A 72,089-nucleotide genomic window follows, 5' to 3' on the forward strand; every position below is an offset into this window, starting at 1 on the left:
TCCCCTGCTGTGTGGATGGCAGTCTCTCCTGCTGTCACCTCATTCAAAATACAGTAGGCCTCTGCCTACACCCTCCTATTTCCTGGGCTTCAACACAGCCAGTTGTAGTTCGGAAGTGCCGTCCACACGGAAAGAGATACTTGCTCCCGTGTCTCAGTGGGGTTCAGTAATGTCAGCTGATCCCCTGCTGTGTGGATGGCAGTCTCTCCTGCTGTCACCTCATTCAAAATACAGTAGGCCTCTGCCTACACCCTCCTATTTCCTGGGCTTCAACACAGCCAGTTGTAGTTCGGAAGTGCCGTCCACACGGAAAGAGATACTTGCTCCCGTGTCTCAGTGGGGTTCAGTAATGTCAGCTGATCCCCTGCTGTGTGGATGGCAGTCTCTCCTGCTGTCACCTCATTCAAAATACAGTAGGCCTCTGCCTACACCCTCCTATTTCATGGGCTTCAACACAGCCAGTTGTAGTTCGGAAGTGCCGTCCACACGGAAAGAGATACTTGCTCCCGTGTCTCAGTGGGGTTCAGTAACGTCAGCTGATCCCCTGCTGTGTGGATGGCAGTCTCTCCTGCTGTAAACTCATTCAAAATACAGTAGGTCTCTGCCTACACCTTCCTATTTCCTGGGCTTCAACACAGCCAGTTGTAGTTCGGAAGTGCCGTCCACACGGAAAGAGATACTTGCTCCCGTGTCTCAGTGGGGTTCAGTAATGTCAGCTGATCCCCTGCTGTGTGGATGGCAGTCTCTCCTGCTGTCACCTCATTCAAAATACAGTAGGCCTCTGCCTACACCCTCCTATTTCCTGGGCTTCAACACAGCCAGTTGTAGTTCGGAAGTGCCGTCCACACGGAAAGAGATACTTGCTCCCGTGTCTCAGTGGGGTTCAGTAATGTCAGCTGATCCCCTGCTGTGTGGATGGCAAAGTCTCCTGCTGCCTACACAGTCGTACCACTACTGATTTTTAACCGTGCTCCAATTAGGCCTGTGGCTCCACTGTCTCTCGTATTTCCCCTGTCCTCCAACCCTGCCAGTTACAGCTCCGAAGTGGCGTCTGCACAATCCACACTTGTTCCTGTGTTACAGGTGTTCAGTCCGGTCAGTTAATCCCCTGATGTGTGTCCGGCAATGTCGCCTGCTCTGTCCACATTCCCATATGTGGACAGAGCAGGCGACATTGCCGGACACACATCAGGGGATTAACTGACCGGACTGAACACCTGTAACACAGGAACAAGTGTGGATTGTGCAGACGCCACTTCGGAGCTGTAACTGGCAGGGTTGGAGGACAGGGGAAATACGAAAATCAGTGAAGCCACAGGCCTAAGTGGAGCTTGGTTCAAATTAGTAGTCTACAACCGATCTTAAAATTTCTTCAATGCAGCCTCAGCCTGCTCCGTGCTTGTCCCTGGGCTTCAACACAGCCAGTTGTTGCTCGGAAGTGCCGTCTTCACAGAGTAAAACACTAGCTCCTGTGTTTGTGGGGTTCAGTAACGTCAGCTGTTCCCCTGCTGTTTTGATGGCAATCTGTCCTGCTGCCTCCCAATTGACAGCACATCAGGCCTCAGCCTGCTAAGTGCTTGTCCTGGGCTCCAACATCGCCAGTTGCTGCTCATAACTGACTTTGGCACGGGTACTCCCTCCTGCCCAGCTTGGTTCCAGCCCTGCCTGCTGTTTCCGGGAAGTGTCAATGTCAGTTTGCCACCCCAAGTTGCCATGTCGTGTTGCGGTTGGGTTAGCCGAGGCTAGGGTGCCAGCAGTTTAGGTGCTTCCTATGTGGACTGCGGGTTCTGGTAAGAAAGGTTTGTTCCATAGTGCCAGTAGGACAAGCACCCCCTGTAGGACTGTGTGATTCGGTAACTGCGGCCAGCTTGCGGCATGCCAACTTTGCTTTTCAGGGGTAACTTCTGATACCCCTCCGGGTTCCAGCACCGTCAGCTGGTTCTCGTCAGAGCCTTTGGCCTAGGTGCCTCCATCTCGGTATCCGAGTTCCGGCAACGTCTGCTGGTCCTTGGTAGTGCTTTGTAGCACAGGTACCTCCTGCTTAGTAACCGGGTTCCAGCACCGTCAGCTGGTCCTCGGTTGTGCCATTGACTCTTATTCCTTCTGCTGCCCCTCCGGGTGCCAGCACTGTCAGCTGGTCCTCGCTATTTCCATTTGCTCTTGCAGCTTATGCTACCCCTCCGGGTTCCAGCACCGTCAGCTGGTTCTCGTCAGAGCCTTTGGCCTAGGTGCCTCCATCTCGGTATCCGAGTTCCGGCAACGTCTGCTGGTCCTTGGTAGTGCTTTGTAGCACAGGTACCTCCTGCTTAGTAACCGGGTTCCAGCACCGTCAGCTGGTCCTCGGTTGTGCCATTGGCTCTTATTCCTTCTGCTGCCCCTCCGGGTGCCAGCACTGTCAGCTGGTCCTCGCTATTTCCATTTGCTCTTGCAGCTTATGCTACCCCTCCGGGTTCCAGCACCGTCAGCTGGTTCTCGTCAGAGCCTTTGGCCTAGGTGCCTCCATCTCGGTATCCGAGTTCCGGCAACGTCTGCTGGTCCTTGGTAGTGCTTTGTAGCACAGGTACCTCCTGCTTAGTAACCGGGTTCCAGCACCGTCAGCTGGTCCTCGGTTGTGCCATTGGCTCTTATTCCTTCTGCTGCCCCTCCGGGTGCCAGCACTGTCAGCTGGTCCTCGCTATTTCCATTTGCTCTTGCAGCTTATGCTACCCCTCCGGGTTCCAGCACCGTCAGCTGGTTCTCGTCAGAGCCTTTGGCCTAGGTGCCTCCATCTCGGTATCCGAGTTCCGGCAACGTCTGCTGGTCCTTGGTAGTGCTTTGTAGCACAGGTACCTCCTGCTTAGTAACCGGGTTCCAGCACCGTCAGCTGGTCCTCGGTAGTGCCATTGGCTCTTGTTCCTTCTGCTGCCCCTCCGGGTGCCAGTACCGTCAGCTGGTTCAAGAGGACAAAGAACAGGAAGACAACCACCAAGATGCAGAACAACAAGAGAGAGAAGACAAAGAAGCATAAAAAAAACAAAGCAGAAGAACATTAAGCATAAGACTAATACTCTGAGCAAATGATATTATCTTATTTATAAGCAGAAGAAGACTAAGCAGTGTATGGGGGTGAGTCCGTTCCTCCTCGTGGTGCCCCTGGAAAAGGCCTGCTGCTGCAGGCCAAACTGAACGCGGACAAATCCTGTTGTAAATCTTTTGTGACAGGCAGAACGGAAGGTGTAAACTTCTAACTTTTCTAGATAACAACTACAGGAATGCCTGACACAAACAAGAATATGATGAAGAAGAATAGGAAGAAGATGAAGAAGCTGAATATGTAGAATAATAATTGCTGAATAAGAAGAATATGAAGAATGTAAGAAAAGGAAGAAGAAGAAGAAGAAGAAGAAGAAGAAGAATGTAAAAAAAGGAAGTAGAAGAAGAAGAAGAAGAATGTAAAAAAAGGAAGTAGAAGAAGAAGAAGAAGAATGTAAAAAAAGGAAGTAGAAGAAGAAGAAGAAGAATGTAAAAAAAGGAAGTAGAAGAAGAAGAAGAAGAATGTAAAAAAAGGAAGTAGAAGAAGAAGAAGAAGAATGTAAAAAAAGGAAGTAGAAGAAGAAGAAGAAGAAAGAAGAAAGAAGAAGAAGACATACATGTCTGGCAAAATATAAATGAGGCTAACATAGTCAATATCTTTGTAACTCCTAACATCTTTAAAAAAAAAGTTTAATTCCTGCTATTCCATTTGATTGGGCTAAACCTCTATGGCTTTAATGTCTCCTCCACCTCCCACAATACATTCTACATTATTCTTAGTTGTTTTTCTTCATGTAGAATTAACCTACAAGGAAAGAAAGGGTTTTTTTTAATTCCGATATTTTGGCCCCATTGACTTGCATTGGTTCCCGGTATTGGAATCGGCGATACCGATACTTTTTTTTAAGATCGGCCGATCCATTCCGATCCGATATTTTCAAGTATCGGCTGGTATCGCTCAACTCTAGTCAGGATACATCCATTTACTCAAATTACGTCCAGTAATTCCCTTTTATCACATCACTGTGATTCCTTTGTTCTCTCCAGACCATAGGTAAATCAAATTTCAGACATTTTCTCGCATAATTTTTCCACTGCAAAAAGTTCTCAATAGAAGTTATATAGAAAATGTGTGGGGTACATGTCTTATCTTGGTCCCCTAATTTTATTTTGAAATAGCTTAGGTATGCCCTCTTCACAAAATCAGAAATTGATTTTTTTGCTTCATCAATATATACTCTATACAACTTAGCAAAAGCAATACTGGGATGATTCAATTATTGTCTTCATGTGGAGAACATATTATCATCTGCAAAGGCTGAAAAATATAAAGATTAGGTGTCACGAAAAGGGGGGGTGACCTTCGGCCAGCACACGACTATCACATGTGCAGGGGAAGCTTATCTTAGTTATCCCATCACTGCTACAATGTGATGAGAAACAGCAAGCTAGTCTTGACCTATCAATTTACCACTGGGGAGCTTATTTTAGTTATCCCACCACTGCCAACACTGTTTTACAAACTGCTGGGATTTATGTATATCCCACTTTTTGGTTCCGCTTTGGAACTTGCAGCTCTCTGGCACCCCTTTACCCTCAGGTCAGTCAGGGAACTGCAACTAGGATAATTAGTCTCCGGACGGGCCACGTGTTGTGCACTGGCGATCAGGCTCACTGCAGCGAGGGAATTATAAATGCTCTGGCCGCAGCCAAACAATCAGCTTATAAAACCTATTCCGTCACTGCCAGCGGTATTTTACAGGATGAAAATGATGAAATGTAAGACAGGATGTTGAGAAGGCCGAACTTTTAATTCCTATTTTGCATCTGTTTTCTCTCAGAAAGGAAATGTAACATCAACTGTTCTTCACTGTCCTATTAAGGGAATAGAAGAATCCAGGATATCTATAAACAGAAAGATAGTGAGGAAACACTTAGCTAACCTAAATGAATTCAAGTCTCCAGGTCCAGATGAATTACACACCAGAGTACTGAAGGAGATAGCAGAATAAATTTTTGATCCCCCTCTCCATAATCTTTGAAAATTCTTGGAGAACAGGAGAAGTCCCAGAAGACTGGAGAAGAGCAAATGTTGTTCCTATCTTCAAAAAAGGGAAGAAGGTGGACCCAGGCAACTACAGGCCGGTGAGTCTGACTTCTATACCAGGAAAGATCTTTGAACAAATTATTAAACAACATGTATGTCAGTACCTGAATAAGAATGAAGTAATTAAACAGAGTCAGCACGGGTTTGTAACTAATAAGTCATGTCAGACTAACTTAATTTCCTTCTATGATGGAATCACTGATTGGGTGGATCAAGGAAATGCTGTAGATATAGTATATCTTGACTTCAGCAAAGCATTTGACAAAGTATCTCATATAATCCTTATAGAAAAAATGACTAAGAATGGAATGGACAAGGCAACTGTTAGGTGGATTCATAACTGGCTTAGTGATCGGACCCAAAGAGTGGTCGTAAATGGCTGCACATCCAGTTGGAAGAATGTCTCAAGTGGGGTACCACAGGGCTCTGTCCTGGGCCCTGTATTGTTCAACATCTTTATCAACGATTTAGATGAAGGAATTGAGGGTAAACTTATTAAATTTGCTGATGACACAAAGCTAGGAGGGATAGCTAATACTAGAGACGAGAGAGAGGATTCAAAAAGATATAAATAAACTGGAGCAGTGGGCAGCAACTATCAGAATGGTTTTTAACAGGGAAAAATGCAAAGTACTACATCTGGGCAATAAAAATGAAAAAAACATATACAGAATGGGAGGAATAGGGCTAAGCAACAATACATGTGAAAAAGACTTGGGTATACTAATAGATCACAGACTGAATATGAGTCAACAGTGTGATGCAGCAGCAAAAAAGGCAAATGCAATTCTAGGATGTATTAACAGAAGCATATAGTCTAGATCACGTGAAGTCATTTTTTCCCTCTACTCCTCTTTGGTCAGACCTCATCTGGAATATTGTGTCCAGTTTTGGGCACCACATTTTAAAAAAGACATCAACAAACTGGAGCAAGTTCAGAAAAGAGCAACCAGAATGGTGACCGGTCTGCAAACCCTGTCTTATGAGGAAAGGTTGCAGGATTTGGGAATGTTTAGTTTGCAAAAGAGAAGACTGAGAGGAGACTTAATAGCTGTCTACAAATATCTAAAGTGCTGTCGCATTGTAGAAGGATCATCTTTATTCTCATTTGCACAAGGAAAGACTAGAAGCAATGGGATGAAACTGAATGGGAGGAGACACAGATTAGATATTAGAAAAATCTTTTTGACAGTTAGAGTGATCAATGAGTGGAACAGGCTGCCACGAGAAGTGGTGAGTTCTCCTTCAATGGAAGTCTTCAAACAGAGGCTGGACAGACACCTGACTGGGATGATTTAGCGAATCCTGCTTTAAGCAGGGGGCTGGACCAGATGGCCCAGGAGGTCCCTTCCAACTCTACGATTCTATGATTCTATGATTCTACCCACCTAACCCAGAACACACTTTGCTGCCACCAGCTCTGATTTCTGTATTAATATTTAAATTAATAAAGAGGGTCCGAAGCCAACCCAAATTAGTAGCGTAATTAGCTTCAGGCACATGGACATTCAGTATAGAACATGGAGACGAAGTAGTAATTTTATATTTTACTCCCAAAAAAGTAGGCAGTGTTTACATAAGGTATGAAAAGATTTTACAATATGAGTCAATTAAAATATGTACACAGCAATTACAAATAAAAAGAGGATTAAGACAGAAACACTCACAAGGTACTTAGATCATTCCAGGCTAACCAGGCTGGGGGAGAGGGGTGAACATCAAAATGCATTGGAGGATCTTGATGCAACAGCATCCAGGCAGCAACTGACTGGGTTGGGTTGGGAAAAGTAGCTTATACTTCTGGGTCATGACATCACTAAAGTGGGTTGAGTCACCACCGCCCTTCCCTTTTGCCAGGGTGCACATTTTGCTCAGAAAATTCGTAATAATCATAACTTGGCTTGAGAACCTAGCAGAATAACGGCAGACCCATCATTCATCTTATATTGAAATTAGCTTTCTAATAATTCCAAACTTGGACTAGCTATTCCACTCAGTTCAGAAGAAATCCATTTCTCGGGTTCTGCTGGTGCTAGAATTTAGCAAGAGGCACTGAAGCGAAGCTCTATCATAGCACGTCCCAAATATGTATCCGTCATTTTTCTATCATAAACTGGCCTTGCATTATGTCCAAATGATTAGATTCTAATTCTAGGCTATGGGAAAGCCAGCACATTTTTGAAGAGACAAAGGCATTCCTTTGGGAGGGGGACAAGGAAGGAGTGAGTGAGCTGGAGATTCAGGTTATAGACTGGGTGTTACATGCAGGCAGAGGAGGAATAGAGCTGCAGGCATGACAGGCAGTGGGAAGGAAAGGGGGTCAAACCCTCACCACTGGTATAGCAGAGTTCAGTATGTGCGGAAAGTTCTGGAAAAAGTGTAGAGAATGGAAGATTCCAGAAGGTGTGCTAATAAGGGAAATCATACGTCATTTTATACATTATCGTGACATTAGGCAAAATCAAAAATAAATTTACGAATGGTCTTCTGACAAAATGCTGCACTTTAAGCACCAGCAAAGCAATCAGATGTCTGAAATCTCATGTACATACTGCTTATTTTGCCTTTACAGATTTGAACCACTAACAGTTTTTTCAAATCTGCAATATTTTATTTCTTTCAGCATCTTTATTGTGTTTTACAACCATTCAAATGAATGGGGAAAAATGCAAGTAGAAATGTATTAAAATTCACATCAAAAAGCATCAAAGTCACACATATTATGCAGAAATTTTCCTGCCAACACTCTGGTTTTTGGTGCACCTAAAATCTGCTGCAAATACTCTTTGCATTCATATTCCTTTTCTTTAGCCCCCAATACTTATCATTCTACTTACACTCCTTGATCACCTTCTTCTTCCTTTTTCTACTACTGATCATCAGGCAGACACTGCTGCCAAACCTCATTCAGATGTCAATGTTTTTCACATAGGCAAAAAAAAGGTATGAGTGTCTTCAGTATTTGGTCAGTGTGTCATTAGTGGTCTTCACATATAGATAAATTAATTTCAAAGCTTCTACTTTACACAGTTACAGTAAATATGGTCAGCACACGGAGATATGCTAATGCCATCCGTGTGCTGTCCATGTTTTTCACAGATCCATAGACTTGTATTGCCTCTTGTTATCCATGCTGTCAGAGAAAAACTGACATGTCTCTTTGATTTTTGCATGGACCAGAAAGTACAAAGGTACACAAAAAACATGGACAAGTTAATAGCAGCATAGATTATAATGGGTATAATGAGTACATTTCCTATCAGTGAAAAATACTGATAGCTCACATTCAGGAAACACATCAATATGAGACTAATAATTTAAGAAGTTGCAACTCAATTTAAAGCTGAACTAAAATTTTCATGTGGAAAATGAAAAATGAAGTTTTAAGAAAATGTGGTTGTATAAAGATGCACACACGTAAACTTATACTTCCTTGAATTTATAATGACTTTCAGTCTTTTGCTTAAGAGTCTATCAGCAATGCACATCTAGAACTGGCAAACTTTTCCCATTGTTCCTTGCAGTAGCTCCACATATGTCAGATTGTAAAGGGCCTGTCACACTAAGCGATATCGCTAACAATATCGCTATAACTTGTGACGTTATAGCGATATTGCTAGCGATATCACTATATCTGATACTTACCTCCGACCGCTCCCCCGCTGGTTATCGCTGATCGCGCGAGAACAGGCTGGACCGTTTCTCGTCGTCAGCTTCCTGCGGCGCTTCCTGCTGTGACGACGAGCAACGCGTGGACATGGGCGGGAGGACGTCAGGATCGCCTAGTGTGACAGGTAAGGAGCGACCCCCGACCCCAGCGATGTCGCTGGTGAGATCTGCCTGTGTGGAAGCTAACTAGCGACCACTTAGCGATGCACCAGCGATCCTGACCGCGTCATATCGCTGGTCGGGATCGCTGGTACATTGCTAAGTGTGACAGTACCTTTAGAGCATCTTCTGTGTATAGCGCCCTCCTTAGGTCACATACAGATTTTCAATAGGATACAGGTCTGGGCTCTGGCTGACCCATTCCAAAACTAAAATCTTCTACTGGCCAAGCCATTCTTTAGCTGAATTGGACATATGATTAACCACTTAACGACCATTGATACGCTTTTAACGGCGGTAGTTAAGGGTGCATAAACAAAAAAAAGTGTATCGCGCCCCCCAGAGTCGAATTTTCTCCGGGATCTCGGCTACCGGGGATAGCCAAGACCCAAGAGAACATGATTCGGGTCGGTTTTTACCATCCCTGGTTTCGCGATCGCCGTTATTAACTGTATAACAGTGACCGCAAAAAAAAAAGTCTGATGTGCCATTTAATTTCTCTCTCCCTTGATGTGATCCAAAACTGCTGAAGTGAACCTCTCAGCGGTTTTGGATGATATAAGATACGGCCACCGCCTTTTAGGGCTTATCTACAGCATTCTATAATGCTGTAGATAAGCCCCCGATCCGACCTGCAAGGTAAGAAAAATAAATTTTATTGTACTTACCCGAGGGGCAGTCCGGTCCAATGGGTGTCGCAGGTCCGGGCCCGGCGCCTCCCATCTTCTTGCGATGCCACCCTCCTGCTTGCTTCATCACTCCCCGACTTCACGCTCCTGCGTAGGTGTACTTGTTATGAAAACATAGCACCATCTGTAAGAAAGCTGAAATTGAAAAGAGGATGGCTTCTACAAATGGATAATGATCCTAAGCACACATCAAAACTCACAATAATATACCCTACAATGGCCCTCACAGTCTCCTGATCTGAACATCATTGGAAATCTGTGACTAGACCTCAAAATAGCAGTACATGCAAGGTGACCCAGGAATCTAACCATGTAACCATGAACGGTGCACAAACTTTTACATTTTTCTTTATATAATTTTTAAAATGTATGCAATATGTAATATATATATATATATATATATATATATATATATACAGTTGTGGCCAAAAGTGTTGCCACCCCTGCAATTCTGTCAGATAATACTCAGTTTCTTCCTGAAAATGATTGCAAACACAAATTCTTTGGTATTATTATCTTCATTTAATTTGTCTTAAATGAAAAAACATCAAAAGAATTGTCCTAAAGCCAAATTGGATATAATTCCACATCAAACATAAAAAAGAGGGTGGACAAAAGCATTGGCACTGTTCGAAAAATCATGTGATGCTTTTCTAATTTGTGTAATTATCAGCACCTGTAACTTATTTGTGGCACCTAACAGGTGTTGGCAATAACGAAATCACACTTGCAGCCAGTTGACATGGATTAAAGTTGACTCAACCTCTGTCCTGTGTCCTTGTGTGTACCACATTGAGCATGGAGAAAGGAAAGAAGACCAAAGAACTGTCTGAGGACTTGAGAAACCAAATTGTGAGGAAGCATGAGCAATCTCAAGACTACAAGTCCATCTCCAAAGACCAGAATGTTCCTGTGTCTACCGTGCGCAGTGTCATCAAGAAGTTTAAAGCCCATGGCACTGTGGCTAACCTCCCTAGATGTGGACGGAAAAGAAAAATTGACAAGAGATTTCAACGCAAGATTGTGTGGATGTTTGATAAAGAACCTCGACTAAGATCCAAGCAAGTTCAAGCTGCCCTGCAGTCCGAGGGTACAACAGTGTCAACCCGTACTATCCGTCGGCATCAGAATGAAAAGGGACTGTATGGTAGGAGACCCAGGAAGACCCTACTTCTTACCCCGAGACATAAAAAAGCCAGGCTGGAGTTTGCCAAAACTTACCTGAAAAAGCCTAAAACGTTTTGGAAGAATGTTCTCTGGTCAGATGAGAGAAAAGTAGAGCTTTTTGGGCAAAGGCATCAACATAGAGTTTACAGGAGAAAAAAAGAGGCATTCAAAGAAAAGAACACGGTCCCTACAATCAAACATGGTGGAGGCTCCCTGATGTTTTGGGGTTGCTTTGCTGCCTCTGGCACTGGACTGCTTGACCGTGTACATGGCATTATGAAGTCTGAAGACTACCAACAAATTTTGCAGCATAATGTAGGGCCCAGTGTGAGAAAGCTGGGTCTCCTTCAGAGGTCATGGGTCTTCCAGCAGGACAATGACCCAAAACACACTTCAAAAAGCACTAGAAAATAGTTTGAGAGAAAGCACTGGAGACTTCTAAGGTGGCCAGCAATGAGTCCAGACCTGAATCCCATAGAACACCTGTGGAGAGATCTAAAAATGGCAGTTTGGAGAAGGCACCCTTCAAATATCAGGGACCTGGAGCAGTTTGCCAAAGAAGAATGGTCTAAAATTCCAGTAGAGCATTGCAAGAAACTCATTGATGGTTACCGGAAGCGGTTGGTCGCAGTTATTTTGGCTAAAGGTTGTGCAACCAAGTATTAGGCTGAGGGTGCAAATACTTTTGTCTGGCCCATTTTGGAGTTTTGTGTGAAATGATCAAAGTTTTGCTTTTTGCTTCATTCTCTTTTGTGTTTTTTCATTTAAGACAAATTAAACGAAGATAATAATACCAAAGAATTTGTGTTTGCAATCATTTTCAGGAAGAAACTGAGTATTATCTGACAGAATTGCAGGGGTGTCAATACTTTTGGCCACAACTGTATATATATATATATATATATATATAAGTTAATGTGTCATCTTTAACTTTAGGCTTTTTAGTAGTCCATTCATCTTCAACTTGCGTAACTGTTCACAATAACAGTAATTTTAACTTTCTACTTTTACATGCCACTGTGTATTAAATGGGATTGCACTTTATGCTACTTACCCATGTATAAGAGTAAACTTTCCAAAGAGAAAATGTTCTCGTCAAACCACAGTGAGCCTATATTGTAAATATCTTTTCAAAACAAAGTCCCCCTCATTTAATTAAGCCACAAATGCTATTTTTATGGACTCCTAAAATATTTATATCTTGTATTCAGGATTTTACATATTTGCTTTGGAAAAACAAATCTTATATATTGCAATTGAAATGTCATTACTGAACATGTTGAATCTGATAAAATATGGCAGGCTGTTATATAAATGTTCAATAAATTTTAAATGCTTTTATTTTATTTTACTCAACCTATTAATTTTTTGACCTCACCCAAATCTGTCAGTACAATAACCCATTTATGAAGCTGAATGAGTGCTTTTAAAGTCATAACTACATAATGTACCGCATCTATCACTATCATCAATTTTAACATTGTATTTAGATTTCTGAAGTCGAAGCTTTGGAAAAGTAATGTTCTCTTTATTTACATGGACTTTACCAAATGTTGTTTGGCAATCAAATGTCATTTAGAAAGGAACAAAAATTATGTGATTTTTATGTTTTTTCGCAAAATTATTTAATATTCATTAATAGTTGTTTTCACATTTGCTTCTAGCTAACTCTAAACATGTATTCTCTTTTTTAGCTTAAATCTCAAAATATATTAAACTGCAATTTTATCTATACAGTTTATGTGCGAATGTATAGAACGGATTCAAGAGCTGTGCCCGCTTTAGTCACAGCAAGCGCTGGCTCTGATATGTACCCTACGTCTGCCTTTAACAGCTGCTACCAGATTTAGCTCTAATAACTAGAGTTGAGCGAAATGGGTCGAAAAAATTCAAAAGTCGCCGACTTTTGGCAAAGTCGGGTTTCATGAAACGAAACCCGACCCTAGGATGAGGTCGGCCACGAGGTCGGCGACTTACGCGCCAAAGTCGCGTTTCAAAAGTTTGTTTTGCGCTCTTTTTCAGCCAATCAGGATCCACGGACACTGTGGGCAACGTGATGACCTAGGCACGGGTCACCACCATCTTTCAAAAGGGCATGCAAGTGATTGGCTTGCTTTGGTGGGCGTCACAGGGGGTATAAAAGGGCGTGCACGCCGACCGCCATCTTACTTCTGCCGATCTTAGTATAGGGAGAGGTTGCTGCTGATTCTGTAGGGAGAGCGTTAGGCAGGGAAGAAGACAAAAAAACTGCTTCTGCTGCTAGCGATTTGGCCTGCACAACACACAAGTCACTGTGTGTGCAGTGCAAGGGGAGGCTATATTGTGGTGTATCAGTGGTGTTGGTTGTTGGGCTGCCTTTTAAGGCTTCCTGACACGGTGGCATTGCTGTTTACCCACTGCTCCGCAAACTGCTTTTTTAAAAGCAATCCAATCTCCCTTATCCTCTAGTCACTTTTGTCACAGCTGTGCCATCGAGCCTGTCACATAGCGCTCAGATATCAGTGGGCCTCACACAATCCACAAGTGTCCAGTATCCAAAAGTGCGCGCAGAGATTCAAAATCTCCATTATCCTCTCATCACTTTGGTCACAGGCAGCTGTGCCATCGAGCGTGTCACATAGCGCTCAGATATCAGTGGGCCTCACACAATCCACAAGTGTCCAGTGTCCAAAAGTGTGCGCAGAGATTCAAAATCTCCATTATCCTCACGTCACTTTGGTCACAGGCAGCTGTGCCATCGAGCGTGTCACATAGCGCTCAGATATCAGTGGGCTTCACACAATCCACAAGTGTCCAGTGTCCAAAAGTGTGCGCAGAGATTCAAACTCTCCATTATCCTCTCGTCACTTTGGTCACAGGCAGCTGTGCCATCGAGCGTGTCACATAGCGCTCAGATATCAGTGGGCCTCACACAATCCACAAGTGTCCAGTGTCCAAAAGTGTGCGCAGAGATTCAAAATCTCCATTATCCTCTCGTCACTTTGGTCACAGGCAGCTGTGCCATCGAGCCTGTCACATAGCGCTCAGATATCAGTGGGCCTCACACAATCCACAAGTGTCCAGTGTCCAAAAGTGTGCGCAGAGATTCAAAATCTCCATTATCCTCTCGTCACTTTGGTCACAGGCAGCTGTGCCATCGAGCGTGTCACATAGCGCTCAGATATCAGTGGGCCTCACACAATCCACAAGTGTCCAGTGTCCAAAAGTGTGCGCAGAGATTCAAAATCTCCATTATCCTCTCGTCACTTTGGTCACAGCTGTGCCATCGAGCCTGTCAAATAGTGCTCAGATATCAGTGGGCCTCACACAATCCACAAGTGTCCAGTGTCCAAAAGTGTGCGCAGAGATTCAAAATCTCCATTATCCTCTCGTCACTTTGGTCACAGGCAGCTGTGCCATCGAGAGTGTAACATAGCGCTCAGATATCAGTGGGCCTCACACAATCCACAAGTGTCCAGTGTCCAAAAGTGTGCGCAGAGATTCAAAATCTCCATTATCCTCTCGTCACTTTGGTCACAGGCAGCTGTGCCATCGAGCGTGTCACATAGCGCTCAGATATCAGTGGGCCTCACACAATCCACAAGTGTCCAGTGTCCAAAAGTGTGCGCAGAGATTCAAAATCTCCATTATCCTCTCGTCACTTTGGTCACAGGCAGCTGTGCCATCGAGCGTGTCACATAGCGCCTAGATATCAGTGGGCCTCACACAATCAACAAGTGTCCAGTGTCCAAAAGTGTGCGCAGAGATTCAAAATCTCCATTATCCTCTCGTCACTTTGGTCACAGGCAGCTGTGCCATCGAGCGTGTCACATAGCGCTCAGATATCAGTGGGCCTCACACAATCCACAAGTGTCCAGTGTCCAAAAGTGTGCGCAGAGATTCAAAATCTCCATTATCCTCTCGTCACTTTGGTCACAGGCAGCTGTGCCATCGAGCGTGTCACATAGCGCTCAGATATCAGTGGTCCTCACACAATCCACAAGTGTCCAGTGTCCAAAAGTGTGCGCAGAGATTCAAAATCTCCATTATCCTCTCGTCACTTTGGTCACAGGCAGCTGTGCCATCGAGCGTGTCACATAGCGCTCAGATATCAGTGGGCCTCACACAATCAACAAGTGTCCAGTGTCCAAAAGTGTGCGCAGAGATTCAAAATCTCCATTATCCTCTCGTCACTTTGGTCACAGGCAGCTGTGCCATCGAGCGTGTCACATAGCGCTCAGATATCAGTGGGCCTCACACAATCCACAAGTGTCCAGTGTCCAAAAGTGTGCGCAGAGATTCAAAATCTCCATTATCCTCTCGTCACTTTGGTCACAGGCAGCTGTGCCATCGAGCGTGTCACATAGCGCTCAGATATCAGTGGGCCTCACACAATCAACAAGTGTCCAGTGTCCAAAAGTGTGCGCAGAGATTCAAAATCTCCATTATCCTCTCGTCACTTTGGTCACAGGCAGCTGTGCCATCGAGCGTGTCACATAGCGCTCAGATATCAGTGGGCCTCACACAATCCACAAGTGTCCAGTGTCCAAAAGTGTGCGCAGAGATTCAAAATCTCCATTATCCTCTCGTCACTTTGGTCACAGGCAGCTGTGCCATCGAGCGTGTCACATAGCGCTCAGATATCAGTGGGCCTCACACAATCCACAAGTGTCCAGTGTCCAAAAGTGTGCGCAGAGATTCAAAATCTCCATTATCCTCTCATCACTTTGGTCACAGGCAGCTGTGCCATCGAGCCTGTCACATAGCACTCAGATATCAGTGGGCCTCACACAATCCACAAGTTTCCAGTGTCCAAAAGTGTGCGCAGAGATTCAAAATCTCCATTATCCTCTCGTCACTTTGGTCACAGGCAGCTGTGCCATCGAGCCTGTCACATAGCGCTCAGATATCAGTGGGCCTCACACAATCCACAAGTGTCCAGTGTCCAAAAGTGTGCGCAGAGATTCAAAATCTCCATTATCCTCTCGTCACTTTGGTCACAGGCAGCTGTGCCATCGAGCCTGTCACATAGCGCTCAGATATCAGTGGGCCTCACACAATCCAAAAGTGTCCACTGTCCACAAGTGTGTGCAGAAATTCTAAATCTCCCCTGTCCTATAGACACCTTGTACCTTGTTTTACATTACTATATAGTTTGTTGGATTTTGTCTACATTTCTACCAAAAATGAGGAAGGCTGGTGGAAGAGGCCGTGGAATTGGGCGGGGGTTGGCAGCTGGTAATGATGGTGTTGGTGGTGGATCTGATGGTAGTGGCAAAAGCAAAATAGGACCGAATGCAGGAGGTGCTGACCCTGCGTCATCGTCTGGCTACATAAGGCCTCGAACGCTTAGTTTTCTAGGAGTTGGCAAACCGCTTTTAAAGGCAGAGCATCAGGAAAAAGTTTTGTCTTACATTGCTGACTCAGCCTCCAGCTCTATCGCTTCCTCTTCTTCAGTTGTAAAAAGTAAAAGCACTGAGTCGTCATTGGAGGCTCATGTTCATGAACCACACCTTTCCTTGTGTCCTTCACCCCAACCAAGATTGAAGGATGACGCAGGCCATACTACTGATTACTCCATGGAGCTGTTTTCACATACCATGCCTGGATTATCAAGTGAAATGGTGAATTACCCAGGCCAAGATGAATCTGACATCGAGTGCACTGATGCACAGCCGCTGATGGATGATTCTGCTGGTACATTCACTCAGAGCACTACATTGTCCTCGCAGTGTACAGAGCCAGATTTTGACCCTGATGAGACTCAGGTGCCCCTTCCCGCACACTATACCACCATACACGGTGACACAGAGAAAGGTGCACATGACATAGAAGAGGAGGTGATGGATGACCCAGTTTTTGACCCAGATTGGCATCCATTGGGGGAAGAGGGTGCTGCTTCCAATAGCTCAGATGAGGAGCATCCACAGCAGACATCGACATCGCAACAGCTGTTATCTGGCAGGCCCGGAGCACTCCAAAGACAGGTTCCAAACATCAAAAGAGTTGCTGGACAGCTTGTCCAGAGGGTCAAAAGATCACAGCGTGCTAGGCTGCAAAATGTCTGCCAAAGTAGGAAGAGTGCAGTGTGGCACTTTTTTGAACAAAATCCTCATGATCAGGCCAAGGTTATCTGTAAGAAGTGCGCAAAGACCTTTAGCTGAGGGAAAAATCTGAAAAATTTGAATACCAGTTGCATGCTTAGACATTTAACCAGCATGCACTTGCAAGCGTGGACACAACACCAAACCTCAAGTGCCACATGTGCAACTGATCACAACGAAGGTAGTCAGCAACGCTACATTGTTTCTCCCACTGTAAGCCCACCGGTTAGCACAGCAGCAAATGTTGAGGTGTCGTTGCAAGACCACAGCAGTCAGGGAATCCCACTGTTATATCAACGAAAGACTGATTCTAGGCCATCAGAAAGAACACCAACTCCATCACCATCATCAACCCTCTCTCAGTCCGCCCTGTCCACCGCTACTTCCACCATATGCAGCTCTCAAGTCCAGCTCACCCTCCCAGACACTATGAGTAGGTCAAGAAAGTACTCAGTCTCTCATCCGCGTACACTGGGTTTGAACGCCCACATTGCCAAACTAATCTCGTTTGAGATGATGCCCTTTCGGTTGGTGGAAAGCACAGCTTTCCGCGAACTCATGGCCTATGCAGTACCACGCTATGACCTACCCAGTCGCCACTTCTTCTCTCGCAAAGCCATCCCAGCCCTCCACCATCATGTGAAAGACCACATTGTCCATGCACTCAAGCAGTCAGTGAACGGAAAGGTGCACCTCACAACTGATGCATGGACCAGTCGGCATGGCCAGGGCCGTTACGTGTCCATCACTGCACACTGGGTTAATGTGGTGGATGCAGGGTCCACAGGGGACAGCGGTGGTGGGACAGTGCTGCCTAGCCCACGGTATAGGAAACAGTTGGCTGTAGGCGTTCGACCCTCCTCCTCCTCCTCCTCCTCCTCCAGAAGCGAAAGCTCGTCCACAGAGCGCAGTCGTACGAGCACTCCATCTGCAGCTGCCACTGTTGCACACGATGTGTCCCCCTATCGAGCAGCTAGTGGAAAGCGTCAGCAGGCTGTGTTGCAGATGATGTGTTTGGGCAACAGACACCGCCGAGGTGCTGGCCGAGTAATTGAAGCGACAAACTGAGTCATGGCTGGGCAGTGTACATCTTGAGGCAGGCAAGGTAGTTAGTGATAACGGCCGTAATTTTCTGGCAGCCATAGCCCTTTCAAAACTCAGCCACATACCTTGCTTGGCTCACACCTTGAACCTGGTGGTGCAGTGCTTCCTCAAAAATTATCCGGAGTTAACAGCCCTGCTCCAGAAGGTGCGAAGACTGTGCGCGCACATCGGCCGGTCGCCTGTACACTCCGTTCGTATGCAGAAGCTGCAGCGAATGCTCCACCTTCCCAACCACCGCCTCATTATCGACATTGCAACAAGGTGGAACTCCACCCTGCACATGGTGGACCGGCTGTGCGAGCAGAGGCAGGCCATAATGCATTTGTGGGAGGATACATGGCCAGGCACTTTGAGAGCAGACATGGAGTTGACAGGCGTGCAGTGGTCGAAGCTGAAAGACCTTTGTAAAGTCCTTCAGTGTTTTGAGGAATGCACACGGCTGGTAAGCGCAGACGACGCCATCCTAAGCATGAGCATCCCACTTATGCGTCTGCTCATGCAAACTTTGACGCACCTTAAGGAGCAGGCATCTGCAGCCAATGTTGATGAGGAGGAAGAGGAGGAGGGAATCCTTGATGACATTCAGCCATTGTCTGCTCAGGGACCTCTCCTGGACGAGGTGGAGGAAGAAGAGGAGGAGGCGGAGGATGATGGGGATGATTACTTAGGGGAGGAGGATGCATCTCGTGGGGCAAGTGAAAATGTTGGCGTGGCAAGGTCTGGTACAGGGTTTGTGCGTGACTGGAGGGATGTGGATTTGCCAGAAAGTGCTCCTCCACCCAGCACTCGCAGTGCATCATTGACACCGGGAACATTGGCCCACATGTCAGATTATGCCTTGCGGATCCTAAAAAGGGACCCCCGCATTGCCAAAATGATGAACGATGACGACTACTGGTTGGCCAGCATCCTGGATCCACGCTATAAAGGCAAATTACAAAACATCATGCCACAGGAGAACCTTGACCTAATATTGGCTAATAAACAAGCAACTCTGGTAAATCGGTTGCTTGAGGCATTCCCAGCACACAGCAGCGGTGATGGTTCTCACACGAGCCGTACGGGCCGGGGGCAGCTTGGCAGAGGTGTTCGTGGTGCACACAGCAGAAGTGGCGTTGGAGACAGGGGTTTCATGACAATGTTGTGGACTGATTTTTCAAATACCGCTCACACAACTGGTAATACTGCATCGATGGAAAGTGACAGGAGACAGCAGTTGTCAACTATGGTTACAAACTACTTTTCCTCCCATATCGATGTTCTCCCACACAGGTCATTCCCCTTTGACTATTGGGCCGCTAAACTGGACACCTGGCCTGAATTGACCCAATATGCCTTACAGGAGCTCGCTTGCCCAGCTGCAAGTGTGCTATCGGAAAGATTCTTCAGTGCAGCTGGATCAATCCTGACAGAAAAAAGGACCCGTCTGTCAACCCAAAATGTGGATGATCTAACCTTCATTAAAATGAACCACGCATGGGTTTCCAAGGATTTTGTCCCACCTTCCCCTGATGACACATAGGGTGACAGAAAAATGGCTTGCTTTGGTCCACCTCTTCCTGGTACTTCACCTATTTCGCCTTTTGCATCAGCTGAATGTCCAACATCAACATATGCCACTTTCTAAAACTCCCTAACTGTGCTGCCTCCCCCCCATGGCCGGGGTCACCACCTACCGCACGACACCGTGCGAGTGCCGTTGCCCTGGACAGGTGGGTAGGCCGACTCTTGGGCGCGGGCACTGGCACAGGGTCCCTCTTAGTGCAATCAAGTGTCTCTGACGGTGGTGGTGCACACCCTCCGTCAGACACACCGCTGTACTATGAGGGGCCCAGTGCCAGTACCGACGCCCACGAGTGGGCCCCCCTTGCTTGGGCAGGGCCCCAGCATTTGCAATCTTTACCTCTCCCTGCTCCTCCGCTGTGTAATCTGGGCCATCAAATCCATGCTGTGCCTGACACCGTCTGAGCCTGCCTCCTGAGACATATATTTTGAATGTGTACGCTATCCATACATGTTATCCGGGGATACAGTACCCTTTCTAACCTTTGTGCAATCACGTGCAATCCATACTGGGCCTAACACCGTCTGAGCCTGCCTCCTGAGACATATATTTTGAATGTGTACGCTATCCATACATGTTATCCGGGGATACGGTACCCTTTCTAACCTTTGTGCAATCACGTGCAATCCATACTGTGCCTGACACCGTCTGAGCCTGCCTCCTGAGACATATATTTTGAATGTGTACGCTATCCATACATGTTATCCAGGGATACGGTACCCTTTCTAACCTTTGTGCAATCACGTGCAATCCATACTGGGCCTGACACCGTCTGAGCCTGCCTCCTGAGACATATATTTTGAATGTGTACGCTATCCATACATGTTATCCAGGGATACGGTACCCTTTCTAACCTTTGTGCAATCACGTGCAATCCATACTGGGCCTAACACCGTCTGAGCCTGCCTCCTGAGACATATATTTTGAATGTGTACGCTATCCATACATGTTATCTGGGGATACGGTACCCTTTCTAACCTTTGTGCAATCACGTGCAATCCATACTGGGCCTAACACCGTCTGAGCCTGCCTCCTGATACATATATTTTGAATGTGTACGCTATCCATACATGTTATCCGGGGATACGGTACCCTTTCTAACCTTTGTGCAATCACGTGCAATCCATACTGTGCCTGACACCGTCTGAGCCTGCCTCCTGAGACATATATTTTGAATGTGTACGCTATCCATACATGTTATCCAGGGATACGTTACCCTTTCTAACCTTTGTGCAATCACGTGCAATCCATACTGGGCCTAACACCGTCTGAGCCTGCCTCCTGAGACATATATTTTGAATGTGTACGCTATCCATACATGTTATCCGGGGATACGGTACCCTTTCTAACCTTTGTGCAATCACGTGCAATCCATACTGGGCCTAACACCGTCTGAGCCTGCCTCCTGAGACATATATTTTGAATGTGTACGCTATCCATACATGTTATCCGGGGATACGGTACCCTTTCTAACCTTTGTGCAATCACGTGCAATCCATACTGTGCCTGACACCGTCTGAGCCTGCCTCCTGAGACATATATTTTGAATGTGTACGCTATCCATACATGTTATCCAGGTATACGGTACCCTTTCTAACCTTTGTGCAATCACGTGCAATCCATACTGGGCCTAACACCGTCTGAGCCTGCCTCCTGAGACATATATTTTGAATGTGTACGCTATCCATACATGTTATCCGGGGATACGGTACCCTTTCTAACCTTTGTGCAATCACGTGCAATCCATACTGGGCCTAACACCGTCTGAGCCTGCCTCCTGAGACATATATTTTGAATGTGTACGCTATCCATACATGTTATCCGGGGATACGGTACCCTTTCTAACCTTTGTGCAATCACGTGCAATCCATACTGTGCCTGACACCGTCTGAGCCTGCCTCCTGAGACATATATTTTGAATGTGTACGCTATCCATACATGTTATCCAGGTATACGGTACCCTTTCTAACCTTTGTGCAATCACGTGCAATCCATACTGGGCCTGACACCGTCTGAGCCTGCCTCCTGAGACATATATTTTGAATGTGTACGCTATCCATACATGTTATCCAGGGATACGGTACCCTTTCTAACCTTTGTGCAATCACGTGCAATCCATACTTGGCGTGAGAACGGCTGGCGAGCTGTTAAGCAAGCTACAGCACCTGTCCAGACAAGTACAGGGATTCCCTAGCGAGGAGACTTATTTGATTGTTTTCAATGTTGGGACAGCAATTTTTGGGGAGCACTATACTCTGGAGAATGATAGATGGGGCCCACCATACACTGGAACATTCCAAAGGTGGACATCAGACACTGGAGCAGCATTTACAGGGCCCATTATACACTAGAGCATTAGAAATGGGGCCCATTATGTTTGGAGCATTATTTGGGCCCATAAGACAGTGGAGCTTCATCCATGGGGACCAACATATACTGTAGCATTATGTGGAGCTCATCATATACTGTTTCAAACATTATATGGGACCAATGATTCTGTATGGAGAAATAGATGGGCCTCGTCATGAGATGTAAAAAGTGAGGTATTTTTCATTGTACTATACCGCTATTTATCTGCCGTATCGGAGCATGATGAGTTGTGGTATGTGTTAAAGGGGCGCTCTTTCGCCCAGGACACATGAAAACCTGCAGCCAGCCCTCCCCCCCCACAACTTTAGCCAAATAACCCCCATTTTTCAGTGCGTAACTTGTATTATGAAGTTAATTAATGTTGACAAGCTTAAGTAAGAAGAATTGATGCTTTTGGCATTCAAATGGGCACTGTAGGTGTGTTTCCTGTCCTCCTCTCACTGCCGACTTTTATTCCCCATTGACTTACATTGGGTTTCGTGTTTCGGGACGACCCCGACTTTTCCCTGTAATCGGACGATCTTGCTCGACCCGACTTTTGGAAAAGTCGGGTTTCACGAAACGAAACGCGACCCTAAAAAACCAAAAGTCGCTCAACTCTACTTATAACTGCCATTCAGTTCTGTAAATGCCTCTGTCAATCACTGCAATTAAGTGTCAAGAGCAGGCAGGATAAGGATGGCATTAAGACTCAGAACCTATTGGTCCTTTCCATAATGCAACTACGTGAAACTCACCATGTTAAAAAAAAGCAGTAATAGACCTCTATTGATGGAGAAATTAAAAAGAGTTACTGTTTTTAATAAAGCAGCTTAAACCATTTTTTTTAAATTTTCTATTTTATTTTGCCACAAAAATAAAAAAAAACTATACATTTGGTATTGATGTATTTATGCCTGAAAAATCATATTACCCAGTTATTTTTATTGCACAATGAATACCATTAGGCAAAACTCAAAGACATTGGCAGAATTGTTTTTTTGCACAGTTTTGATTGATTTACACTTATAATTCGACTTGTGCATTAGAATGTAACTACATGTCACATAAAACATATAGGAATAATATTTCTTTGCTTTTATTCGCATCATATTGTACATTTATTTGAATCTGAATTCTCTATGGTTCTGCCGTTTGCCAAAAGCCATTAGGCAGTATTCATTGGCATATCCTTTACTTTTTTTTTTTTAATACATTGAAAAACATTGTCTACTATACTTTTTCAACACAAATAGAACAACAAAGAAAAAATAATTTATAATTTATCATTTTAAAATATTAATGAAAGAAAATCAAACATGCTTTTAGAAAAAATAAGGGCAAGGGGGAAAAGAAAGTGGTTCATGGTTGAAACAGTCCACTTGCAGCAACTCCACTTTTTTTACTTGTAAAAAGAGGAAAAGATGACAAGCATTATTAACTTACCAGGGATGGACGAACCCGAACATTAAAGTTCGAAGCTCACACCGAACACATAGTGTTCATGCACTTTCACCGAACACGGACTTCTCCCTGAAGTCTGTGTTACTATTCGGGTTCGTCAGACCAAACATCTGGTGTTTCCTATGCTGACATCTATGTGACTGCTTGAGATACACAGCCTCTGATCGGTGGTAAGCTATTTCCCACCGGTCAGAGCGCTGCTGTTCCCACTCTGTCATACAGTTAACATGTGAGCCAATAGCTTTTACCAGCAGAAAAAAGGTTACCACCACTCAGAGTGCTGCGGTTTCCATGCTGTCAAACGGATGGCAACAGGGAAGTATGCAGCTGTGACCAGCTGTAAAAATGTTACCGCCTGTCACAGGTGTTGGCTGATGAGATTACTACTCTCATCATCATATTTCCAGTCACACTGATAGCAGCGAGAGCAGGCATGCAATGATGAGAGTATTCACTATCCAACACCTATGCAATAAATAAGTAAATAAAATAAAAAAAAGGTGTGTGATACCTTTTATTTTTGTTAATCAGTGCAGGCAAAACCAACAGCTATGGGCTGCTTATCTTGACTGGTTGTCGAAAACAGTGGGGTCCTCACATAGGGTCCCCTATTTTTTACAACCAGCCAAGCTAAAGCAGGCAGCTGGGGGCTGGTATTCACAGACTGTGAAGGGGCCATGGACATTGGCCCTCTCCTGCCCAAAATTAGCAGCCCACAGCTGCTCCAGAAAAAAGCACATCTATTGAATGTGCCAATTCTAGTACATTCCAAAATTGAAAGAAGCGGATGGCACTCACCGATAAAAAAAACTTCTTTATTCCAGTACTTTACAACCTCGGCATCAGGAGGATGGGAGCAGGAGTGGAAGAGACGACAGCCGTTTTGCGCTGTAGTGACGCTTCTACTGGTGACCATCCTCCCGACGCCGAAGTTTTAAAGTATTGGAATAAAGAAGTTTTTTTATCCGTGAGTGCCATCCACTTCTTTCAATTTTGGCATATATTGTGGCTGTTTTCTTAGGAGAGGAATCCTGACTCACGGAGCATTCATTGCTGTACACATGCTGGCAGCTTTGCTCACATAACACCTGTGCATTGAGTGGGCTTCCCCGCTGTATGGATTTGCACTTCTTTGGAGCCAATTCTAGTACATTGCCAGGCTCTTCCCACTTGCCTTGGTGCACTGAAAAGTGTTGTAATATTTGTGGGGTTGATTTCAGCTTTTTAGTGTCAGCTGGCTAGTAATGGAGAGGCATCTATAAGACACCCTATTACTAACCCTATTGTCATACTGCAATGAAGAATTGAAATAAAACACCCTACCCCCTTTAACCCATTTATTTTCTAAAATAAAAAATGAAAAATCAACATATTCCTCACCTGTTCAATGATAATCCACATGTCCCACGATGCACTCCAACTTTGTTACATCTGGATTTCAGTGGCATGGCGCAACTGCTCATGAGATACTGAGCTGAGCCTGAGAACTCAGCTGCAGTGCCAAGAGGTGACTTCAATAAGGCAAGCAGAGTACATAGTCGACAAACTCTGGTGACCTCACTGGCATCAGCGCTGGCTACGTGAAAACTTTTTCATTAGCACCTTCTTGCAAACACATCTGAAACATTGACCCATAAATTTGAGTACAAGAATCATGTACCCAAGCATGCCCAGAAGAAAACTGTGCCCTAAATCTTTATCAGTTTACTTTAAAGAAACTATTTACTTTAGAGACACTATACTTTCTAATTATACAAAATATTTGGCCACTTTTCAATTTTTTTTATGCCACTCGGCTTGCATTGTCCAAAATTATCAAAATTAGCCTTATTTACTCCCTTCTGATATAATAAAGCATTTCTGCTAGCGGAGAGTGAAATGGGTTTACTATATTTGACTTTTTGTAGATTTGCTCATCTCTACTTTCTGATTTGGCATCATTCTCTAGTTGCACTGTTATTACATCTTCTGCTTGTTGCTGCTGGAGCTAATAAATGGAGTTAAAACGTCCCTTACTATGTACTTCAGTTTCAACACAAAGCTCAATGATTCGCTGCTGTGATGACATGCCTTTGACATGAAGTGACCTCCGAAGGATTATTTTTTCATAGTCTTTTACTAGGCATTGCTCCTACTAGCCAGTTTCCTACTCCACACTGATGAGGGGCAATACCCCGAAACAGCTGTCTGTGGATGGATACCATGTTTTGGCATAGGTGGTTTCCTTCATTTGAGACTGCCCTTCCCGTGGTTGTTCCTTCCCGGTGAAAGACCTGGCTAGTCATTGCTTGCGTTGAGAAACATGTGATGGTGTCTCCGCGGCTTATATTTTTGCATGTTTTACATATTTCCCATAAGGGATGGGGGCAGTGCTCTAGAATCACTGCATTGAGAAACACGTGATGGTGTCTCCGCAGTGTCGGATGTTGATCTCCATGAGGTCAATCATCCTCATTTTTTCATAGTCTTTTACTAGGCATTGCTCCTACTAGCCAGTTTCCTACTCCACACTGATGAGGGGCAATACACCGAAACAGCTGTCTGTGGATGGATGCCATGTTTTGGCATAGGTGGTTTCCTTCATTGGAGACTGCCCTTCCCGTGGTTGTTCCTTCCCGGTGAAAGACCTGGCTAGTCATTGCTTGCGTTGAGAAACATGTGATGGTGTCTCCGCGGCTTATATTTTTGCATGTTTTACATATTTCCCATAAGGGATGGGGGCAGTGCTCTAGAATCACTGCGTTGAGAAACACGTGATGGTGTCTCCGCAGTGTCGGATGTTGATCTCCATGAGGTCAATCATCCTCATTTTTTCATAGTCTTTTACTAGGCATTGCTCCTACTAGCCAATTTCCTACTCCACACTGATGAGGGGCAATACCCCGAAACAGCTGTCTGTGGATGTATACCATGTTTTGGCATAGGTGGTTTCCTTCATTGGAGACTGCCCTTCCCGTGGTTGTTCCTTCCCGGTGAAAGACCTGTCTAGTCATTGCTTGCGTTGAGAAACATGTGATGGTGTCTCCGCGGCTTATATTTTTGCATGTTTTACATATTTCCCATAAGGGATGGGGGCAGTGCTCTAGAATCACTGCGTTGAGAAACACGTGATGGTGTCTCCGCAGTGTCAGATGTTGATCTCCATGAGGTCAATCATCCTCATTTTTTCATAGTCTTTTACTAGGCATTGCTCCTACTAGCCAGTTTCCTACTCCACACTGATGAGGGGCAATACCCCGAAACAGCTGTCTGTGGATGGATACCATGTTTTGGCATAGGTGGTTTCCTTCATTGGAGACTGCCCTTCCCATGTTTGTTCCTTCCCGGTGAAAGACCTGGCTAGTCATTGCTTGCGTTGAGAAACATGTGATGGTGTCTCCGCGGCTTATATTTTTGCATGTTTTACATATTTCCCATAAGAGATGGGGGCAGTGCTCTAGAATCACTGCGTTGAGAAACACGTGATGGTGTCTCCGCAGTGTCGGATGTTGATCTCCATGAGGTCAATCATCCTCATTTTTTCATAGTCTTTTACTAGGCATTGCTCCTACTAGCCAGTTTCCTACTCCACACTGATGAGGGGAAATACACCGAAACAGCTGTCTGTGGATGGATGCCATGTTTTGGCATAGGTGGTTTCCTTCATTGGAGACTGCCCTTCCCGTGGTTGTTCCTTCCCGGTGAAAGACCTGGCTAGTCATTGCTTGCGTTGAGAAACATGTGATGGTGTCTCCGCGGCTTATATTTTTGCATGTTTTACATATTTCCCATAAGGGATGGGGGCAGTGCTCTAGAATCACTGCGTTGAGAAACACGTGATGGTGTCTCCACAGTGTCGGATGTTGATCTCCATGAGGTCAATCATCCTCATTTTTTCATAGTCTTTTACTAGGCATTGCTCCTACTAGCCAGTTTCCTACTCCACACTGATGAGGGGCAATACACCGAAACAGCTGTCTGTGGATGGATGCCATGTTTTGGCATAGGTGGTTTCCTTCATTGGAGACTGCCCTTCCCGTGGTTGTTCCTTCCCGGTGAAAGACCTGGCTAGTCATTGCTTGCGTTGAGAAACATGTGATGGTGTCTCCGCGGCTTATATTTTTGCATGTTTTACATATTTCCCATAAGGGATGGGGGCAGTGCTCTAGAATCACTGCGTTGAGAAACACGTGATGGTGTCTCCGCAGTGTCGGATGTTGATCTCCATGAGGTCAATCATCCTCACTTTTTCATAGTCTTTTACTAGGCATTGCTCCTACTAGCCAGTTTCCTACTCCACACTGATGAGGGGCAATACCCCGAAACAGCTGTGTGTGGATGGATACCATGTTTTGGCATAGGTGGTTTCCTTCATTTGAGACTGCCCTTCCCGTGGTTGTTCCTTCCCGGTGAAAGACCTGTCTAGTCATTGCTTGCGTTGAGAAACATGTGATGGTGTCTCCGCGGCTTATATTTTTGCATGTTTTACATATTTCCCATAAGGGATGGGGGCAGTGCTCTAGAATCACTGCGTTGAGAAACACGTGATGGTGTCTCCGCAGTGTCGGATGTTGATCTCCATGAGGTCAATCATCCTCATTTTTTCATAGTCTTTTACTAGGCATTGCTCCTACTAGCCAGTTTCCTACTCCACACTGATGAGGGGCAATACCCCGAAACAGCTGTCTGTGGATGGATACCATGTTTTGGCATAGGTGGTTTCCTTCATTGGAGACTGCCCTTCCCGTGGTTTTTCCTTCCCGGTGAAAGACCTGGCTAGTCATTGCTTGCGTTGAGAAACATGTGATGGTGTCTCCGCGGCTTATATTGTTGCATGTTTTACATATTTCCCATAAGGGATGGGGGCAGTGCTCTAGAATCACTGCATTGAGAAACACGTGATGGTGTCTCCGCAGTGTTGGATGGTGATCTCCATGAGGTCAATCATCCTCATTTTTTCATAGTCTTTTACTGGGCATTGCTCCTACTAGCCAGTTTCCTACGCCACACTGATGAGGGGCAATACCCCGAAACAGCTGTCTGTGGATGTATACCATGTTTTGGCAAAGGTGGTTTCCTTCATTGGAGACTGCCCTTCCCGTGGTTGTTCCTTCCCGGTGAAAGACCTGGCTAGTCATTGCTTGCGTTGAGAAACATGTGATGGTGTCTCCGCGGCTTATATTTTTGCATGTTTTACATATTTCCCATAAGGGATGGGGGCAGTGCTCTAGAATCACTGCGTTGAGAAACACGTGATGGTGTCTCCGCAGTGTTGGATGTTGATCTCCATGAGGTCAATCATCCTCATTTTTTGATAGTCTTTTACTAGGCATTGCTCCTACTAGCCAGTTTCCTACTCCACACTGATGAGGGGCAATACCCCGAAACAGCTGTCTGTGGATGGATACCATGTTTTGGCATAGGTGGTTTCCTTCATTGGAGACTGCCCTTCCCGTGGTTGTTCCTTCCCGGTGAAAGACTTGGCTAGTCATTGCTTGCGTTGAAAAACATGTGATGGTGTCTCCGCGTCTTATATTTTTGCATGTTTTACATATTTCCCATAAGGGATGGGGGCAGTGCTCTAGAATCACTGCGTTGAGAAACACGTGATGGTGTCTCCGCAGTGTCGGATGTTGATCTCCATGAGGTCAATCATCCTCATTTTTTCATAATCAAAATATTTGGCCACTTTTCAATTTTTTTTATGCCACTCGGCTTGCATTGTCCAAAATTATCAAAATTAGCCTTATTTACTCCCTTCTGATATAATAAAGCATTTCTGCTAGTGGAGAGTGAAATGGGTTTACTATATTTGACTTTTTGTAGATTTGCTCATCTCTACTTTCTGATTTGGCATCATTCTCTAGTTGCACTGTTATTACATCTTCTGCTTGTTGCTGCTGGAGCTAATAAATGGAGTTAAAACGTCACTTACTATGTACTTCAGTTTCAACACAAAGCTCAATGATTCGCTGCTGTGATGGCATGCCTTTGACATGAAGTGACCTCCGAAGGATTATTTTTTCATAGTCTTTTACTAGGCATTGCTCCTACTAGCCAGTTTCCTACTCCACACTGATGAGGGGCAATACCCCGAAACAGCTGTCTGTGGATGGATACCATGTTTTGGCATAGGTGGTTTCCTTCATTGGAGACTGCCCTTCCCGTGGTTGTTCCTTCCCGGTGAAAGACCTGGCTAGTCATTGCTTGCGTTGAAAAACATGTGATGGTGTCTCCGCGGCTTATATTTTTGCATGTTTTACATATTTCCCATAAGGGATGGGGGCAGTGCTCTAGAATCACTGCGTTGAGAAACACGTGATGGTGTCTCCGCAGTGTCGGATGTTGATCTCCATGAGGTCAATCATCCTCATTTTTTCATAGTCTTTTACTAGGCATTGCTCCTACTAGCCAGTTTCCTACTCCACACTGATGAGGGGCAATACCCCGAAACAGCTGTCTGTGGATGGATACCATGTTTTGGCATAGGTAGTTTCCTTCATTGGAGATTGCCCTTCCCGTGGTTGTTTCTTCCCGGTGAAAGACCTGGCTAGTCATTGCTTGCGTTGAGAAACATGTGATGGTGTCTCCGCGGCTTATATTTTTGCATGTTTTACATATTTCCCATAAGGGATGGGGGCAGTGCTCTAGAATCACTGCGTTGAGAAACACGTGATGGTGTCTCCGCAGTGTCGGATGTTGATCTCCATGAGGTCAATCATCCTCATTTTTTCATAGTCTTTTACTAGGCATTGCTCCTACTAGCCAGTTTCCTATTCCACACTGATGAGGGGCAATACCCCGAAACAGCTGTCTGTGGATGGATACCATGTTTTGGCATAGGTGGTTTCCTTCATTGGAGACTGCCCTTCCCATGTTTGTTCCTTCCCGGTGAAAGACCTGGCTAGTCATTGCTTGCGTTGAGAAACATGTGATGGTGTCTCCGCGGCTTATATTGTTGCATGTTTTACATATTTCCCATAAGGGATGGGGGCAGTGCTCTAGAATCACTGCGTTGAGAAACACGTGATGGTGTCTCCGCAGTGTCAGATGTTGATCTCCATGAGTTCAATCATCCTCATTTTTTCATAGTCTTTTACTAGGCATTGCTCCTACTAGCCAGTTTCCTACTCCACACTGATGAGGGGCAATACCCCGAAACAGCTGTCTGTGGATGGATACCATGTTTTGGCATAGGTGGTTTCCTTCATTGGAGACTGCCCTTCCCGTGGTTGTTCCTTCCCGGTGAAAGACCTGGCTAGTCATTGCTTGCGTTGAGAAACATGTGATGGTGTCTCCGCGGCTTATATTTTTGCATGTTTTACATATTTCCCATAAGGGATGGGGGCAGTGCTCTAGAATCACTGCGTTGAGAAACACGTGATGGTGTCTCCGCAGTGTCGGATGTTGATCTCCATGAGGTCAATCATCCTCATTTTTTCATATTCAAAATATTTGGCCACTTTTCAATTTTTTTTATGCCACTCGGCTTGCATTGTCCAAAATTATCAAAATTAGCCTTATTTACTCCCTTCTGATATAATAAAGCATTTCTGCTAGTGGAGAGTGAAATGGGTTTACTATATTTGACTTTTTGTAGATTTGCTCATCTCTACTTTCTGATTTGGCATCATTCTCTAGTTGCACTGTTATTACATCTTCTGCTTGTTGCTGCTGGAGCTAATAAATGGAGTTAAAACGTCCCTTACTATGTACTTCAGTTTCAACACAAAGCTCAATGATTCGCTGCTGTGATGACATGCCTTTGACATGAAGTGACCTCTGAAGGATTATGTGGAGAGACAGTGCAGGAGTGGACCAACGTAAGGAGTAGAGTTGAGCGAAATGGGTCGAAAAAATTCAAAAGTCGCCGACTTTTGGCAAAGTCGGGTTTCATGAAACGAAACCCGACCCTAGGATGAGGTCGGCCACGAGGTCGGCGACTTACGCGCCAAAGTCGCGTTTCAAAAGTTTGTTTTGCGCTCTTTTTCAGCAAATCAGGATCCACGGACACTGTGGGCAACGTGATGACATAGGCACGGGTCACCACCATCTTTCAGAAGGGCATGCAAGTGATTGGCTTGCTTTGGTGGGCATCACAGGGGGTATAAAAGGGCGTGCACGCCGACCACCATCTTACTTCTGCCGATCTTAGTACAGGGAGAGGTTGCTGCTGATTCTGTAGGGAGAGCGTTAGGCAGGGAAGAAGACAAAAAAGCTGCTTCTGCTGCTAGCGATTTGGCCTGCACAAAACACCAGTCACTGTGTGTGCAGTGCAAGGGGAAGCTATATAGTGGTGTATCAGTGGTGTTGGTTGTTGGGCTGCCTTCTAAGGCTTCCTGACATTCCTGCATTGCTGTTTACCCACTGCTCCGCAAACTGCTTTTTTAAGAGCAATCCCAATTTTTTTTTTTTGTCCTGCTGAGAAGAAAAAAAAACTGCTTCTGCTGCTAGCAATTTGGCCTGCACAACACACCAGTCACTATGTGTGCAGTGCAAGGGGAGGCTATATAGTGGTGTATCAGTGGTGTTGGTTGTTGGGCTGCCTTCTAAGGCTTCCTGACATTCCTGCATTGCTGTTTACCCACTGCTCCACAAACTGCTTTTTTAAAAGCAATCCAATCTCACTTATCCTCTAGTCACTTTTGTCACAGCTGTGCCATCGAGCCTGTCACATAGCGCTCAGATATTCATTGGGCCTCACACAATCCAAAAGTGTCCAGTGTCCAAAAGTGTGTGCAGAGATTCAAAATCTCCCTTATCCTCTAGTCACTTTGGTCACAGCTGTGCCATCGAGCCTGTCACATAGCGCTCAGATATCAGTGGGCCTCACACAATCCAAAAGTGTCCAGTGTCCAAAAGTGTGTGCAGAGATTCAAAATCTCCCTTATCCTCTAGTCACTTTGGTCACAGCTATGCCATCGAGCCTGTCACATAGCGCTCAGATATCAGTGGGCCTCACACAATCCAAAAGTGTCCAGTGTCCAAAAGTGTGTGCAGAGATTCAAAATCTCCCTTATCCTGTAGTCACTTTGGTCACAGCTGTGCCATCGAGCCTGTCACATAGCGCTCATTTATCAGTGGGCCTCACACAATCCAAAAGTGACCAGTGTCCAAAAGTGTGTGCAGAGATTCAAAATCTCCCTTATCCTCTAGTCACTTTGGTCACAGCTGTGCCATTGAGCCTGTCACATAGCGCTCAGATATCAGTGGGCCTCACACAATCCAAAAGTGTCCAGTGTCCAAAAGTGTGTGCAGAGATTCAAAATCTCCCTTATCCTCTAGTCACTTTGGTCACAGCTGTGCCATCGAGCCTGTCACATAGCGCTCAGATATCAGTGGGCCTCACACAATCCAAAAGTGTCCAGTGTCCAAAAGTGTGTGCAGAGATTCAAAATCTCCCTTATCCTCTAGTCACTTTGGTCACAGCTGTGCCATCGAGCCTGTCACATAGCGCTCAGATATCAGTGGGCCTCACACAATCCAAAAGTGTCCAGTGTCCAAAAGTGTGTGCAGAGATTCAAAATCTCCCTTTCCTCTAGTCACTTTGGTCACAGCTGTGCCATCGAGCCTGTCACATAGCGCTCAGATATCAGTGGGCCTCACACAATCCAAAAGTGTCCATCCAGTGTCCAAAAGTGTGTGCAGAGATTCAAAATCTCCCTTATCCTCTAGTCACTTTTGTCACAGCTGTGCCATCGAGCCTGTCACATAGCGCTCAGATATTCATTGGGCCTCACACAATCCAAAAGTGTCCAGTGTCCAAAAGTGTGTGCAGAGATTCAAAATCTCCCTTATCCTCTAGTCACTTTGGTCACAGCTGTGCCATCGAGCCTGTCACATAGCGCTCAGATATCAGTGGGCCTCACACAATCCAAAAGTGTCCATCCAGTGTCCAAAAGTGTGTGCAGAGATTCAAAATCTCCCTTATCCTCTAGTCACTTTTGTCACAGCTGTGCCATCGAGCCTGTCACATAGCGCTCAGATATTCATTGGGCCTCACACAATCCAAAAGTGTCCAGTGTCCAAAAGTGTGTGCAGAGATTCAAAATCTCCCTTATCCTCTAGTCACTTTGGTCACAGCTGTGCCATCGAGCCTGTCACATAGCGCTCAGATATCAGTGGGCCTCACACAATCCAAAAGTGTCCATCCAGTGTCCAAAAGTGTGTGCAGAGATTCAAAATCTCCCTTATCCTCTAGTCACTTTTGTCACAGCTGTGCCATCGAGCCTGTCACATAGCGCTCAGATATTCATTGGGCCTCACACAATCCAAAAGTGTCCAGTGTCCAAAAGTGTGTGCAGAGATTCAAAATCTCCCTTATCCTCTAGTCACTTTGGTCACAGCTGTGCCATCAAGCCTGTCACATAGCCCTCAGATATCAGTGGGCCTCACACAATCCAAAAGTGTCCAGTGTCCAAAAGTGTGTGCAGAGATTCAAAATCTCCCTTATCCTCTAGTCACTTTGGTCACAGCTGTGCCATCGAGCCTGTCACATAGCGCTCAGATATCAGTGGGCCTCACACAATCCAAAAGTGTCCATCCAGTGTCCAAAAGTGTGTGCAGAGATTCAAAATCTCCCTTATCCTCTAGTCACTTTTGTCACAGCTGTGCCATCGAGCCTGTCACATAGCGCTCAGATATCAGTGGGCCTCACACAATCCAAAAGTGTCCAGTGTCCAAAAGTGTGTGCAGAGATTCAAAATCTCCCTTATCCTCTAGTCACTTTGGTCACAGCTGTGCCATCGAGCCTGTCACATAGCGCTCAGATATCAGTGGGCCTCACACAATCCAAAAGTGTCCATCCAGTGTCCAAAAGTGTGTGCAGAGATTCAAAATCTCCCTTATCCTCTAGTCACTTTTGTCACAGCTGTGCCATCGAGCCTGTCACATAGCACTCAGATATTCATTGGGCCTCACACAATCCAAAAGTGTCCAGTGTCCAAAAGTGTGTGCAGAGATTCAAAATCTCCCTTATCCTCTAGTCACTTTGGTCAAAGCTGTGCCATCGAGCCTGTCACATAGCGCTCAGATATCAGTGGGCCTCACACAATCCAAAAGTGTCCAGTGTCCAAAAGTGTGTGCAGAGATTCAAAATCTCCCTTATCCTCTAGTCACTTTGGTCACAGCTGTGCCATCGAGCCTGTCACATAGCGCTCAGATATCAGTGGGCCTCACACAATCCAAAAGTGTCCATCCAGTGTCCAAAAGTGTGTGCAGAGTTTCAAAATCTCCCTTATCCTCTAGTCACTTTTGTCACAGCTGTGCCATCGAGCCTGTCACATAGCGCTCAGATATTCATTGGGCCTCACACAATCCAAAAGTGTCCAGTGTCCAAAAGTGTGTGCAGAGATTCAAAATCTCCCTTATCCTCTAGTCACTTTGGTCACAGCTGTGCCATCGAGCCTGTCACATAGCGCTCAGATATCAGTGGGCCTCACACAATCCAAAAGTGTCCATCCAGTGTCCAAAAGTGTGTGCAGAGATTCAAAATCTCCCTTATCCTCTAGTCACTTTTGTCACAGCTGTGCCATCGAGCCTGTCACATAGTGCTCAGATATTCATTGGGCCTCACACAATCCAAAAATGTCCAGTGTCCAAAAGTGTGTGCAGAGATTCAAAATCTCCCTTATCCTCTAGTCACTTTGGTCACAGCTGTGCCATCGAGCCTGTCACATAGCGCTCAGATATCAGTGGGCCTCACACAATCCAAAAGTGTCCAGTGTCCAAAAGTGTGTGCAGAGATTCAAAATCTCCCTTATCCTCTAGTCACTTTGGTCACAGCTGTGCCATCGAGCCTGTCACATAGCGCTCAGATATCAGTGGGCCTCACACAATCCAAAAGTGTCCATCCAGTGTCCAAAAGTGTGTGCAGAGATTCAAAATCTCCCTTATCCTCTAGTCACTTTTGTCACAGCTGTGCCATCGAGCCTGTAACATAGCGCTCAGATATTCATTGGGCCTCACACAATCCAAAAGTGTCCAGTGTCCAAAAGTGTGTGCAGAGATTCAAAATCTCCCTTATCCTCTAGTCACTTTGGTCACAGCTGTGCCATCGAGCCTGTCACATAGCGCTCAGATATCAGTGGGCCTCACACAATCCAAAAGTGTCCATCCAGTGTCCAAAAGTGTGTGCAGAGATTCAAAATCTCCCTTATCCTCTAGTCACTTTTGTCACAGCTGTGCCATCGAGCCTGTCACATAGCGCTCAGATATTCATTGGGCCTCACACAATCCAAAAGTGTCCAGTGTCCAAAAGTGTGTGCAGAGATTCAAAATCTCCCTTATCCTCTAGTCACTTTGGTCACAGCTGTGCCATCGAGCCTGTCACATAGCGCTCAGATATCAGTGGGCCTCACACTATCCAAAACTGTCCAGTGTCCAAAAGTGTGTGCAGAGATTCAAAATCTCCCTTATCCTCTAGTCACTTTGGTCACAGCTGTGCCATCGAGCCTGTCACATAGCGCTCAGATATCAGTGGGCCTCACACAATCCAAAAGTGTCCAGTGTCCAAAAGTGTGTGCAGAGATTCAAAATCTCCCTTATCCTCTAGTCACTTTGGTCACAGCTGTGCCATCGAACCTGTCACATAGCGCTCAGATATCAGTGGGCCTCACACAATCCAAAAGTGTCCATCCAGTGTCCAAAAGTGTGTGCAGAGATTCAAAATCTCCCTTATCCTCTAGTCACTTTTGTCACAGCTGTGCCATCGAGCCTGTCACATAGCACTCAGATATTCATTGGGCCTCACACAATCCAAAAGTGTCCAGTGTCCAAAAGTGTGTGCAGAGATTCAAAATCTCCCTTATCCTCTAGTCACTTTGGTCACAGCTGTGCCATCGAGCCTGTCACATAGCGCTCAGATATCAGTGGGCCTCACACAATCCAAAAGTGTCCAGTGTCCAAAAGTGTGTGCAGAGATTCAAAATCTCCCTTATCCTCTAGTCACTTTGGTCACAGCTGTGCCATCGAGCCTGTCACATAGCGCTCAGATATCAGTGGGCCTCACACAATCCAAAAGTGTCCATCCAGTGTCCAAAAGTGTGTGCAGAGATTCAAAATCTCCCTTATCCTCTAGTCACTTTTGTCACAGCTGTGCCATCGAGCCTGTCACATAGCGCTCAGATATTCATTGGGCCTCACACAATCCAAAAGTGTCCAGTGTCCAAAAGTGTGTGCAGAGATTCAAAATCTCCCTTATCCTCTAGTCACTTTGGTCACAGCTGTGCCATCGAGCCTGTCACATAGCGCTCAGATATCAGTGGGCCTCACACAATCCAAAAGTGTCCATCCAGTGTCCAAAAGTGTGTGCAGAGATTCAAAATCTCCCTTATCCTCTAGTCACTTTTGTCACAGCTGTGCCATCGAGCCTGTCACATAGCGCTCAGATATTCATTGGGCCTCACACAATCCAAAAGTGTCCAGTGTCCAAAAGTGTGTGCAGAGATTCAAAATCTCCCTTATCCTCTAGTCACTTTGGTCACAGCTGTGCCATCGAGCCTGTCACATAGCGCTCAGATATCAGTGGGCCTCACACAATCCAAAAGTGTCCAGTGTCCAAAAGTGTGTGCAGAGATTCAAAATCTCCCTTATCCTCTAGTCACTTTGGTCACAGCTGTGCCATCGAGCCTGTCACATAGCGCTCAGATATCAGTGGGCCTCACACAATCCAAAAGTGTCCATCCAGTGTCCAAAAGTGTGTGCAGAGATTCAAAATCTCCCTTATCCTCTAGTCACTTTTGTCACAGCTGTGCCATCGAGCCTGTAACATAGCGCTCAGATATTCATTGGGCCTCACACAATCCAAAAGTGTCCAGTGTCCAAAAGTGTGTGCAGAGATTCAAAATCTCCCTTATCCTCTAGTCACTTTGGTCACAGCTGTGCCATCGAGCCTGTCACATAGCGCTCAGATATCAGTGGGCCTCACACAATCCAAAAGTGTCCATCCAGTGTCCAAAAGTGTGTGCAGAGATTCAAAATCTCCCTTATCCTCTAGTCACTTTTGTCACAGCTGTGCCATCGAGCCTGTCACATAGCGCTCAGATATTCATTGGGCCTCACACAATCCAAAAGTGTCCAGTGTCCAAAAGTGTGTGCAGAGATTCAAAATCTCCCTTATCCTCTAGTCACTTTGGTCACAGCTGTGCCATCGAGCCTGTCACATAGCGCTCAGATATCAGTGGGCCTCACACAATCCAAAAGTGTCCAGTGTCCAAAAGTGTGTGCAGAGATTCAAAATCTCCCTTATCCTCTAGTCACTTTGGTCACAGCTGTGCCATCGAGCCTGTCACATAGCGCTCAGATATCAGTGGGCCTCACACAATCCAAAAGTGTCCAGTGTCCAAAAGTGTGTGCAGAGATTCAAAATCTCCCTTATCCTCTAGTCACTTTGGTCACAGCTGTGCCATCGAGCCTGTCACATAGCGCTCAGATATCAGTGGGCCTCACACAATCCAAAAGTGTCCAGTGTCCAAAAGTGTGTGCAGAGATTCAAAATCTCCCTTATCCTCTAGTCACTTTGGTCACAGCTGTGCCATCGAGCCTGTCACATAGCGCTCAGATATCAGTGGGCCTCACACAATCCAAAAGTGTCCATCCAGTGTCCAAAAGTGTGTGCAGAGATTCAAAATCTCCCTTATCCTCTAGTCACTTTTGTCACAGCTGTGCCATCGAGCCTGTCACATAGCGCTCAGATATTCATTGGGCCTCACACAATCCAAAAGTGTCCAGTGTCCAAAAGTGTGTGCAGAGATTCAAAATCTCCCTTATCCTCTAGTCACTTTGGTCACAGCTGTGCCATCGAGCCTGTCACATAGCGCTCAGATATCAGTAGGCCTCACACAATCCAAAAGTGTCCAGTGTCCACAAGTGTCTGCAGAAATTCAAAATCTCCCCTGTTCTATAGACACCTTGTACCGTGTTTTATATTACTATATAGTTTGTTTGATTTTGTCTACATTTCTACCAAAAATGAGGAAGGCTGGTGGAAGAGGCCGTGGAATTGGGCGGGGGTTGGCAGCTGGTAATGATGGTGTTGGTGGTGAATCTGATGGTAGTGGCAAGAGCAAAATAGGACCGAATGCAGGAGGTGCTGACCCTGCGTCATCGTCGGGCTACATAAGGCCTCGAACGCTTAGTTTTCTAGGAGTTGGCAAACCGCTTTTAAAGCCAGAGCATCAGGAAAAAGTTTTGTCTTACATTGCTGACTCAGCCTCCAGCTCTATCGCCTCCTCTTCTTCAGTTGTAAAAAGTAAAAGCACTGAGTCGTCATTGGAGGCTCACGTTCATGAACCACACCTTTCCTTGTGTCCTTCACCCCAACCAAGATTGAAGGATGACGCAGGCCATACTACTGATTACTCCATGGAGCTGTTTTCACATACCGTGCCTGGATTATCAAGTGAAATGGTGAATTACCCAGGCCAAGATGAATCTGACATCGAGTGCACTGATGCACAGCCGCTGATGGATGATTCTGCTGGTACATTCACTCAGAGCACTACATTGTCCTCGCAGTGTACAGAGCGAGATTCTGACCCTGATGAGACTCAGGTGCCCCTTCCCGCACACTATACCACCATACAAGGTGACACAGAGGAAGGTGCACATGACATAGAAGAGGAGGTGATGGATGACCCAGTTGTTGACCCAGATTGGCATCCATTGGGGGAGGTGCTGCTTCCAATAGCTCAGATGAGGAGCATCCACAGCAGACATCGACATCGCAACAGCTGTTATCTGGCAGGCCCGGAGCACTCCAAAGACAGGTTCCAAACATCAAAAGAGTTGCTGGACAGCTTGTCCAGAGGGTCAAAAGATCACAGCGTGCTAGGCCGCAAAATGTCTGCCAAAGTAGGAAGAGTGCAGTGTGGCACTTTTTTGAACAAAATCCTCATGATCAGGCCAAGGTTATCTGTAAGAAGTGCGCAAAGACCTTTAGCCGAGGGAAAAATCTGAAAAATTTGAATACCAGTTGCATGCTTAGACATTTAACCAGCATGCACTTGCAAGCGTGGACACAACACCAAACCTCAAGTGCCACATGTGCAACTGATCACAACGAAGGTAGTCAGCAACGCTACATTGTTTCTCCCACTGTAAGCCCACCGGTTAGCACAGCAGCAAATGTTGAGGTGTCGTTGCAAGACCACAGCAGTCAGGGAATCCCACTGTTATATCAACGAAAGACTGATTCTAGGCCATCAGAAAGAACACCAACTCCATCACCATCATCAACCCTCTCTCAGTCCGCCCTGTCCACCGCTACTTCCACCATATGCAGCTCTCAAGTCCAGATCACCCTCCCAGACACTATGAGTAGGTCAAGAAAGTACTCAGTCTCTCATCCGCGTACACTGGGTTTGAACGCCCACATTGCCAAACTAATCTTGTTTGAGATGATGCCCTTTCGGTTGGTGGAAAGCACAGCTTTCCGCGAACTCATGGCCTATGCAGTACCACGCTATGACCTACCCAGTCGCCACTTCTTCTCTCACAAAGCCATCCCAGCCCTCCACCATCATGTGAAAGACCGCATTGTCCATGCACTCAAGCAGTCAGTGAGCGGAAAGGTGCACCTCACAACTGATGCATGGTCCAGTCGGCATGGCCAGGGCCGTTACATGTCCATCACTGCGCACTGGGTTAATGTAGTGGATGCAGGGTCCACAGGGGACAGCGGTGGTGGGACAGTGCTGCCTAGCCCACGGTATAGGAAACAGTTGGCTGTAGGCGTTCGACCCTCCTCCTCCTCCTCCTCCTCCTCCAGAAGCGAAAGCTCGTCCACAGAGCGCAGTCGTACGCGCACTCCATCTGCAGCTGCCACTGTTGCACACGATGTGTCCCCCTATCGAGCAGCTAGTGGAAAGCGTCAGCAGGCTGTGTTGCAGATGATGTGTTTGGGCGACAGACACACCGCCGAGGTGCTGGCCGAGTACTTGAAGCAACAAACTGAGTCATGGCTGGGCAGTGTACATCTTGAGGCAGGCAAGGTAGTTAGTGATAACGGCCGTAATTTTGTGGCAGCCATAGCCCTTTCAAAACTCAGCCACATACCTTGCTTGGCTCACACCTTGAACCTGGTGGTGCAGTGCTTCCTCAAAAATTATCCAGAGTTAACAGCCCTGCTCCAGAAGGTGCGAAGACTGTGCGCGCACATCCGCCGGTCGCCTGTACACTCCGTTCGTATTCAGAAGCTGCAGCGATTGCTCCACCTTCCCAACCACCGCCTCATTATCGACATTGCAACAAGGTGGAACTCCACCCTGCACATGGTGGACCGGCTGTGCGAGCAGAGGCAGGCCATAATGCATTTGTGGGAGGATACACGGCCAGGCACTTTGAGAGCAGACATGGAGTTGACAGGTGTGCAGTGGTCGAAGCTGAAAGACCTTTGTAAAGTCCTTCAGTGTTTTGAGGAATGCACACGGTTGGTAAGCGCAGACGACGCCATCCTAAGCATGAGCATCCCACTTATGCGTCTGCTCATGCAAACTTTAACGCACTTTAAGGAGCAGGCGTCTGCAGCCAATGTTGATGAGGAGGAAGAGGAGGAGGGAATCCTTGATGACATTCAGCCATTGTCTTCTCAGGGACCTCTCCTGGACGAGGTGGAGGAAGAAGAGGAGGAGGAGGATGATGATGGGGATGATTACTTAGGGGAGGAGGATGCATCTCGTGGGGCAAGTGAAAATGTTGGCGTGGCAAGGTCTGGTACAGGGTTTGTGCGTGACTGGAGGGATGTGGATTTGCCAGAAAGTGCTCCTCCACCCAGCACTCGCAGTGCATCATTGACACCGGGAACATTGGCCCACATGTCAGATTATGCCTTGCGGATCCTAAAAAGGGACCCCCGCAATGCCAAAATGATGAACGATGACGACTACTGGTTGGCCAGCATCCTGGATCCACGCTATAAAGGCAAATTACAAAACATCATGCCACAGGAGAACCTTGACCTAATATTGGATAATAAACAAGCAACTCTGGTAAATCAGTTGCTTGAGGCATTCCCAGCACACAGCAGCGGTGATGGTTCTCACACGAGCCGTACGGGCCGGGGGCAGCTTTGCAGAGGTGTTCGTGGTGCACACAGCAGAAGTGGCGTTGGAGACAGGGGTTTCATGACAATGTTGTGGACTGATTTTTCAAATACCGCTCACATAAGTGGTAATACTGCATCGATGGAAAGTGACAGGAGACAGCAGTTGTCAACTATGGTTACAAACTACTTTTCCTCCCATATCGATGTTCTCCCACACAGGTCATTCCCCATTGACTATTGGGCCGCTAAACTGGACACCTGGCCTGAATTGGCCCAATATGCCTTACAGGAGCTCGCTTGCCCAGCTGCAAGTGTTCTATCGGAAAGAGTCTTCAGTGCAGCTGGATCAATCCTGACAGAAAAAAGGACCCGTCTGTCAACCCAAAATGTGGATGATCTAACCTTCATTAAAATGAACCACGCATGGGTTTCCAAGGATTTTGTCCCACCTTCCCCTGATGACACATAGGGTGACAGAAAAATGGCTTGCTTTGGTCCACCTCTTCCTGGTACTTCACCTATTTTGCCTTTTGCATCAGCTGAATGTCCAACATCAACATATGCCACTTTCTAAAACTCCCTAACTGTGCTGCCTCCCCCCCCATGGCCGGGGTCACCACCTAGCGCACGACACCGTGCGAGTGCCGTTGCCCTGGACAGGTGGGTAGGCCGACTCTTGGGCGCGGGCACTGGCACAGGGTCCATCATAGTGCAATCAAGTGTCTCTGACGGTGGTGGTGCACACCCGCCGTCAGACACACCGCTGTACTATGAGGGGCCCAGTGCCAGTACCGACGCCCACGAGTGGGCCCTCCTTGCTTGGGCAGGGCCCCAGCATTTGCAATCTTTACCTCTCCCTGCTACTCCGCTGTGTAATCTGGGCCGTCAAATCCATACTGTGCCTGACACCGTCTGAGCCTGCCTCCTGATGTATAGACATATATTTTGAATGTGTACGCTATCCATACATGTTATCCGGGGAAACGGTACCCTTTCTAACCTTTGAGCAATCACGTGCAATCCATACTGGGCCTAACACCGTCTGAGCCTGCCTCCTGAGACATATATTTTGAATGTGTACGCTATCCATACATGTTATCTGGGGATACGGTACCCTTTCTAACCTTTGTGCAATCACGTGCAATCCATACTGGGCCTAACACCGTCTGAGCCTGCCTCCTGAGACATATATTTTGAATGTGTACGCTATCCATACATGTTATCCGGGGATACGGTACCCTTTCTAACCTTTGTGCAATCACGTGCAATCCATACTGGGCCTAACACCGTCTGAGCCTGCATCCTGAGACATATATTTTGAATGTGTACGCTATTCATACATGTTATCTGGGGATACGGTACCCTTTCTAACCTTTGTGCAATCACGTGCAATCCATACTGGGCCTAACACCGTCTGAGCCTGCCTCCTGAGACATATATTTTGAATGTGTACGCTATCCATACATGTTATCCGGGGATACGGTACCCTTTCTAACCTTTGTGCAATCACGTGCAATCCATACTGGGCCTAACACCGTCTGAGCCTGCTTCCTGAGACATATATTTTAAATGTGTACGCTATCCATACATGTTATCTGGGGATACGGTAACCTTTCTAACCTTTGTGCAATCACGTGCAATCCATACTGGGCCTAACACCGTCTGAGCCTGCCTCCTGAGACATATATTTTGAATGTGTATGCTATCCATACATGTTATCCGGGGATACGGTACCCTTTCTAACCTTTGTGCAATCACGTGCAATCCATGCTGGGCCTAACACCATCTGAGCCTGCCTCCTGAGACATATATTTTGAATGTGTACGCTATCCATACATGTTATCTGGGGATACGGTACCCTTTCTAACCTTTGTGCAATCACGTGCAATCCATACTGGGCCTAACACCGTCTGAGCCTGCCTCCTGAGACATATATTTTGTATGTGTACGCTATCCATACATGTTATCCGGGGATACGGTACCCTTTCTAACCTTTGTGCAATCACGTGCAATCCATACTGGGCCTAACACCGTCTGAGCCTGCCTCCTGAGACATATATTTTGAATGTGTACGCTATCCATACATGTTATCCGGGGATACGGCACCCTTTCTAACCTTTGTGCAATCACGTGCAATCCATACTGGGCCTAACACCGTCTGAGCCTGCCTCCTGAGACATATATTTTGAATGTGTACGCTATCCATACATGTTATCTGGGGATACGGTACCCTTTCTAACCTTTGTGCAATCACGTGCAATCCATACTGGGCCTAACACCGTCTGAGCCTGCCTCCTGAGACATATATTTTGAATGTGTACGCTATCCATACATGTTATCCGGGGATACGGTACCCTTTCTAACCTTTGTGCAATCACGTGCAATCCATACTGGGCCTAACACCTTCTGAGCCTGCCTCCTGAGACATATATTTTGAATGTGTACGCTATCGATACATGTTATCTGGGGATACGGTACCCTTTCTAACCTTTGTGCAATCACGTGCAATCCATACTGGGCCTAACACCATCTGAGCCTGCCTCCTGAGACATATATTTTGAATGTGTACGCTATCCATACATGTTATCCGGGGATACGGTACCCTTTCTAACCTTTGTGCAATCACGTGCAATCCATACTGGGCCTAACACCGTCTGAGCCTGCCTCCTGAGACATATATTTTGAATGTGTACGCTATCCATACATGTTATCTGGGGATACGGTACCCTTTCTAACCTTTGTGCAATCACGTGCAATCCATACTGGGCCTAACACCGTCTGAGCCTGCTTCCTGAGACATATATTTTAAATGTGTACGCTATCCATACATGTTATCTGGGGATACGGTACCCTTTCTAACATTTGTGCAATTACGTGCAATCCATACTGGGCCTAACACCGTCTGAGCCTGCCTCCTGAGACATATATTTTGAATGTGTATGCTATCCATACATGTTATCCGGGGATACGGTACCCTTTCTAACCTTTGTGCAATCGCGTGCAATCCATGCTGGGCCTAACACCGTCTGAGCCTGCCTCCTGAGACATATATTTTGAATGTGTACGCTATCCATACATGTTATCTGGGGATACGGTACCCTTTCTAACCTTTGTGCAATCACGTGCAATCCATACTGGGCCTAACACGTCTGAGCCTGCCTCCTGAGACATATATTTTGTATGTGTACGCTATCCATACATGTTATCCGGGGATACGGTACCCTTTCTAACCTTTGTGCAATCACGTGCAATCCATACTGGGCCTAACACCGTCTGAGCCTGCCTCCTGAGACATATATTTTGAATGTGTACGCTATCCATACATGTTATCCGGGGATACGGCACCCTTTCTAACCTTTGTGCAATCACGTGCAATCCATACTGGGCCTAACACCGTCTGAGCCTGCCTCCTGAGACATGTATTTTGAATGTGTACGCTATCCACACATGTTATCTGGGGATACGGTACCCTTTCTAACCTTTGTGCAATCACGTGCAATCCATACTGGGCCTAACACCGTCTGAGCCTGCCTCCTGAGACATATATTTTGAATGTGTACGCTATCCATACATGTTATCCGGGGATACGGTACCCTTTCTAACCTTTGTGCAATCACGTGCAATCCATACTAGGCCTAACACCTTCTGAGCCTGCCTCCTGAGACATATATTTTGAATGTGTACGTTATCCATACATGTTATCTGGGGATACGGTACCCTTTCTAACCTTTGTGCAATCACGTGCAATCCATACTGGGCCTAACACCATCTGAGCCTGCCTCCTGAGACATATATTTTGAATGTGTAAGCTATCCATACATGTTATCCGGGGATACGGTACCCTTTCTAACCTTTGTGCAATCACATGCAATCCATACTGGGCCTAACACCGTCTGAGCCTGCCTCCTGAGACATATATTTTGAATGTGTACGCTATCCATACATGTTATCCGGGGATACGGTACCCTTTCTAACCTTTGTGCAATCACGTGCAATCCATGCTGGGCCTAATACCGTCTGAGCCTGCTTCCTGAGACATATATTTTAAATGTGTACGCTATCCATACATGTTATCTGGGGATACGGTACCCTTTCTAACCTTTGTGCAATCACGTGCAATCCATACTGGGCCTAACACCGTCTGAGCCTGCCTCCTGAGACATATATTTTGAATGTGTATGCTATCCATACATGTTATCCGGGGATACGGTACCCTTTCTAACCTTTGTGCAATCACGTGCAATCCATGCTGGGCCTAACACCGTCTGAGCCTGCCTCCTGAGACATATATTTTGAATGTGTACGCTATCCATACATGTTATCTGGGGATACGGTACCCTTTCTAACCTTTGTGCAATCACGTGCAATCCATACTGGGCCTAACACCGTCTGAGCCTGCCTCCTGAGACATATATTTTGTATGTGTACGCTATCCATACATGTTATCCGGGGATACGGTACCCTTTCTAACCTTTGTGCAATCACGTGCAATCCATACTGGGCCTAACACCGTCTGAGCCTGCCTCCTGAGACATATATTTTGAATGTGTACGCTATCCATACATGTTATCCGGGGATACGGCACCCTTTCTAACCTTTGTGCAATCACGTGCAATCCATACTGGGCCTAACACCGTCTGAGCCTGCCTACTGAGACATATATTTTGAATGTGTACGCTATCCATACATGTTATCTGGGGATACGGTACCCTTTCTAACCTTTGTGCAATCACGTGCAATCCATACTGGGCCTAACACCATCTGAGCCTGCCTCCTGAGACATATATTTTGAATGTGTACGCTATCCATACATGTTATCCGGGGATACGGTACCCTTTCTAACCTTTGTGCAATCACGTGCAATCCATACTGGGCCTAACACCATCTGAGCCTGCCTCCTGAGACATATATTTTGAATGTGTACGCTATCCATACATGTTATCTGGGGATACGGTACCATTTCTAACCTTTGTGCAATCACGTGCAATCCATACTGGGCCTAACACCGTCTGAGCCTGCCTCCTGAGACATATATTTTGAATGTGTACGCTATCCATACATGTTATCCGGGGAAACGGTACCCTTTCTAACCTTTGAGCAATCACGTGCAATCCATACTGGGCCTAACACCGTCTGAGCCTGCCTCCTGAGACATATATTTTGAATGTGTACGCTATCCATACATGTTATCTGGGGATACGGTACCCTTTCTAACCTTTGTGCAATCACGTGCAATCCATACTGGGCCTAACACCGTCTGAGCCTGCCTCCTGAGACATATATTTTGAATGTGTACGCTATCCATACATGTTATCCGGGGATACGGTACCCTTTCTAACCTTTGTGCAATCACGTGCAATCCATACTGGGCCTAACACCGTCTGAGCCTGCATCCTGAGACATATATTTTGAATGTGTACGCTATTCATACATGTTATCTGGGGATACGGTACCCTTTCTAACCTTTGTACAATCACGTGCAATCCATACTGGGCCTAACACCGTCTGAGCCTGCCTCCTGAGACATATATTTTGAATGTGTACGCTATCCATACATGTTATCCGGGGATACGGTACCCTTTCTAACCTTTGTGCAATCACGTGCAATCCATACTGGGCCTAACACCGTCTGAGCCTGCTTCCTGAGACATATATTTTAAATGTGTACGCTATCCATACATGTTATCTGGGGATACGGTAACCTTTCTAACCTTTGTGCAATCACGTGCAATCCATACTGGGCCTAACACCGTCTGAGCCTGCCTCCTGAGACATATATTTTGAATGTGTATGCTATCCATACATGTTATCCGGGGATACGGTACCCTTTCTAACCTTTGTGCAATCACGTGCAATCCATGCTGGGCCTAACACCATCTGAGCCTGCCTCCTGAGACATATATTTTGAATGTGTACGCTATCCATACATGTTATCTGGGGATACGGTACCCTTTCTAACCTTTGTGCAATCACGTGCAATCCATACTGGGCCTAACACCGTCTGAGCCTGCCTCCTGAGACATATATTTTGTATGTGTACGCTATCCATACATGTTATCCGGGGATACGGTACCCTTTCTAACCTTTGTGCAATCACGTGCAATCCATACTGGGCCTAACACCGTCTGAGCCTGCCTCCTGAGACATATATTTTGAATGTGTACGCTATCCATACATGTTATCCGGGGATACGGCACCCTTTCTAACCTTTGTGCAATCACGTGCAATCCATACTGGGCCTAACACCGTCTGAGCCTGCCTCCTGAGACATATATTTTGAATGTGTACGCTATCCATACATGTTATCTGGGGATACGGTACCCTTTCTAACCTTTGTGCAATCACGTGCAATCCATACTGGGCCTAACACCGTCTGAGCCTGCCTCCTGAGACATATATTTTGAATGTGTACGCTATCCATACATGTTATCCGGGGATACGGTACCCTTTCTAACCTTTGTGCAATCACGTGCAATCCATACTGGGCCTAACACCTTCTGAGCCTGCCTCCTGAGACATATATTTTGAATGTGTACGCTATCGATACATGTTATCTGGGGATACGGTACCCTTTCTAACCTTTGTGCAATCACGTGCAATCCATACTGGGCCTAACACCATCTGAGCCTGCCTCCTGAGACATATATTTTGAATGTGTACGCTATCCATACATGTTATCCGGGGATACGGTACCCTTTCTAACCTTTGTGCAATCACGTGCAATCCATACTGGGCCTAACACCGTCTGAGCCTGCCTCCTGAGACATATATTTTGAATGTGTACGCTATCCATACATGTTATCTGGGGATACGGTACCCTTTCTAACCTTTGTGCAATCACGTGCAATCCATACTGGGCCTAACACCGTCTGAGCCTGCTTCCTGAGACATATATTTTAAATGTGTACGCTATCCATACATGTTATCTGGGGATACGGTACCCTTTCTAACATTTGTGCAATTACGTGCAATCCATACTGGGCCTAACACCGTCTGAGCCTGCCTCCTGAGACATATATTTTGAATGTGTATGCTATCCATACATGTTATCCGGGGATACGGTACCCTTTCTAACCTTTGTGCAATCGCGTGCAATCCATGCTGGGCCTAACACCGTCTGAGCCTGCCTCCTGAGACATATATTTTGAATGTGTACGCTATCCATACATGTTATCTGGGGATACGGTACCCTTTCTAACCTTTGTGCAATCACGTGCAATCCATACTGGGCCTAACACGTCTGAGCCTGCCTCCTGAGACATATATTTTGTATGTGTACGCTATCCATACATGTTATCCGGGGATACGGTACCCTTTCTAACCTTTGTGCAATCACGTGCAATCCATACTGGGCCTAACACCGTCTGAGCCTGCCTCCTGAGACATATATTTTGAATGTGTACGCTATCCATACATGTTATCCGGGGATACGGCACCCTTTCTAACCTTTGTGCAATCACGTGCAATCCATACTGGGCCTAACACCGTCTGAGCCTGCCTCCTGAGACATATATTTTGAATGTGTACGCTATCCATACATGTTATCTGGGGATACGGTACCCTTTCTAACCTTTGTGCAATCACGTGCAATCCATACTGGGCCTAACACCGTCTGAGCCTGCCTCCTGAGACATATATTTTGAATGTGTACGCTATCCATACATGTTATCCGGGGATACGGTACCCTTTCTAACCTTTGTGCAATCACGTGCAATCCATACTAGGCCTAACACCTTCTGAGCCTGCCTCCTGAGACATATATTTTGAATGTGTACGTTATCCATACATGTTATCTGGGGATACGGTACCCTTTCTAACCTTTGTGCAATCACGTGCAATCCATACTGGGCCTAACACCATCTGAGCCTGCCTCCTGAGACATATATTTTGAATGTGTACGCTATCCATACATGTTATCCGGGGATACGGTACCCTTTCTAACCTTTGTGCAATCACATGCAATCCATACTGGGCCTAACACCGTCTGAGCCTGCCTCCTGAGACATATATTTTGAATGTGTACGCTATCCATACATGTTATCCGGGGATACGGTACCCTTTCTAACCTTTGTGCAATCACGTGCAATCCATGCTGGGCCTAATACCGTCTGAGCCTGCTTCCTGAGACATATATTTTAAATGTGTACGCTATCCATACATGTTATCTGGGGATACGGTACCCTTTCTAACCTTTGTGCAATCACGTGCAATCCATACTGGGCCTAACACCGTCTGAGCCTGCCTCCTGAGACATATATTTTGAATGTGTATGCTATCCATACATGTTATCCGGGGATACGGTACCCTTTCTAACCTTTGTGCAATCACGTGCAATCCATGCTGGGCCTAACACCGTCTGAGCCTGCCTCCTGAGACATATATTTTGAATGTGTACGCTATCCATACATGTTATCTGGGGATACGGTACCCTTTCTAACCTTTGTGCAATCACGTGCAATCCATACTGGGCCTAACACCGTCTGAGCCTGCCTCCTGAGACATATATTTTGTATGTGTACGCTATCCATACATGTTATCCGGGGATACGGTACCCTTTCTAACCTTTGTGCAATCACGTGCAATCCATACTGGGCCTAACACCGTCTGAGCCTGCCTCCTGAGACATATATTTTGAATGTGTACGCTATCCATACATGTTATCCGGGGATACGGCACCCTTTCTAACCTTTGTGCAATCACGTGCAATCCATACTGGGCCTAACACCGTCTGAGCCTGCCTACTGAGACATATATTTTGAATGTGTACGCTATCCATACATGTTATCTGGGGATACGGTACCCTTTCTAACCTTTGTGCAATCACGTGCAATCCATACTGGGCCTAACACCATCTGAGCCTGCCTCCTGAGACATATATTTTGAATGTGTACGCTATCCATACATGTTATCCGGGGATACGGTACCCTTTCTAACCTTTGTGCAATCACGTGCAATCCATACTGGGCCTAACACCATCTGAGCCTGCCTCCTGAGACATATATTTTGAATGTGTACGCTATCCATACATGTTATCTGGGGATACGGTACCATTTCTAACCTTTGTGCAATCACGTGCAATCCATACTGGGCCTAACACCGTCTGAGCCTGCCTCCTGAGACATATATTTTGAATGTGTACGCTATCCATACATGTTATCCGGGGATACGGTACCCTTTCTAACCTTTGTGCAATCACGTGCAATCCATACTGGGCCTAACACCGTCTGAGCCTGCCTCCTGAGACATATATTTTGAATGTGTACGCTATCCATACATGTTATCCGGGGATACGGCACCCTTTCTAACCTTTGTGCAATCACGTGCAATCCATACTGGGCCTAACACCATCTGAGCCTGCCTCCTGAGACATATATTTTGAATGTGTACGCTATCCATACATGTTATCTGGGGATACGGTACCCTTTCTAACCTTTGTGCAATCACGTGCAATCCATACTGGGCCTAACACCATCTGAGCCTGCCTCCTGAGACATATATTTTGAATGTGTACGCTATCCATACATGTTATCCGGGGATACGGTACCCTTTCTAACCTTTGTGCAATCACGTGTAATCCATATTGGGCGTGAGAACGGCTGGCGAGCTGTTAAGCAAGCTACAGCACCTGTGGTTTGCACACGTAAGTTTTTCATTTTTTCAGAAATGACGGTTAGGCCTAATTCCGGAACTGCGGTTGACCTGCACTTATTGGGAAATCATTGTTCGCGGGTAATAATTGTAATCAGTGATCCCCATCACTAACGTTGTTCAGCGGGTTATCTGCACCTGTAAGCGACAAACGCTGGCCTTTTCAGTGTAGCGCACATGCAGCCATGGACATGTAAGGGCATGACACACCAGTTATTGGCCAATCTCATGTGCCAGAGCCTCACGTGTCCCTCTAGTAAGCCGGACTCGGACCGCGGGGCATGACGGAGTCTCGTTTGTTAACGGAATTAAGCTTGCAATGTGTGCATCTGTTCTGTAGCTGGCATGGTTGAGGTTTCCCAGGTGGAGTCGAATTTAACCGTAGGCTCCACTCCTGGTGGTGCCCTTCTGGACATTCCTTTAAGGTTCAGCTTTGCAACCATACTGCCCACGTAAAACAAACACTTTGCCTTCATGAACGCTGTCTGGAGGGTCATGACTCGTGGGAATAACGCCGCCCAATCAGTTAACCTGCTAGAGAGATCCTTCATTGCTCCCAAGCATGACATCACACTCCCTAGGAAGAAGGTAATGCCACTGTGGCGACCGTACTCCTGGGGGCGACACAAGTGCACTGATGCCCAGCCACTGCTCGATGAATCTGCTGGTACATTGACCCAGACCACTACATTCCCCTCGCACGCTACACGACCTGAATCTGACCCTGATGAAACTCAGGTTACCCTTCCCATATACAGTTCCATCTTACACGGTGACAAAGAGGAGGCTGCAGATGAAAGTGCAGGTTCGGCCCACCCGCCATCAGACACACCACCGTACTATCAGGGGCCCTGTGCCAGTGCCGTCGCCAACGAGTGGGCCCCCCCTGCTTGCCCAGGATCACAGCACTTGCAAAGTTGAAATACTGTGCAGTGAGATGGAAGATGGGGACGACGAGGAGTCCAGACAAGTACAGGGATTCCCTAGCGAGGAGACTTATTTGATTGTTTTCAATGTTGGGACAGCAATTTTTGGGGAGCACTATACTCTGGAGAATGATAGATGGGGCCCACCATACACTGGAACATTCCAAAGGTGGACATCAGACACTGGAGCAGCATTTACAGGGCCCATTATACACTAGAGCATTAGAAATGGGGCCCATTATGTTTGGAGCATTATTTGGGCCCATAAGACAGTGGAGCTTCATCCATGGGGACCAACATATACTGTAGCATTATGTGGAGCTCATCATATACTGTTTCAAACATTATATGGGACCAATGATTCTGTATGGAGAAATAGATGGGCCTCGTCATGAGATGTAAAAAGTGAGGTATTTTTCATTGTACTATACCGCTATTTCTCTGCCGTATCGGAGCATGATGAGTTGTGGTATGTGTTAAAGGGGCGCTCTTTCGCCCAGGACACATGAAAACCTGGAGCCAGCCCTCCCCCCCACAGTCTGTAGCCAAATAACCCCCATTTTTCAGTGCGTAACTTGTATTATGAAGTTAATTAAGGTTGACAAGCTTAAGTAAGAAGAATTGATGCTTTTGGCATTCAAATGGGCACTGTTGGTGTGTTTCCTGTCCTCTTCTCACTGCCGACTTTTATTCCCCATTGACTTACATTGGGTTTCGTGTTTCGGGACGACCCCGACTTTTCCCTATAATCGGACGATCTTGCTCGACCCGACTTTTGGAAAAGTCGGGTTTCACGAAACGAAACGCGACCCTAAAAAACCAAAAGTCGCTCAACTCTAGTAAGGAGTTTACTTTTGCTTTTATTAACAAGAGCAACCCATTAGACTAAAAAATAATTTTAAAATAAACCACCCCTTTAGCAGTCTAAACTTGCTATTTGTAGGATAGTTAGGTGGAATTGTTAACTGAAATAGAAGGTTAACAGACACCGTAAATTCCTGATATTAATATTTTCCACCAATTTATACCTTTTTTCTTTGCATAATTATATTTTAAAAAAATATTGTTTCACGTACTTACTATTCTAAACTCTATGTGCATATTGGCTCATTGGTCAGAACTAGGGATGGGTGGACCTGTGGATTTTTCAGTCCATCGGGTTTGGCCGAACATTAAAATAAAGTTCAGTTAGAGTACCAAATTCAAGTGAATGGGAGGGCCCGAACAACCAGCAGTTCCCGCGTTTTCCTCTGTGCGACATCGTGCAAAACAGCGGGTCTGACTGGAGTTATCCTCACTGAATCCCTGCTGATTACATCCACAGAGTATCATGGAGCACTGCTGGTTCCCATTCTGTCAATCAGAGGATAGTATGTGTTCCAGTAGCTGTGACCGGTGATTACAAGACGCTGACTGATGACTACTACTGTTATTGGCATCTCCTGCTCACAATGATATCATCGAGCGCAGGGGACATTGATGAGAATATTAATCAGTGTACACTTGTGCATAGTGGTAGCTTTACTGCTATCCACAGGTGCAGGAGACCAAGAAGATGTATGTAAATTAATTTGTGGGATCCTTTCATTAATGAAGGGTGAACAATTGCTAGTGTGGGCAAGTCTTTATTCAAATTATTTTTTCTGTGTGTGTGAGTGCTTATTTATTTTTACTACTGCATTAGTAATAGGGGTGTCTGACTAGCAACTCTCCATTATTAACCCCAAAAACAATTACCCCGATTGGCACCACACCATTGCAATCTGGAAGAGCTCAGGATATGCACCAGAGTTAGCACATCAAATATGATGCACCACTTCTTGGGCAGCAGAAGGCTAATATTTGTAGGTTGGGAATGGTTCAATACCCATGAGTATTCCCAGCCTTTTAATATAAGCCAACAGCTTACTGCTCTCTCTTTTTGCTGGTACTTAAAAAAGGGGGACTTTGTGTCAATTTTTTCATTTATTTATTACTAATAAATAAATAAAAAAATACTAATAAATAAAAAAAACGACTTGGGTTCCCCCTATTTTTATTCACCAACCAAGGGAAAGCAGACAGCCATTAGCTGTTGGCTTATTATTGTAGGAAGGGGTCAATATCCATGGACCTTCCCAACCTATTAATATCAGCCCCCATTTGTCTGGTTTGCCTTTGCTGGTTATTAGAAAGGGAAGCCCTAAAAAATGTGGTGTGGGGTCCCTTCTAATTTTAATAACCAGCTAAAGCAAAGCAGACAGTTGAGGGCTGAAATTAATAGACTGGTAAGGGCCATGGATATTGGCCCCTTCCCAGACTAATAACACCAGCCTTGAGCCACTCCAGAAATGATACATACGTTTGATGCACCAATTCTGGTGCTTAGCCTTGGCTTTTCCCAATTGCCCTGCTGCAGTGACAGTCAAGTTACTGGGATTGTGGGGTTGATGTCATCTGAGTAATGTCTGCTAACATCAAGCCCATGGATTAGTAATGGAGAGGCATCTATTAGATTTACTTATTTATTAGCAATAAAGAAATAAATAAATGAAAAAAGCAGAGTAAGGTTCTCCCTATGTTTGATAACCAGCCATGGTAAAGCAGACATCTGGGGCTGATATTCTCCAGCTTGGAAAGGTCCATGGATATTTAGCCCTCCCTAGCCTAAGAATAGCTGCCCATAGCCACTACAGAAAAGGCACATTCATTAGATGCTGCAATTTTGGTTCTCTTCCCAGTGGCCCTGATGCGTTGACAAATGGGGTAATATTTTGGGGTTCATGTCCGTTGTGTAATGTTGTCTGGCATTAGACACCCCCATTACTAACCAAGTAAGTTAATAGTTAAAAAAACAAACACACAGGAAAAACATATTTTATTTGAGTAATGACTCTGTCAAACTCTCTCGCTTACCAATTTATTAATTAAAAATAAATCCAGGAAGTTACAACAATAATCCAATGTGAAATGTCCTAAAGCGCCCATCAAAGCCTTATTCTGAGAAATTGCTCAGAGCAAAACTTCATAGTTCTCTCCAGGTCAGCGGCAGACATGAAAATTCTCACACTCCTGCCTGTCTCTGACCATGAGTCACTCTATTGAACCTCATTCTCAGAACAAAACTCTATAGTGTTACAACACTATCCATATACACTGACTTGGCCATTTCTTAGTGTAATATATTTTGATATGCGCCTTCTTTTAATATCAATGCATAACCATTGCATATCTATGCATTTAATAATAAATTATTGACTTTATTATTATTGACCATCATCTCAATTATTCTTTGATTTTTTTCTACAAACATTAGCTGTCTGGTACAGAACCCAAACTTTTCTGCTTGGGTTCACCCATCACTAGTTAGCAATGTTGCTTTGCATCTCTAGGATCTTGAGTTCAAATCCCATCAAGAACAATATTGCCCATTAATTTATATGCTCTCCCTGCATTTGCTTGGGTTTCCTTCCATACGCCAAAGAAATAGATACAGTTCCTTCAAGACCTGTGACTTTTACGCTGGTCTTCGTAAGAAGGCCGTTTGCGCTTTGCCTCAAATCTTACTCCAGCCAAAGAATGGAGTAAGACTTCTGGAGAAGAAAATGCCATAGCTCATCATGAATTAGACAAGCTACGTCATCATGCTCCTGTCAAACTCCAGAAAGGAGTGTGAAAATAACAAAAATTGCTAAGCTTTGCACAACTCTATGTTTTGCAAAAATGTTGAGAATTTTCAAAGCATTTTCTTGCATAAAAGTTTTGATGGTCTTGGAAAGAGAAGTTAAATTATGAGCTCTAACTGGGACAGTGAATATGATGCCTGTGAAGTGCTATGCATGATGGAACAATAACAAGAATGCATGATAAAACATTACTCATTGTAGTTATTTCAAAATGTATATACTTTTATTGTGATGCTCCTAAACTATAGACAGCAGCTAATGAATATAATTATAATTCTATGTTCAGCTAACCATTCGTCTTTGACTTAAGTCATATTGAAAATGCGACATTTGGCCAATACATTTATTCAGCTTAAAACAGAGCCCACCTTTTTTCTATGTAGTGTTTTATTTCACAATGTCAGTTCTGAATGTAGATCCTAAGTCAAAGGATGTACTATAAAAGTTTTTTGTCAAATCTGCTTTTCGAAACATTTTCAATACTCAATTAAACTTCTTTCACTGGTACAATGTCCTTATCAAATTTAGTCATCAAGGCAAAATTCACATAAAATGTCAATTTATTCTGTTCAATTTTGAATTTAACTAAATGCAGAGACACTTCGTTCCAAAGCAAAAAAAAAGTTTTAAGTAAAATAACTTATTCTTGGGGCAATTTTATAGAATGGCAAATAAATACTAATATTTTTTTATTTGACTGTTGGGTCAATTTAATCTAAGACTATACCAGCTTCATGCAAATGTTTTCTGTTATATTTAAATAACTGGTTCACTGCTAAATAATTATTAAGTTGTGATACTGTTATTGGCTAAGAAGAAAAATTATATTTGAAAGCTTTCAGAGAACAGAGGGTCCTTCATCAGAGAGCTTTACAATTAATGACTGAGTCAGGAGCACAACTTTTAAGAGATGTCACAATAGGACATTTGTGCATGGGAAAAGTTTTGTGGTGCCTCCTAATTATAAGTCTTAATATTGAAAGGTAATTTTATGGGCAAGTGCATCACCCCTGACATACGACCACTGTGAGGTGAAGTGTCTATAGTGATGTGTGTGCAAGAGTGTAAATATGTGTGCATCTACATATATACCCCATAATACACCTCAGATGCTGCAGATCCTCAGTCTAAAGTGCTGTATGTATGAATGTGTGTGTGGACGGATGGGTGAGGGAGGGATGGATGATGGATGGATAAGAAAGTGATGGATGAATGAGGGATGGATGAGGGAGAAATGGATGCACCCTGCACGTTATACTCACCTATGTACGAGCCTTTTCCTTCCTGGTTTGTCCAATCAGCTGAGTCATTCCCCTGCTTTCGCTTACTGTGTGCTGCATGGGAGAAGCTGGGGCAGGAGGGGGATGGTCTGTCAGAAAATGGGAGCATAATGTCTGTTGTGACATTTATGACCAGTCACTGCCAGACAGGAAAACTCTAGTCCGGGAGTGAGTAGTGTGATACCTGGAACACTATGCACAATGCTGACAGAGAGTCTATTACATACCGTCAGCATTCTGCATCCTAAGTACACACAAATTATACAGAAAGCCCAGACAACCCCTTTAAACTGTATGGATGACAAGAGTCAATTGTTGGAATAACAAAATTTGGCCAAGTGGTTTTTAAAAATTTGAAACCACTGTAATTTTGCACAGAGCATGTTACACTGTATGGATGACTAATTGAATAAAACAATTGAGTTTTATATACCACCATAATGTAACATTAAGCACATTAAACTTTATGGATGACTAGTTGAATCAAGAATTTTTTTTTAACCTTTCTTAAGTTTTATATACCAACACAATGTAGCGCTAAGCAGTACATTAAAGTCTATGGATGACTAATTGAATCCACTAAAAAAAATTTATTTTTTTTGGCGTCTTATATAGCACCGTAACGTAGCACTAATCACGTTAAGCTTTAAAACTTTAAATGGAACTGGTCAGCAGGATTGTGCACAGCAACCTAAACACAATGTCAGGTTGGCGCTGTTGTACTGTTTGATGAAATCCATCTTATGGTTGTTCAGTTTTGTGTTAATGAGATTCTCCTGCCCTAAGGCATGGTTGGTTATGTGGTGCTCTGATTATTCATAATGCAACCTGCTGATTGGTCACTGATCCCTCAGTGACATGCCCCCTAGTTTTCATAATGAATATCTGTATTTTACTTTAAAAAAAAAAAATTCTGCACGTAGGTGCCAGCCGTGGCACCTGCTCTGCAGCAGAATTGCATGTTTTGAGTGCCAATAATACATTTTTTTCAAGTTATTCAGCTAGAGGAAAAAAATTCAATTTGGAAATGGCGCCTGCTGGGTCTGCACAGTAGCTGTTATCCAGGTCTGCTGCTGTGATCCAATAGCTGCTACTGTGCATGCACAGGTGGTGCCAACTTACTGGTGAAGAAAAAAATTTCACCTCCAAGATGGTGACGCCTGCATCTGCATAGTAGCAGCTCGGATATAGCCGAGTACTGCCACTGTGCAGAGGCAGGTGGCGCCATCCTGGAGGAGGATTTTTTTCTTTTTCTCCAGTAAGCTGGCACATGCACAGTAGCAGCTATCAGATCACAGCTACTGCGCAGGCGAGGCGGGCGCCATTTTTAAATTATTCTTTTTTTCTCGATGAATAACCTGAAAAAAATGCTGCTTTGTTGTCTAATATTTTGTTTCTAATACTTTCTGGTATTTGGCTTTAACATAACCTTATTGATATATTCAGGTGTGAAATACATGCATTTTTGGTGCATTTCCACCTCAGAGATGCACTAAAGATGCCTATTTGTTTTTCACCTGTAGATTTTCAGTGGCTAATGCAAGTCTGTGGGAAAAATTTGCACATAAAGCTTAGCATATCAACATGAAACATTCACATGTTGTGGATTTGAAATTTGTACCGCGGGTTAGCTTACACTGGGTACTAAGAATCTCAGTGGGAATGAGATTTCTACCTCTTCAAAATTGGCAGAAACTGGTAACTTGTAAAATATCAGATTTTTTATTTTAAATGTATAAAAAAATTAATCATCAAATTCATCATCATAGAAGAGGAAAATGAATGTTAACGTTGACCAATTTTGACACACAGGTCATACTTGTAATGTAAGATTTCTGATCCACTCCGCATTTCTAGAACTGCATGTAAGATGCTGCAATTTTGATGCAATAAAAATAAGCAGGGTTAAAAATCAATCAAAAACTCAATATAGCCACACAGCCTTATTAACACACTTTTATGATCTCTTTATGGGAATGAATAAAAACTAAACAGCAATTTTGCAGCAGCTTTTTTTTTACTTTTAAATGTTATGCTATTACCAATGCTCCGCAAATAAACTGTGGATCAGTACAAACATGGCGCCCCCAAAATGTTATAGTATTATTCATTTTGTATTAATTTTGAACAATTAATACAATCTTTTTTAATTAAAAAACACAGCTAACTTATCTGAAATTCTATTAAAAAAAATAAACATTGTTTGATATCATTGACATTTCAGATTTTGATCAGAGTGTGATCATAGTGTGATGCCATTTTCTAGGATGAGGAGAAGATGGACAAAAAAGTCTCCATCTTCTCCTTTCTGTCAGTCCATGGAAATTGCTGAGGGGATTGCTAAGTCGGCAGTCACATTGAGTGACTGCAGACTTATCAGTTTGGACTGGACAACCACTTTAATCCTGAACCATGAAACAATGAAAGGACTAGTGAAATGTTTTGTTTTTTTAAGGAACAATACTCAGTATGAAAATTGCAATTTGGAAAATTTCTTAAATTTTTATATATTTTGAGATGACAAACAAAAAAAATAAATACAAGAGAAAAAGCACAATTGAAAACAAATTGAAGCAAAAATCATGTTTTGATGATAGATTAAAAAGTGATTGAGCAATATGGACTAGGTGATTGCCTAGGAAAGATGTTTCTTAAAAATGGAAAGGTTATATACAAACATAAAAAATAAACTGGCAGGTCGGATTGATGTCTTGGTATTTTCATGTTGTTCTTTAGTATTTGCATGTTGGAGTACTGTATTACTAAAACGTTACTTTGACAGAAATATTTATTTTTGTTTTTTGAAATGTCAGATTTCTATAGATTATAGAATCATGGACATATTAAGTGGACACAATGACATTTAAATTGTCCCTTCAGGTACTTGAATTACATTATTTGAAATGGCATATGTTCTATTATGTTTCTTAAATGTATATAAAATTAAATAAAATATTATAATACAAATTCTATTTTTTTATGTCAAATAGGGTGATGAAAATTAAACTTAAAAGTAAAAGTGTAAGAGCTTTTTCACTTTTATAAATTCCTTCCCTATTTTCCAAAGAGTTCCTGCAAATGGAGAAACTGGTATGTACAGGTGATCTTGTTTGCAAACAAGCTTGTGTACTTAAAGTGAACATGTCAGGTCCCCCAACCCCCAGAGCCACCAACAGCTATGTACACATATCTAGGTACCCTGCCTAACAAAGTCCCTTTATTACATTAAACACATGAACAGATCTTTAGAAAAAGTAGTTCTAAAGTACGTTTATAATATGTAAATTAAATCTTTGACTAGTCAATAGGACATTAGTGTCCTCAGACTCCTTGGCCCAGGCTAGTTTCACACTAGCATTCAGGAGGGCTGCGGATGGCAGCCTACTTCCTCTATTCTTCCTCTGTGAAACTCCGCCCACGCTCAGCCTACTGCCTCATGTGTCCAGCATTTCCCCGCATACCTATCTTTAACATTGGGTACACAGGGACATGCGGCAGTAGGCAGATGCATCCGCATGCGGCGATCTGATGTGTGCAGCGACTGCATGGAAATGCAAAATTTTGTTAAATGCGATTTATCAACCAGTTTCAATAGCTTAAGCTTTTATTTCTTTTTTTCCTTCTTTTTTATTGTTTTTTTAATTCTTTTCATATTTGACAATCCTTCCTATTTCATCAACCTGAAATGTAATTTAAGGTCACCTAAAATACTAGGTTGTTAAATTGCTACACATAGATACAAAACCAGAAATTTACATGTGTCAACAGTGGACAGTATGGTCATTTGGTGTATTGTATCTAAAGTTAACAAGTAAAATGTGGAGAAAAAGCATTGTATCTAATGTAACCAGATGTCTATTTTTGGCAAGCCAAGAAGAATAGACTATTATCTAGATGTTGACTTTTAAATGTATGTGTTTCTTTCTGGTTGGTCAAAAAAGCAGAGTTTTGCTTGTGTAAGCCTGTAATATTGACACTTGTAAATTGACAACTTCTTGTGACACATTGTGCTCTTATCCTAGGTGACTAGTAACGTTTTCTGATATGCTGATTAGACATTGTCCGGGCCAGCCAGTTTGTTGACTTGGAAAATAGAGGGGGAAAAACAATGCAAATAGATTACATAATCAAACAATTCGAGCTCATCTTATCAGTATTACCTGTAAATACTGAATAAAGGATGCTTGAAATTACAAAAATTGTTATATGCCTCTGTATGAAAAGCCATAGATTCAGCCAAGGCATCAAAACAGCCAGGGACTCTACAGTACTGCAGCCAAGACATCATGGCTCATCACGAGGGACACAGATTTGTCACTCTACAGGATGCCAGCTTAGGGGATCTCGGTTCTGGCTGGCTGAATACAGGTTTGCTCTATTGACCATCGTATGGAAATGTTTGGAGAAAGACAGAATTGGGACCTGCAAGTTGCCTAGCTCCATGGAGTTGTTTGGAGAAAATAAGTTGTGACCCTCCTATCAACTGACCTTGTACTTGAATGGACTGCCACCTTCCTAAGCTTGTCATTACCTCGTCTCTGTGTGCATGCCACAGGTGGGGTAGCCGACCCTGGAAGCTATGAAGTAACAGTTGCTCTTATACCAGCAAGTCAGCGTAAGGGTGAGACTCTGTAAAGAGCACCATATTGGGGTAGTTTGCTTGGACTGTTCTAGATGTTATGTGCCTGTTTTGTGATTCAAAAAATTATTGCCACACTGTTTTACCCTCACCCTTTGTTGTATGAGTAGCATTACAACCATGTTAAAAGGAGAGCGGGCATTTGGTGGGATGATCCCTGGTCCATGCAGTTTCAACTAGCTGATCGGGGGTGCCTGCTGACCTCCAATTTCTCCACATAAAACATTATAAAAAAACGAAAAAGATTCCTTTTATATCAATGGTGAAAAAACAGTCACGTACCTTTTCAAATTAATATCAGATCCAAAAATCTAGATAAAATTTTGTCCCAAGGACTTCATGATTTTATGATCAGTAAGTTTCTCGCTCTCTCCTGTCTAATGTGCATTTTACTGGCTATTACAAGCTTTCCAGTATTGAGAGTTGCACAAATTTTTTTGCAGCAAATCAAATTTATGGTCAGTTTGGTCCTTCTCTATTGCTTTAAAAATGTAAGCTATTATGGTCAATGGGGCCCTTTCTCTCTCATGCCTATATAGTGTAAGCTCTTATTGTCAGTGTGGTATGCTCTCTCTTGCCTGTAGAATGTAATCTTTTATGGTAAGCGGATTTGTCTCTCTCACTTATAAACTGTGTGCTCTTGTGGTCAACGTGATCCACTCTCTCTTTTTTACTTGTAAAGTGTAAAGCTAGCAATATACAGGGTGAGCCATTTATATGTCAGGAAGTCTCTCAGGTTAGTGCATAGAAGCTGCAGCACTGACAGCTTCTATAGCATGCAGATCTGCATGCAGTAGAAGTGATCAGCCTGCACAAAGTGAGTGTCCCATAGTGGGACACAGTGTAAAGGTAAGAATGAAATAAAAAAAAAAATAATTGTAAAAATATTTTAAAAGTAAAAAATAATAATGATAAAATTAATATTTATTCCATCATTATATAAATATTTAAATAAAAAAATCTAAGCAATAAAAGTAAACATATTAAGTATCGCCGCATCGTAACGACGCGACCTATAAAACTGTCCCACTAGTTAACCCCTTTAGTGAACACCATTAAAAAAACAAGGCAAAAAAACAATGCTTTATCAGCATACCACCGAACAAAAAGTGGAATAACACGCGATCAAAAAGACAAATATAAATAAATGTGGTACCGCTGAAAACGGCATCTTATCCCGCAAAAGCAAGCCACCATATAGCTCCATCACCAAAAAAAAGTTAAATCTCTCAGAATAAAATGATGCAAAAATAATTATTTTTTATATAAAATAGTTTTTATTGTTTAAAAGCGCCAAAACATAAAAAAGATATAAATGAGGTATCGCTGTCATCGTACTGACCCGAATAAAGCTGCTTTATCAATTTTATCACATGCAGAACTGTATAAACGCCCCCCCCAAAAGAAATTCATGAATTGCTGGTTTTTGTTCCTTCTGTCTCCCAAAAATCGGAATAAAAAGCGATCAAAAAATGTTATGTGCCCGAAAATGGTACCAATAAAAACATCAAATCATCCCGCAAAAAAACAAGACCTCACATGACTCTGTGGGCCAAAATATGGAAAAATTATATCTCTCAAAATGTGGTGATGCAAAAACTATTTTTTGCAATAAAAATCATCTTTTAGTGTGTGATAGCTACCAAAAATAAAAACCCACTATAAATAGTAAATCAAACCCCACTTTATCACCCCCTTAGTTAGGGAAAAATAATAAAATTAAACAATTGCATTTATTTCTATTTTCTCATTAGGGTTAGGGTTGGGGTTAGGATTGGAGTTAGGGTTTGGGTTAGCGGTGGGGATAAATTTAGGGTTAGGGTTGGGGTTATAGTTAGGGTTAGGGTTGGAGCTAAAGTTAGGGTTAGGGCTAAAGTTAGTTAGGGTAGGGGGATAAAGTTAGGGTTAGGGTTGGGATTAGGGTTAGGGGTGTGTTGGGGTTGCAGTTGGAGTTATAATTGGGAGGTTTCCACTGTTTATGCAATCAGGGTTCTCCAAACGCGACATGGCACCTGATCTCAATCCCAGCCAATTTTGCATTGAAAAGTGAAATGGCACTCCTTCTCTCCCGAGCTCTTCCATGCACCCAAACAATGATTTACCTGCATATATGGGGTATCGTACATATATGCATACTCAGGACAAATTATACAACAACTTTTTGGGTCCAATTTCTCCTGTTACCCTTGGTAAAATAAAACAAATTGGATTTGAAGTAAATTTTTTGTGAAAAAAAGTTAAATGTTCATTTTTTAAACATTCCCAAAATTCCTGTGAAGCACCTGAAAGCTTAATAAACTTCTTGAATGTGGTTTTGATTACCTTGAGGGATGCAGTTTTTGGAATGATGTCACATAAAAAAAATTTGTTCTAAAATTATGCTGATGTAAAGTAGACATGTGGGAAATTTACTTATTAAGTATTTTGTGTGACATATCTCTGTAATTTAAGAGCATAAAAATTCAAATTAGGAAAATTGCGAAATTTTCTGTTTTTTTTGCCAAATTTTTTTCACAAATGAACGCAAATCATATCAAAGAAATGTTACCACTATCATGAAGTACAATATGTTACGAGAAAACAATGACAGAATCACCAGGATCCATATAAGCATTCCAGAGTTATTAACTCATAAAGGGACAGTGGTCAGAATTGTAAAAATTGGCCTGGTCATTAACATGCAAACCACCCTTGGGGGTAAAGGGGTTAAATAAAGCTGCTTGCTTTGTTATAGATGCTTAATGGTATTTTGCTTTGACAAAGCTTTATTGACATGCTTAGTAACAGATTACATGTGATTTTGACACGTTTCCACTGCGAAAACACACAAAAATGTGAATTTTTTACCTTCAGATTTTCTGGATCGAATGTAAGTCTATGGGAAAATTAGGCACAGAAAACTCTGTGTACCCGCAAATGAAATACACATGCTGCGTATTTAAAACACATACCTCAGGTCACTTTACACTGAGTAAAAAAGAGGCACGATGAGCAGGAGATTTCTATAAATCCCATCCACATTGCTAGAACTGTGTTTTTAACACAAAAAAAATGCATTGTCAAAAACACACGAAAAGCTCATTGTGGGAATGTAGCCTCACACTCTTTCTGTGTTTTTTGTGAATATTTTTTAAACTTTTTACAGATTTAAATAAACTTTTTTTAAAATTTTTACTTAGTCCTACCTTGAGACCATGAGATTTGAGTATATTTCATCTGGACAGGCAATTGGAATCACGGCCCAGATGGAATTACAGATGGGCCCTGTGATTAACTCTATTAACCATCCAGATGTCACTATTTGATGATTGACAGCAACATCTATGGGGTTAAATGGTCATCATTGCAGCTAAACTGATTGCGGCTGATGTAGCAGTTGTCAAATATAATACACACCTGATGTCCACTACATTTTTGGGAATTGGCATCGCTCTTAATTAGTTCCACAAGACAGTTGAACTGAGGAATAAGACCCATTTAAAGGCATATCAGCAGTCGCTTGGGGGTTATCTAGTAGAATATTTTAGTTCAGGATGAATGCCTACAGTAGCGAAATATGTATATGTATGGATGTATGACTGGCAGTAATTACCATCTGTTCTAGGCTGCAGGTCTCACAGGGGTCACAGCATATGTTATCCTGAGAAGGCAGTCTCCTGTCTCCAATCTCACCAGGGGGCTTTACTGAGAACCACAAAGTGTAAACATTTCACACCTTCAAGTGTCTTTGATGGAGAGACACCAATTGCAGCTTGACACTATCTATCTATGAGAAAGGTTACACAGAGTTTCAGAGAAAAATAAAGTATTCATTGGTAAAATAGCCATGGTCCAGTCACAAATCAGCAATTAGAATATTAACATGAGAGGCTGGTCTAGCAATCTGATTTCTAGAGTAAGTCTATAAATTAGGCCTACACACAAAGAAAGATGTTCACATGTGGGGCAGCCTGGAGTGCTGATGTGAGCCATTCCATATTTCTCCCTCCCTCAGGGACAGAGTACCAGACTGCAAAGTTCGATATTTCTGTGAGTTTTCTCCCTTATATTTTATCGCTGTTTTTGCATATTTGTATGTCACTTTTTATTTCCATTTTTATATCACTTTTATTGTAAGCACTGTACCTTTTATATTAAAGCTTAAAACTTTAATAAGTCTGAACCTTGTATGCTCTAAGGAATCCAAAGCCTTAGAGTGTGTGCTCCTTCGTGATTGGCACATAGTAGTAGTAGTACTTCTGGGACTCATCGGCAATGTATTCGGTGAGTGGTGGCAGCGTGTATGAGCGGGGTGTATGGTCTGTGTCGGGGAGTGACTTATGCTCTCACTGCAGCATAGAACAGAGGTTGAATGCTGGACTGAGTGAGAGGAGATAGATTAACCCTTGCTGGTGAAACCCCAAGTCACATGCTAAGAAACGGGTATGTGATACCTACATTCTAAAATTTATTTAAAATAAACTCCTAACCACAATCTATAATTCTGTCACCTGTTCTTATTGTATGAGCTGCTTCTATAACTAAATATCACACATGATCAGAGACTCAGATTTGGTTCTTGAGTTTATGGAAATCTCTGTGTCAGTCATGCAAGCATCAGCTTTACATGTATGATGAAATTCCATGGACTGTTACACACAGCCTCTGCATATTAGAAGAGAGCCAAACTTCTATTACAGTTCCTGAAGATGATTGGACAGCTCCTGTCACTCAATTATAAAAAAGGAGATTAAACTTCATCCTCCCCTGAATACTTTTATTCTCTTAGCTTATTTAGAAGAATATTGAGGGAAGCATAATTAAATTGCCCTCTTTCGCTTGCAGAGATGGCAATGGCTGTAGCTGCTCATAATGATGTGCTGAGACATAATGGGATCAAAAGTACTGACTAAAGGAAGAGAAATTATGGCGAGATCTAAAATGTGCACCATGCGATGGTGGAAAATTGTGTTTCTGCTGAACAACATGTTAAGGAGTTTTTTGAGCAGAAACCAAGCAGAAGCTCTCCATATCATTCTCCCATTTTCTAGCATAATAGGAATAACATAAAATATAACTTTTAATCATAATATTAAAATCCAGACCAACATACAACAATGCAGACAAGACAAAAAGTGCTAGTGCTCATGATCAGCCATGCTCATAAAAAATGGTTTGATCTCACCACAGTAGTCTTCTGAACTGGATGCACCAAGAAAAAGGAGCCGGAAGGGAGCAATAATGGAAGGGGGGAGATAGATTACAAATACCTCATATAATTCCCTGTTGTGCCCCTGCAATGATCCCACCCTTACAAGGGCAGTACCCAAATATGGCCTGTTTCAATTTACCCAAAAATAAGGGGGATTATGTAACCTCCCAAAACCTGTATGACCTCCAAACGTGTTTCCCCAACCATTCAGGGGGTTCATCGGGGGGGAATCTTGCTGATGGTAAATAAATAGGTCTCTTGCTGTGGCAAACAGCACTGAAATATGGGCCTAATCTGTTTATTAGTGTCCCTGCATAAAGTTCAGAGGTCATACAGGTTTTGGGAGGTTACATAATCCCCCTTATTTTTGGGTAAATTGAAACAGGCAATACTCGGGTACTGCCCTTGTAAGGGCGGGAGCATTACAGGGGCATGACACGACGTTATATGAGGTATTTGTAATCTATCTCCCCCCTGCCATTATTGCTCCCTTCCGGCTCCTTTTTCTTGGTGCCTCCAGCTCAGAAGACTACTGTGGTGAGATCAAACCATTTTTTATGAGCACGGCTGATCATGAGCACTAGCACTTTATGTCTTGTCTGCATTGTTATATGTTGGTCTGGATTTTAATATTATGGTTAAATGTTATATTTTATGTAATTCCTATTCTGATGGAAAATAACCCCATATTTGCTAGGAATAGAGACCAGTGATAACTCTCTGTACTCTTGCTGATATTTTTCCCATTCTCAGTTTCCACTTCAAACAGTCAGGATAAAGTCTCAGTTGCACATAGCCTTATAGTATGTGTACACAGAGTTTTTTTGGGAGATATTGGAGCAGACACTGAGCAGAAACTCTCCAAATCCTCCTCAAAAACTCAAAATTAAAAACTTGGAGGTTCTGTTCAGCTTTTGCTCCAAAAACGTAGCGAAAAGTATCCTGTGCACAAAGCCTTAGGGTATACATATATACACTGAGGGTTTTTTAAGAGTGTTTAAAGCAGAAACTTAGCAGTAACACAACGTTTTGAGGAGTTTTAATATGTAGAAGAAGAGTTTTTGGAGAGTTTCTGCCTAGTTTCTGATAGAAGCGCATCTAAAAAAGTTGTGTGTGTATATAGCTTTGGTGCATGTGAACAAAAAAGTTTTAACTCACCAGTATTTTCTATTGCAAAGGCACTTTGGGTTAATTTGTAGGGAGCAAGCAGTAGTGCAAGATCTGTGGCAGTTCTTGGAATATGATAACATAAAAACATTTCTTTTCTATGAAATGTGCTATTCCTGTGCAAAATTAGCATAAAAAATAGCAATTCACAGCACAAATTTTTTATCAACAAGTAATAAGTTATTTTTTTTTTTAATTCTCATAATATAAAAAAAGAATGATGCTGAGTCCTGCAGTCAAAAATCAACTTTCCATTTAATTTATTTCTCTGCCCGCTTTTTACAACGCACTGCTGAGACTGTGGTCATCAACTTGCAGAAGCTACTCTGATTTTCACTGCTACTAGCCCGCAACAACACAGATCCAGACTGAAGCCCATGGCAGACAGCCTGTAAAGGTACTGTCACACTTAGCGATGCACCAGCGATCCTGACAAGCAATATGACGTGGTCAGGATCACTGGTGCATCGCTAATTGATCGCTAGTGAGCTGCCACACAGGCAGATCTCACCAGCGACATCGCAGGGGTCACTACTTACCTGTCACACTAGGCGATCCTGCGTCCTCCCGCCCGTGTCCACGCTCGTCGCTCGTCTCTCCACAGGAAGCGCTGCAGGAAGCTGACGACGAGAAACAGTCCTGGACGGTCTCGCGCGATCAGCGATAACCAGCGGGGGGAGCGGGTCATAGGTAAGTATCAGACATAAGTATCAGTATAAGTATCAGTCACAATTTATAGTGATATTGCTAGCGATATCGCTTAGTGTGACAGGCCCTTAAGGCTGGAGGCCACCTCTACAGAATATTGTGTTACACACAGCCTGGATGATGATGAGATGCCGAACCATCTTGCTGGACGGGTGTCCACTTCAAATGATATAGCAAACAAACAACTGTTGTAAAATGTGTAGGAATTCTCCCTAGGAGATATTCTTCTACAGAAGCAAACAAATAACAATAGCATAGGGATGGGCGAATCCTAAATTACTCGGAATCGCTAGACTCTAACGAGTCCGAGTGCAGGACTCGCTACTCGTTGCGAGTCTAGCGAGTCCAATGTTAATTAATGGGGAAGCGAGTTTGCAGCGATTCCTCTGCTGCTGGACCAGGATTGACTGTCAAAAATGATCCTACAGTGATAGCGAGTTAGTAAAACTCTGAATGCTCTCGGATTTAAACTCTGAAAGCAAAACTCTGATTTAAACTCTGAAAGCAAAACTCTGATTTAAACTCTGAAAGCAAAACTCGGATTTAAACTCTGAAAGCAGAAAGCATTGATCTGAGAATCTGAGTAGAATACAAAACGGACCAAAACTAGGATTGCCATTGATTTACTTTGGACTCGTTACTGTGCGAGTAATCGCTTGGAAACTCGCAGAGTACCGAGTCCTGCGAGTCCCCTACTACTCGCAGAGTAACGAGTCCTAACGAGTAGATTCGCCCATCCCTACAATAGCACAAACACATCTAAAAATTTTGTCTCCATTTTGAACTAAAAGAGTACACTACCTTAAAACTGATCAGTGGGCTCTTATCGTGCTCAATCAGGGTTTTGAGCTGCTCTTCTGGTTCCACTCTTCAGCTATTTTATTTTATTTTTTATCTGACACCCTACATCTCAATAGCACCCTAAAGGACAACTTACTCCTCCCAACCCCTCCTCTCAGCAGATCACTATTAGGCTAGGGTCACATGAACGTTTTCTACACATACGAGAAAATCAGTACGATCATTCTAATTACATTCTGATCAGAGTGTGATTCAATTTGTTTAGATGTGGAAATTTTTTTTAAAAAGTTTCTACATCTTTTCTATTCAATCTGTCCATGAACACCTGATCGCAGTCAAATGTTATGTGTGGTCTGATCTTTTCCATGGACCATAGACATGAATAACCTAGTGCCATCCGATTATTGGAGAAAAAATATACATGTGCAATATATTTTAAAAATCGGACATGTGCATAGCTCCATAGTACAACATAGAGATGAGTGCTATCTGTCAAAACGACATATAGCACTCATCCAAGTTATACGGTTGTGTTTGTGACGCCCGGGAGACCATGGAATACCCAGCACCGGATCAGTGGTGTCCTTGCTTCACCTCTGGGGAATGTCACGGGTGGCTTGACCCGCTGCTGTGGCCTCAGGCGATGCACAGTGCAAAAGGGGGTATTATGAGGGGACTTGAAGAGCACGGGCACTTACTCGTCCTCTCCGGGTCTTGACTCAACGGGCAACTCAAGTCCTTTCCTTTTCTTACCCCCTCTGGGAGTACCGCTGAACTCTACACCTGTTGCTGCATCTGACCCTAGTGAGGCTGGTATCACCTCACGTTTTCCGGTTGCTGTATTATTTATTATAATGAATGCAGCCACGGATCCGGTATCCGTCTCTGTGCCTGTTCTGGGTAGTAATCAGTGCTACCCGGTTCTTAAAATGTCTTCTTTCTCTGTCCCTTTTTCCTCAGACCGGTGTTCTGTTGGCCCTGAAATTGTCAGTCAGTCCTTCAGGAGCCTGATACTGCTCCTCACACTCTGACCCTCCAGATCTGAACTCCTGGGAATAACTAACTCCTTTTCCTCAGGTCAGAATTGATATAGGGGAGTCTCTGGAGCTCCCCCTTCTGGCCGGAGGTGGTAATGCAGTGTTCCTATTCTTGTTTGTGTCTTGTGTCAGTAACTCTGTGGCAAATACCCCTAGGGGTGCCACATTCCCCCTTAGTTAAGAACATTTTGCCTCTCTCCTTCCAGAGTTGATGTGTCTCTTCTGGAGCATTCTCATCGGGGTATGCACTTTGCTCAGTCAACAGTTCTTTCACCAACTTCACAGCCGGATTGCTATCTTGTGTGTCAACCCATCTATGGTGTGCCAACGGGTTAAAATTCACATCTTGTTGTTTCTGGTAGGTACTTGACTGATGCTGTTTTGCCTTGGGATGATGGAAAGCTGGTAGCTCAATCTCTTCAAGCTCTTCCGGTTCTTCTTCCACGCCCCTCAAGTGTGGCATCCAGGATAGGGCATCGGCATTTCCATTCTTGCGGCCTGCTCTATACTTGATCACGAAGTTGTAATTGGACAACCGGGCTATCCATCGCTGTTCTAGCGCACCTAATTTAGCCGTATCCAGGTGGGTCAATGGGTTGTTGTCAGTATAGACAGTAAATTCTGCAGTGGCCAAATAGTGTTTGAAATGCTCAGTCACAGCCCAGACTACTGCCAGTAGTTCCAACTTGAAGGAGCTATAATTTTCCGGATTTCTTTCAGAAGGCCGGAGCTTCCTACTTGCAAAGGCGATGACTTTCTCCTTGCCTCCCTGCTTCTGAGACAGTACGGCTCCTAGTCCCACATTACTGGCATCTGTGTAGAGGATGAAGGGTTGATGGTAATCTGGGTATGCTAGAACCTCTTCTCCTGTTAATGCCTTCTTTAGATTCTCAAAGGAGTCTTCCCTCTCATCACTCCACTGGAAAGGAGGATTTCCGTTTGAAGGCTTCTTCGTCTGCCCTACCAGGACGTCTTGTAGGGGTGCTGCTAACTTCGTGAACCCTCTTATAAATCTGCGATAGCCCACCAGTCCCAGGAATTGCCTCACCTCTTTCACACTGGTGGGCCTTGGCCAATCCCTTATTGCGGTTACTTTCTCAGGATCTGGTGCTACTCCCTCTGAACTCACAACGTGTCCCAGGTACTGTACCTTTGGCTTGAGAAGGTGACATTTGGATGGCTTGATCTTCATGCCATATCTGGATAAGGCTTCGAACACTTCTGCCAGGTCTTGTAAGTATTGTTCGTAAGTTTTTGAGGTACATCATCAACAACATCAACATCAATTATACCCTGTTTCTTCAATTCTACTTTACCAATCTTTACAGTCATCTCTCGGAATCCTAGTTGCTGTACCAACTTATCATTACTGGCCCATATATCTAGCCCAACATCAGAGGGTCCTTTATCAATATCTGCATCAGCCCAGTACCTCTTATAAAGGATATATGGTATAGATGAAATCTGGGAACCGGTGTCCTGCAAAGCGTTGAGGGGGATTCCGTCCAGCACAATAGGGATAATGGGACGTCCTCCGATGTACTTGTCGTGCCAAGGTGTTGGGCCTTGAAAGTTCATTCCTGTAAAGCGGCCCGCATTCCCAGGGGATCCTTGCTTAAATCACAATCTCGTGCATAG

This window comes from Dendrobates tinctorius, unplaced genomic scaffold (assembly GCF_039654945.1).
Source record: "Dendrobates tinctorius isolate UK_male_01 unplaced genomic scaffold, ASM3965494v1 ptg000084l, whole genome shotgun sequence".
Taxonomy (NCBI): Eukaryota; Metazoa; Chordata; class Amphibia; order Anura; family Dendrobatidae; genus Dendrobates; species Dendrobates tinctorius.